This window comes from Pristis pectinata, chromosome 4 (genome assembly GCF_009764475.1).
Source record: "Pristis pectinata isolate sPriPec2 chromosome 4, sPriPec2.1.pri, whole genome shotgun sequence".
In the NCBI taxonomy this organism is placed as follows: Eukaryota; Metazoa; Chordata; class Chondrichthyes; order Rhinopristiformes; family Pristidae; genus Pristis; species Pristis pectinata.
Genome location: NC_067408.1, coordinates 7,662,477 through 7,734,565, shown reverse-complemented (window position 1 = coordinate 7,734,565; position 72,089 = coordinate 7,662,477).

Sequence of the window (72,089 nt, the reverse complement as noted above, 5' to 3'; positions counted from 1 at the left end):
AGCATCCTGGTAAATCTCCTCATTACCCTCTCTAAAGCTTCCACATCCTTCCAATAATGAGGTGATCAGAACTGAACACAATACTCTAAGTGTGGTCTAACCAGAGTTCTATAGAGTGTTACGTACCAACAACAATAGAAACACACCGAGTCATGTACAAGTGTTAGAAACTATGTTATTAATAACTACTTATGATAATAAGAATAGTAAAAGTGTTAGATATCAAATATAATCCCTGAAACTAAACTCAAAGTGTGTGTGTGGCAAATTCCCAAACTCCAAGTCCAAGATATGGAAGGGAGGGAAACAAGCACTAGTGTCATGGAACATATAGAGATTAAAAAGGAGGAGGTACTTGATGCTTTACAGCAAGTAAAGGTAGATAAATCCCCAGGGCCTGACAAGATATTTCCTCGGACCTTGAGAGAGACGAGTGTAGAAATTGCAGGGGCCCTGGCAGATATATTTAAAATGTCCTTAGCCACGGGTGCGGTGCCAGAGGACTGGAGGATAGCTCATGTTGTTCCATTGTTTAAGAAAGGCTCAAAGAGTAAACCAGGTAATTACAGGCCAGTGAGCCTGACATCAGTAGTGGGTAAATTATTAGAAGGCATTCTGAGAGATAGGACATATAAGTATTTGGACAGCCAAGGGTTGATTAAAGATAGTCAGCATGGCTTTGTGCGTGGTAGATCATGTTTAACGAATCTTGTGGAGTTTTTTGAGGAGGTCACTAAGAGAGTAGATGAAGGTAAGACTGTGGATGTTGTCTACATGCACTTTAGTAAGGCCTTTGACAAGGTCCCACATGGGAGATTAGTTCAGAAGGTTCAGTCAATGGGTATCCATGGAAAGGTTGTAAACTGGATTCGAAATTGGCTGAGTGGGAGAAGACAGAGAGTGGTTGTGGATGGTTGTTTCTCAGATTGGAGGCCTGTGACTAGTGGTGTGCCTCAGGGATCTGTGTTGGGGCCATTGTTGTTTGTTGTATATATCAATGATCTAGAAGATAATGTGGTAAATTGGATTAGTAAGTTTGCGGATGACACTAAGATTAGAGGTGTAGTGGACAGCGAGGAAGGCTTTCAAAGCTTGCCGAGGGATCTGGACCAAATGGAAAAATGGTCCAGAAAATGGCAGATGGAATTTAATGCAGACAAGTGTGAGGTGTTGCATTTTGGAAGGACAAATCAAGGGAGGACATACACAGTAGATGGTAGGGCACTGAGGAGTGCGGAGGAACAAAGGGATCTGGGAGTTCGGATACATAATGCCCCGAAAGTAGAGTCACAGGTAGACAGGGTTGCAAAAAAGGCTTTTGGCATCCTGGCATTTATAAATCAAAGTATTGAGTATAGGAGTTGGAATGTTTTGGTGAGGTTGTATAAGTCATTGGTGAGACCAACTTTAGAATATTGTGTGCAGTTCTGGTCGCAGGAAGGATGTCAGTAAGATTGAAAGAGTGCAGAGGAGATTTACTGGAATGTTGCCGGGTCTTCAGGAGTTGAGTTACAGGGAAAGATTGAGCATGTTAGGACTTTAATCCTTGGAGCGGAGAAGAATGAGGGGACATATGATAGAGGTTTACAAAATGATGAGGGGCATAGACAGAGTTAATGTAAGTAGGCTCTTTCCACCTAGATTAGGAGAGATAAGTATGAAAGGACATGTCTTTAGGGTGAAAGGGGAACGCTTTAGGGGGAACATTAGAGGGAACTTCTTCACTCAAAGACTGGTGAGAGTGTGGAATGGGCTGCCATCTGATGTGGTAAATGCGGGCTCGCTCTTAACTTTTAAGAGTAAATTGGATAGATACATGGACGGGAGAGGTCTGGAGGGTTATGAGCTGGGGGCAGGTAAATGGGACTAGCAGAATAATGTTTCGGCACAGACTAGAAGGGCCGAATGGCCTGTTTTCTGTGCTGTAGTTTTCTATGGTTTCTATGATTTCTATGGAATAGATCTCAAAGTTCAGCTCAGCAAGTCATAAGGTGAAACGTGAGCAAAGGCTTTTGCAGAACCACCGTTGACTGAAGAGAAAATGTAGAGAGAATATAGAGAGAAATTACGAAATCCAAATGTTCCACAATGGAACCCATACGACACCTCAATCACTGATGATCTCTATTGCTTAATTCCGAAGTATCTGTCACCCCGAAAGGCATTTGAGATGTGGCTGTCCACACAAATACCCGGTTCCCTCTACAGGTTAACAACAAAGTGGACTCCACTTGTTTGCTCCAAAAATCCATACGGATTGTAGTGACAGACAATTGTTCTTCATCCACTGTTACAGAGACCAACAGTCACTCTCTCTCTCTCTCTCTCTCTCTCTCTCTCTTGACTCACTTCGACTCACTGACTCACTGAGCAAAAATGTCAGCATGCTGTAACCTTCTTGCTGTCGTGAAGACACCACACTCACACACACACACACACACACACACACACACACACACACACACACACACACACACACACACACACACACACACACACTACTCTACTGTACTATGTCTTAAAGGGACAGTCACCAAATAGCAGCCTGATCCTTAGCAAGAGCTGCAACATTACCTTGTGGCTCTTGAACTCAATGCCCCGACTAATGAAGGCCAGCACACCATACACCTTCTTAACCACCCTATCAACTTGCATGGCAACTTTGAGAGATCTATGGACTTGGACCCCAAGATCCCTCTGTTCCTCCACACTGCTCAGAATCCTGCCATTAACCTTGTACTCCGCCTTCATGTTTGTTCTTCCAAAGTGTATCACTTCACACTTTTCTGGATTGAACTCCATCTCTCACTTCTCCAGCTAACTCTGTATCCTGTCTCTATCCCGTTGTAACCTACGACAACCTTCTACACTATCCACAACACCTCCAACCTTCACGTCATCTGCAAACTTACTAACCCACCCCTCTACTTCCTCATCCACTCATAAAAATCTCAAAGAGCAGGGGTCCCAAAACAGATCCCTGCAGAACACTACTAATCACCAACCTCCAGGCAGAATACTCTACATCTACAACCACCTTCTGCCTTCTGTGGGAAAGCCAATTCCGAATACATGTAGTCAAGTCTCCATGGATCCCATGTCTCATGACTTTCTGGATGAGCCTACCATGGGAACCTTGTCAAGCAACTTAATAAAGTCCATATACACCACATCCACCACTCTACCTTCATCAACTTGTTTTGTCACCTCCTCGAAAAACTCAATTAGACTTGTGAGGCATGACCTGCCCTTCACAAAGCCATGCTGACTAACCGTGATAAGACTATGCTTCTCTAAATACTCGTAAGTCCTGTCCCTAGGAATTCTCTCAAATATCTTGCCCACCACTGATGTAAGACTCACTGGTCTATAGTCCCCAGGATTATCCCTATTATCTTTTTAGAACAAGAGAACAACGTTTGCCATCCTCCAATCCTCTGGTACCACTCCTGTGGCCAGGGAGGATGCAAAGGTCATGTCAACGCCCCAGCAATCTCTTCCCTCGCCTTCCGTAGTAACCTGGGTATATCGTGTCTGGCCCCAGGGCTTATCTATCCTGTTTTTCAGAAGCTCCAACACTACCTCTTTCTTAACCTCAACATGTTCAAGTACGTTAGCCTGTTCTACGCTGACCTCACATTCATCAAAGTCCCTCTCCCTTGTGAACACTGAAACAAAGTATTCATTAAGGACCTCCCCTATCTCCTCCGCCTCCAGGCACAAGTTTCCCCCTTTATCCCTGTGCGGTCCTACCCTCACTCTGGTCATCCTCCTATTTCTCATGTACGTGTAGAACGCCTTGTGGTTTTTCTTATTTCTATTCGCCAAGGCCTTCTCATGTCCCCCTCTAGCTCTCCTAAGTCCCTTCTTAAGCTGCTTCCTAGCTACTTTATAATTCTCAAGAGCTCTGCCTGATTTTTACCTCCTGAACCTTAAGTATGCTTCCTCTTGACATAATATTTCGCCTCTCTTGTCAACCATAGTTGCTTTACCCTGCCGTCCTTTCCCTGTCTCCGTGGGACAAACCTATCAGGAAAACCATGCAAGTGTCCCTAAGCAGCCTCCACATTTCTGCTGTACACTTCCTTGAGAGCATCTGTTCCCAATTTATGCTCCCAAGTTCCTGCCTAATACCATCGTAATTAGTTATCTTCCAGTTAAAAACTTTCCCATATGGTCTGCTCCTATCCCTGTCCATGGCTGTGCTAAAGGTCAGGGAGTTGTGGTCACTATCTCCGAAATGCTCGCCTACCAAAAGGCCTGTCACCTGACCACGTTCATTGCCTAGTAATAGATCCAGTATGGCCTCTCCTCTCATCGGCCTGTCCACATAATGTGGCAGGAGTCCTTACTGGACACACCTAACAAATCCATCTGAACCTTTTGCACTAAGGAGGTGCCAATCAGTATTAGGGAAAATGAAGTCTCCCATGACAACAACCCTATTATTTTTGCACCTTTCCAAAATCTACCTACTTATCTACTCCTCAGACTCCTGGTGGCTCTTTGGGGGTCTATAGAATACCCCTAATAGAGTGATCATTCCCTTCCTATTTCTAGCTTCCACCCACACTGACCCAGTAGACGATCCCTCCTTGATGTCCTCTTTTCCTGCAGCTGTGATACTGTCCCTGATTAGCAATGCCACCCCCTCCCCTCTTTTACCTCCCTCCCTATCCCTTTTGAAACATCTAAACCCCAGAACATCAAACAGCAAATCTTGCCCTTGCGACAGCAAAGTCTCTATAATGGCCACAACATCAAAATTCCATGTTTTGATCCATGACCTAATTTCATCACCCTTATTGCTAATACTTCTCGCATTAAAGTAAACACATTTCAACCCATCCAACTGATTGCGTTTATGCCCTATCCATTGCCTGTCCTTCCTCACAGTCTCCCTGAATATTGCATCTACCTTTCCACCAACTGCTTCATCATCTGACCTAACATTCTGGTTCCCATCCCCCTGCCAACCTAGCTTAAACCCTCTCCAGCAGCTCTCACCAACCTGCCCGCAAGGACATTGGACCTTCTCAAGTTCAGGTGCAACCTGTCCCTTTTGTACAGCACATACCTTTCCCAGAAGAGATTCCAATGATCCACAAATCTGAAGCCCTGCCCTCTGCACCAACTCTTCAGCCATGTTTTTGTGTGTTTCTCTGTGTGTCTTTGTGTGTGCATGTGTGCGTGTGTGTATTTTTTTTGTGTGTGCATGTGTGTGAGTGTGCTTTTGTGTGCGTGTGTATGGGAGTACATGAGTGTGTGCATGTGTGTATGTCTATGTGTGTGCTTTGTGTGCACATGCATGTGCGTGAATGTATATGTGTATGTGTGTGTGCATGTGTGCGTGTACGTGTGTGATTGTGTGTATGTCTGTGTGTGTGGGTATGTCTGAGTGTGTGTGTGTGTGTGCATGCGTGTGCATGTGCGTGTGTGTGTATTGCAGTTACACAATAAGGTGTAAGGTCACAGCAAGGTAGATCGTGAGGTCAGAGTCTATCTCATCGTATAAGGGAACCGTTCAATAGTCTTATCACCATGGGATAGAAGCTGTCCTTGAACTTGGCGGTATGGTTCCCTAGTACGATAACATGGACTCTTAACCTCACAATCTACCTCATTATGACCTTGCACCTTATTGACTACCTGCACTGTACTTTGTCACTTTACTCTGTATTCTGTATTGCTTTCCCCGTAATACCTCAATGCACTGTGTAATGAGTTGATCTGTATGAACGGTGTGCAAGACAAGGTTTTCACTGTACCTCAGTGCAAGTGACAATAATAAACCAATACCAATTCCATCTGATCCATGGATTTTTGTAAATGTAATTATTTATCTGCACTTAGAAGCCAGTCTGCTGCATTACAGGAAGGATGTGGAGGCTTTGGAGAGGGTGCAGAAGAGGTTCACCAGGATACTGCCTGGATTAAGGAGTGTTAACTACAAGGAGAGGATGGACAAACTTGGATTGTTTGCTCTGGAGCGTCGGAAGCTGAGAGGCAACATGATAGATATAAAATGATGAGAGACACAGATAGAGTAGACTGTCAGGATCTTTTGTCCAGGTGGAAATGTCAAATACCAGAGGGCACAGGTTTAAGGTGGGAGGGGAAAGTGTAAAGGAGATTTGTGAGACAAGTCTTTTGGTAGGTTCCTGGAACATGTTGCGCGGGGAAGTGGGAGAAGCAGATATGATAGCAATTAGGACAGTACAGCACAATACAAGCCCTTTGGCCCACCATGTTGTGTCGACCTTTAAACCACGCTTAAGACTATCTAACTCCTTCCTCCCACATATCCCTCCATAGGCCTATCTAGTAACCTCTTGAACTTGACCAATGTACCTGCCTCCACCAGCGCCCCAGGCAGCACATTCCATGCACCAACCACTCTCTGGGTAATAAACCTTCCTCTGATATCTCCCTTGAACTTCCCACCCATTACTTTAAAGCCATGCCCTCTTGTATTGAGCATTGGTGCCCTGGGAAAGAGGCGCTGGCTGTCCACTCTATCTATTCCTCTTAATATTTTGTATACCTCTATCATGTCTCCTCTCATCCTCCTTCTGTCCAAAGAGTAAAGCCCTAGCTCCCTTAGTCTCTCCTCGTAATCCATACTCTCTAAACCCGGCCGCATCCTGGTAAATCTCCTCTGCACCCTTACCAACGCTTCCGCATCCTTCCTATAATGAGGCGACCAGAACTGGACGCAGTACTCTAAATGCCTTTTAATTCTTAAAAGGCATTTAGACAGACATATGTACAAACAGGGAACGGAGGGATATCGACAATGATGCGTGGATGGATCGAGTTAGATTGGTATCAGTGGCACAGAAGGGTCTGTTCTTGTGCTGCACGTTCTATGTGTTCCAATATAGGGAGAAGGTGAGAACAGAGGAGAGGGGTGTATGATCAGCTGTGACTGTGTTGGATGGTAGAGCTGGTATGAAGAGTGGAATGGGCTACACCTGCTTCTAGTTCCCATGTTTCTCTACAGCGTTAAACTGCAAGGGGTTAAGGGGTGATGGGGAAAAGCAGAGTTCAGCTTACAATTAGATCAACCATGATAGGCAGGCTAGGAAACTCAGTACCAACTCCTTCTCCTAATTCATATGTTTGTAATTTATTGGTGTTGATTTACCCTTCACAGATACAGTGAAAAACTTTTGTTTGCATACCATCCAAGCAGATCATGCAGGGACTTCGAGGTGGTACAAAGAAAATCAGAACACAGAATCAGTGATGCGCCAGACCTGTAAGTAGATTTAAGAGAACGTTGTGAGTAATTCTGACAGTCTTAGAATTAAGATTTTAAAGAATAGAACGATTATAACAAACATAATGAGAAGATCTTCTGGGGCGAGTTCACAAAGACTTGCCACATTTCAAAGCCGTCTTGAGATTTCTGAAAGTTCTGATATTATGAAAAGTCTGTATAAATTCTTTCTTTGTACAGTTAGCTCCTTTCTAAAGATTCATTCCAGTTATTTCATCCACTTTGTGATGTGTTTCTTCCATGCCAACATTGTTTTTCACAGACTGGCAAATGCATGTTGTCCCCTTGCTTTCATGTCTCGAATTATTCCCATCATGTTTTGTGTAAAATATAATTTAATTTGTACTGCAGCAATCGAGCAGGCTGTTCTGCTTCCAGTCTCAAGGATCGCAGGTTGACTAATTCTGAATGTTGTGCTTCTCTGAAACACTCAGGAGAATTCCCGGGATTGAAGAAGCACAAAATAAAATTAACCTTTCATTTCACAGCACTGACAACACAGCTGCTGTAAAGCTAAACGAGTATAGATTATAGCCAAGAGGGCCACAGGAATTACAGTTGCTAAGCTATCCTGGACTCTCAGACGCTGCTGGGAAGGAAAGAAAGAATAAACTTGTAGAAGCATTAAACAAAGCATGAAGCCTATTTGGTAACAGTTTTCCCAGTTGGTTGTGAAATGGAAGAGAGTCCAGAGGAAGGGCAATGGTGTGGATGTGAAAGAGCAGATGAAGTCTAGGGTTACCGTCTCATCTGAGAAGGAAAGTGATAAGATTGTGAAAGAAGTATAACCTTATTCTTTCCTTCTGTGGAGCTTTCGGATACTATATTGTGTGCAGTTCTGGTCTCCTCATTACAGGAAGGATGTGGAGGCTTTGGACAGGATGCAGGAGAGGTTTACCAGGATGCTGTCTGGTTGGACAAACTTGCTTGTTCTCTCTGGGGTGTCAGAGGCTGAGGGTAAATTGGTAAGTTGGTGCATTGGTTTATTATTGCCACATGTACCGAGGTACAGTTAAAAACTTGCATATTGTCCATACAGATCATTTCATTACAATGGTCCATTGAGGTAGCACAATGTAACAGAATGCAGAATAGAGTGTTACAGTTACAGAGAAAGTACAGTGCAGGTAGACAATAAAGTGCAAGGCCATAATGAGGTAGATTGTGAGGTAAAGAGACAATATCTGCAAACTTGTAATGGAGTTAGAACAGAAACCGGCCACAGAGTTGTGAGTGTATAAGGAGTCGAGTAGGGGGCTGAAGATGCAGCCTTGTGGGGCACCAATGTTGAGAATAACCGTGGCGGAGGTGTTGCTGCTTGCCCTTACTGATTGCAGTCTGTTCATCAGGAAGTCAAGGATCCAGGTGCAAAGGGAGGTGTTGAGTCCCAGGTCTAGGAGTTTAAAGATGAGATTGCTTGGAATTATAGTATTGAAGGTGGAGCTGTAGTCAATAAGCAATAGTCCAACGTCGGTGTCTCTACAGTCTAGATGCTCCAGAGATGAGTGTAGGGCCAGGGAGATGGCATCTGCCAGGGGAGACCTGATAGAAGTTTATAAAATTATGAGAAGCATAGACAGGGTAAATATAATCTTTCTTCCCAGGGTAGAAATATCAAGTAGGTGAGGACATGCATTTAAGGCGAGAGGGGAAAAGTTTAAAGGAGCTGTGTGGGGCACGTTTTTTACACAGCAAGTAGTAAGTGCCTGGAACAAGCTACCAGTGGTAATGGTGGAAGCAGATACCATAGTGGCATTTAAGAGGCAGTAAGATATTTTTAAATTAACTTTTTCTTCTCTTTCCCAGGACAACAAGCTGGCCGTTTTCACACTGTATTGTGTTGCATTTTGGGAAGCCAAACCAGGGCAGAACATTCACAGTGAGTGGTAGAGCCATGGGGATTGTTGTAGAACAGAAGGACCAAGGGAGTACAAGTACATAGTTCCCTGAAAGTGACATCACAGGTAGACAGGATGGTGAAGAAGGCATTTGGCGTGCCGGCCTTCAGTCAGGGCAGTGAGTACAGAAGTTTGGACGCTACATTGTAGTTGTACATTAGTGAGGCCGCACTTGGAGTATTGTGTCACAGTTTTGGTTACCTTGTTATCGGAAAGATGTCATTAAGTTGGCAAGAGTGCACAGAAGATTTACGAGAATGTTGCAAGGTCTCGAGGGCCTGTGTTTTAGGGAGAGATTGGACAGCCCAGGACTTTATTCCTTGGAACGTAGGAGACAGAGTGGTGACTTTGGAGAAGTGTATAAAATCAGGAGGGCCATAGATAGAGTGAATGCACTTTTTTCCCAGGAAAGGAGAATCATAAGCTAGAAGCCATAGGTTTAAGGTGAGAGGGGGAAGGTTTAACAGGGACCTGAGAGGCAACTTCTTCATGCGAAGGCTGATACGTATATGGACCAAGTTGCCAGAGGAAGTGGTTGAAGCCGGTACAATAACAACATTTAAAAGACACTTGGACAGGTACATGGATAGGAAAGGTTTAGAGGGATATAGACCAAATGGGGGCAAATGGGATGCGCTTAGGTGAGCATCTTGGTCGGCATGGACGAGTTCGGCCCGTATCTCTCTACGACTTTCCTATCCAAGAACCTGTCCAAATATATATTTTAAACATAATAATTCTATCTGCTTCCACTGCTTCCTCTGAAACTCATTCTAGATATTCAACGCGTTCTGTGTGTGTGAAAAACCTATCCCCTTTAACTTTTACCCCTCTCATCTTAAAATCTGTGCCCTCTAGTTCTAGACTCCCTTGCCCTGGGAAAAAGAATCTGACGATATATCCTATCTACCACCCTCATAATTTTATAAGCCTCTAAAAGGTCACCCTTCAGCCTCCTACATTCCAGTGAGAACAATCCCAGCCTATCCAATCTCTGCCTCAACCACTTCCTCTGGCAGCTCATACCTACCACTCTTTGTGTAAAAAAATTGCCCCTAAAGTTCCTCCTAAATCTTTTCCCCCTCACCTTAAACCTATGCCCTCTAGAACATAGAACATGGAACAGTACAGCACAGAACAGGCCCTTCGGCCCACAATGTTGTGCCGACATAGCTAATTCCTCCTACCTACAGAATGCCCATATCCCTCAATTTTCCTCTCATTCATGCGCCCATCCAAGCCCCTCTTAAAAGCCCCCAATGAATTTGCCTCCACCACCCTATCAGGCAACGCATTCCAGGCATCCACCAGTCTCTGAGTAAAATATGTACCCCTCACGTCTGTTCTGAACCTACCACCTCTCACCTTAAACGCATGCCCCCTGGTATTGGATCGCTCAATAATGGGAAAAAGATATTGCTTGTCCACTCTATCTATGCCCCTCGTCATTTTATACACTTCCAACAGATCACCCCTCAGCTTCCGCTGCTCCAGAGAAAAGAGCCCAAGTTTGTCCAGCCTCTCCTGATAGCACATGCCCTCTAATCCAGGCAGCATCCGAGTAAACCTCCTCTGCACCCTATCCAAAGCCTCGACATCCTTCCTATAGTGAGGTGACCAGAATTGCACGCAATACTCTAAGTGCTGCCTAACCTATCAAGAGAGGTTGGTGGGGATAAGGGGAGAATGATTAAAAGGGTTAGTGTAGGATTGGTGTAACTATGTGCTTGAAGGTCGGTGTAGACACAGATTGAAGAGCCAGTTTCTGTACTGTATGACTGTAAGATTCTATAAATGAAAGGGAATTGGTTTTGCTCTGATAACAGATAATCATATAAACTCATCAGCACAGTCCTGATTAAAGTGGTAGGTTGTGTTGGAAGTCCATTCACAGAACATAGAACAGCACAGCACAGGAACAGGCCCTTCAGCCCACCATGTCTGTGCCGAACATGATGCCAAATTAGCCTAAATCTCTTCTGCTTGCTCGTGATCCATATCCCTCCATTCCCAGCATAGTCGTGTGTCTACCTAACAGCCTCTTAGACACTACTGTAGTATCTGCTTCCACCACCACCCCTGGCAGCCCGTTCCAGGCACCCACCGCTCTCTGTGTAAAAAACTTGCCCCACACGTCTCCTTTAAACTTTCAGAGACACAAGAAATTCTGCAGATGCTGGAATCTGGAGCAATGTGCAAAATGTGCTGGAGGAACTCAGCAGGTCAGGCGGCATCTATGGAGGGAAATAAACAGTCGACGTTTCAGGCCGAGATACTTCATCAGGACTGGAAAGGAAGAGGGCAGAAGCCAGAATAAGAATGTGGGGGGAGGGGAGGAGCACACACAGGCAGGTGATAGGTGAGTTCAGGTGATAGGTGAGTCCAGGTGAGAGGAGGAAGGCAGTGGGTGGGTGGGGGGGGGGGAAGAATATGTAATAAGCTGAGAGGTGATGGGTAGAAGAAACAAAGGGCTGAAGAAGGAGGAACCCAGTATCAAAGGGCAGTGAATAAAGGATGGGGGAGGGGAGGAGAGGAGATGGGCAGGTCATCAAGGCAGGGGAAGGGAGCCACAGGAATAAGGAAAGACAGAGGAGTGGGAGGGGGGTGAAGAACAAGAAGGGGTGGGGGTTACCGGAAGTTAGAGAAATCAATGTTGAGGCCATCAGGTTGGAGACTCCCAAGACGGAATATGAGGTGTTGGTCCTCCAACCTTTAAACTTTCCCTCTCTCACTTTAAATGCATGGCCATTCATATTAAATAAAAGTGATACCATTGCTTTAAATATATACCCCTATAAAGTGTGATCCCTAATTGTTAACGCTCAGACACAGATATGCAGCAATCGTAGCCCTTATTTCAATCCTGCCCTTTCAGAAGGGACAGTGGATTAAACCTTTACAGGAACCTGATCCATTGTTTCCTGCATATGCCTTCACAAATTGACAGGCGACAGTTGATGCTTTTCTTCTCTGTGTCTTTGCAGGTCAGGTACTCTTACATCCAGCGTGGAATTAGCACTTCCATGTTCTTGACAGTGCCAATTAACCCTCACCTCAGCTTCTCTCTCCTACTACACAGGCATGTCATTTTCACTTCTCATATATTGTATCACTGTGTCTTTTGCCCAGCAGAGTTCCTCAGTTCAAGCTAGTTAGCACTAAGCTGCAAGGTAGTTCTGAGCTGTCAACATCCGTCCACAAGGAATAGCCGACTTTATTTGTCTTCTGAACTCTAAACAGCCTCTTGAGAGGAACCATCCATCACTTTTTGCCAGGGATGAATCTCGATGCACTGTGACCTATTTACACAGAAGAGAATAAAAGAGATAGAGGAAAAGAAAGATGATTTGAAGCATTAAACTAGGGACCTGTGTCTCAGGCAGCTACAAAGGAACCCTTGGCACCATTTTGAAGAACAACAGGGGATTTCTTCCTGGGTTTACCATTTATACCTTGACCCACATCAAGTACATTAGTACCGCGAGTATAACTGCTGCCACACATCTCCAGAAACACTTGGATAGGTACAGGGATAGGAAAGGTTTGGAGGGATATAGGCCAAACGCAAGCAAATAGGACTAGCTTAGATGGGCATTTTGGTTGGCATGGACCAGTTGGGCCGAAGGGCTTGTTTCTGTGCTGTGTTGCTCTGGGATGCTATGTCCCGGGTTTAGTCTGGAGCTCTGGTGCTGTCTGTGTGTGGAGTTTGCACGTTCTCACTGTGACCTTGGGTGGGTTTCCCCTCGGGTGCTCCGATTTCCTCCCACATCCCAAAGACGTGCAGGTCGGTTGGCTAATTGGCCACTGTAAGTTGCCCCCAGTGTGTCGATGGATGGGGGAGCTCATGGGAATGCTGGGAGAATAGGCAATAGTTAAAATCAGTGAGGGAACAGGATTGCTCAGTGAGCTAATGTGGACTCGATGAACTCGAAAGCCTCTGATATCATAAGGAAAAATAGAAAAGTGGAAAATACCAAAACTAAATGCCTTGTCAAAGAGTTATTCAGCATGGATACAATCCCTTCAGCCCAACTCGTCCATGCTAACCAAGATGTTTATCTGAGCTAGACACATTTGCCTGAGCTTGGCCAATATCCCTCCAGGCCTTTTCTATCCAAGTACATGTCCAAATGTCTTTTAAACACTGTAAATGTGCCTGCCTCAACCACATCCTCTGGCAGCTTGTTCCATATACTCACCAACCCTCTGTTGCCGCTCAGGTCCCCTCATCTCAAATCTATTCCCTCTAGTTTTAGACTCCTCTACTCTGGGGAAAGAACTATGACCATTCACCTTATCTGCACCTCTCATGATTTTCTATAGCTCTCTCAGGTCCCCCCTCAATCTGCTGCACTCCAGGGAAAAAAGTCCCAGTGTATCCAGTCTCTCCTTATAATTCAAGCTTCCAGTCATAGAGTCATACAGCACGGAAACAGGCCCTTTGGTCCAACTGGTCCATGCTGACCAACATGCCCCATCCAAGCTAGTCCCATTTCCCAGCATTTGGCCCATAACCTTCTAAACCTTTCCTATCCATGTACCTGTCCAATTGGTCTTTTAAAAGTTGTTATTGTACCTGCCTCAACCACTTCCTCTGGCAGCTCGTTCCACATACATACCACCCTTTGTGTAAAGAAGTTGCCCCTTAAGTTTCTATTAAATCTTTCCCCTCTCACATTAAACCTATGCCCTCTAGTCCTTGATTTCCCAACCTTGGGGAAAAGACTAGGGGAAATCACCCTATCTATGACCCCTCATAATTTTATACACCTCTATAAGTGGCCATTGTCACAAATCTAATAAAAGAGCTGATTTCGTCCTTGGAGTATGTGCTGGGTCCCTAAAGATATCGTGACAACATTTCAATGTGCCTAAAAACATCTAACGTGTCCTTGCTCTTTGCCCACTGCCCTGCAATTTTCAAACATTTTCTCTAACTCCCAGTTGGAGTTTGCTGTTAAATCTGTTTTCTGAGCAGCGCTCTCCAGATTCCAACAGCAAGGCAGGAGAAAATGTCCAACATTGAACTGGATAGATGCCTGAAGGAGAAAATAAATTGTTGATGGTATGAGGTTCCTGTGATAATGTTACCTGCAGTGGTGAGTCACTGATTGCAAAGCACTTTTCCATGTCAAATCAAGTCAAGTCGAGTTTATTGTCATGTGCACAAGTACGGTGAGGTACAGGTACAATGAAAGACTTGTTTGCAGCAGCATCACAGGCACGTAGGTACAGACAACACAGAGAACATAAATTAGACATAAATTATACTACAGAGACACAAGGAACTGTAGGTGCTGGAATATAGAGTAACACAAAAAGTGTTGGAGGAACTCAAGGGGTCAGGCAGTATCTATGGAGAGAAATGGACAGTTGACGTTTCAGGTTGAGACCCTTCATCTGGATCCAGTCTTTCTTTCTATAAATTATACCACACTGTGAAAAAAAGGTCTGTACAAAACAAGACATCAGTGCAAAAAAAAAACACAATCAGGGACAAGTCCATGGTACTGCAAGAGGTGGTCCAGAGTGTTCCGTTGCTGAGGTAGGACTGAAATAGATGTAACATAGGACATAGAACAGAGAACGTTACAGCACAGTACAGGCCTTTTGGCCCACGATGTTGTGCTGACATTTTATCCTCTTCTGAGATCTATCTAACCCTTCCCTCCCACATAGCCCCCCCATTTCTCTATCATTCAAAACCATAGAACCATAGAACAATACAGCACAATACAGGCCCTTCGGCCCACCATGTTGTGCCGACCTTCAAACCACTCCTAAGACTATCTACCCCCTTCCTCCCACATATCTCTCTATCTTAAATTCCTCCATATGCTTATCTATTCATGTGGCTATCTAAGAGTCTCTTAAATGTCCCTAATGTATCTGCCCCCACAACCTCTGCCGGCAGTGTGTTCCACGCACCCACCACTCTCTGTGTAAAAAACTTACCCCTGACATCCCCCTTATACCTTCCTCCAATCACCTTAAAATTACGTCCCCTCATGTTAGTCACTTTCACCCTGGGAGAAAGTCTCTGACTGTCCACTCGATCTATGCCACTCGACGTGTGCTATAGAAATGCAAGTCACTCTCTCAATTTACTAGAAATTAGTTTGCCTGCATCAGCATGCATATTATCCAGTTGTGTAACAGGAATAATCATCTAATTGAATAGGCAAAACTACTGTTGGCAGTGAGTGAAAGTACTGAGCTTTATCCCCATAGCCACAAGTAGGAACATCAATCTCGGTAGCACTCTCTATCAGTACAGATATGCTGAGTGTGCCATTGAATCACCTTATTAAACGTGTTAGGATAAATATGTGCTTGTAACTAAATTGAAAATGATGCTGGCAACCTTGACTTAGACAAAAAAAATCACTTCTCAGTTTAATAGTGTGATAGAGTTTGATTCCGATTAATGGAATGGAAAATGTTAGTAATATTGTCAGAAGTCATGGTGAAGAAAGGAGATTCACTGTATGATATGAATTTTCACACTTTTTTTTCTGGGGGTTTTCATAGCAGTGAGTGTTAAATTAGACATTTTTGATGCTCAAGACTCATTTACCAGCAGCTATAAATTCATTTTTCTTGGGAATTTCAATAGCTATAATCAGAAGTGACCTCATTCTCACAGATCGAAAAGAAAATTATGCAATGGATCCCAAATTGTTAAAGATGAAACACAAAGTTTTGAAAGTGTGATTCTTAATTCTTAAAAAATAAGGTTGTTTGATTCATAATGCACAAACGTTTCCATTAAAGGCACTGGCCAGTTGGAGAGTAAATGTCCCTCTAATTAACCTCAAAAATAATCTCAGATGTGGATCCCTGCAGAACCAGTGGGATGTCACTCCAACACTCAAGAGCTGTGGGCTTACTCTGTACTAAACCTAAGAAGTAGCATACATTGGAAGTTGGATTCATTTTACTCAAACACAAAGGAGCCAAGATAGAAAGGCAGAGAGAAATGTATTTTTAGATAAGATAGGAATCAATCAAGAGCAACAGGGACAAGGGTCAGATCAGCCATGACCTTATTAAATGTCAGGACAGGCTTGAGAAGGTGTACTCCTGGTCCAATTTCCAATATGCAAGCATGCAAAGCAATTAGGAAAACTAACAGAATGTTATTGCTTCTTGCTAGGGGAATTGAATACAAAGGTAGGGAGGATATGCTTCAGTTACATAAGACATTGGTGGGACATTATATAGAGTATTATGCACAGATTTTTGCTCCAGATTCCAGCATCTTCAGTGTCTTTCTATTGGCCTCCTTATTTGAGGAAAGATGTTGATGATTCACAACCACACACCACGGAAACAGGCCCTTCAGCCCAACTTGTCCATGAATCTTGGGAACTCTTGTCAGCGTTAGTCATCATGATGGAAAGGAAACGGAACAGATGGGCCTAGGAGCATGGGATACAATTACAAGGACTAATTAGGGAAGCTGGTAGAAGTTTGTGCTCTGGTATATGAACATAAGAAGAACCCATTCTACTCTTCAGTGTGATCATGGCTGCACTAATTTTTGGCTTCAACTTCACTTTTCTTCCTGATCACAATCATCCTTGATTCTTCTATCGTCTAAAAATCTACCAAAATAGATTTAAAGATTCGCCCCGCATCTCTCTGAGGTAGAAGATCTATAACCCTACGAGGGAAGAAATTTCCCCACGCTGACAATCAACACAGGCGCACCTCAGGGATGCGTGCTTAGCCCCCGCTCTACTCTCTCTACACTCGTGACTGTGTGGCTAGGCACAGCTCAAACGCCATTTATAAATTCGCCGATGACACCACTGTTGTTGGCAGAACCTCAAATGGTGATGAGGAGGTGTACAGGAGTGAGATAGGTTGACTGGTCGAGTGGTGTCGCTACAGCAACCTCACACTCAACGTCAGCAAGACCAAGGAATTGATTGTGGATTTCAGGAAAGGGAAGTTGGGAGAACACACACTGGGGGTCAGCAGTGGAAAGGGTGAGCAGCCTCAAGTTCCTGGGCATTAGCATCTCAAGGATCTATCCTGGGCCCAACACATTGATGCAATCATGAAGAAGGCATGCCAGCAGCTCTACTTCATTAGGAGTTTGAGGAGATTCGGTATGTCACCAAAGACTCTTTGGTGTTTATAGATTTATTTTTCCCTATTTCTATAGATGTATGGTGGAGAGCATTCTGACTGGTTGCAACACAGCCTGGTATGGAGGCTCCAATACACAGGATCGCAAGAGGCTGCAGAGGGTTGTAGACTCAGCCAGCTCCATCATGGACACAACCCTCCCCACCATCAAGGACATCCACAAGAGGCGGTGCCTCAAGAAGGTGACATCCATCACTAAGGACTATCACCATCTGGGACATGCCCTCTTCGCATTGCTACCATTGGGGAGGAGGTACAGGAGCCTGAGGACCCACACTCAACAATCCGGAAACAGCTTCTTCCCCTCCGCCATCAGATTTCTGAACAGGCCACAAACCCATGAACACTATCTTATTATTCCTTTCTGTTTGCACTATTTATTTATTTATTTTTGTAATTTATAGTAATTTTTATGTCTTTGCACTGTACTGCTGCAACAAAACAACAAATTTCATGTCATCTAAGTCAGTGATAATAAATCTGATTCTGATTCCTCTTCATCTCCATATTAAGCATCTGCCCTCATGTTGAGACTATACCCCTTAGGTCTAGAATCTCCCACCAGCATCTACCTGACAACCCCCTTAAAATCTTCAATAAGATCTGCACTCATTATTTCAGGGATGGAGTTCAATGCTGAGGTGTTGGGACATTGCTTGCTTCGAACATGCAACAATGTCCTGTCCCACCAGGTCTGCAGCCTTCAAAGAGGTGATTAAGGTGGAACTTCATCATTATAACATGCCCCTGTTAATGCAAGCCAAGAGAAAGGTTAAGAAGGATGCTAGGAAGAAAATTACAGAACAGATGGTTAGCTTTGCTGAGTGGGTAGCAGAAGGGCAGGGGAGAGAGTGATCAAAGCCAATTCCATACACTGACATCCAAAATCATAGCTGATACAGTCTTATGGGACCACTGGACTATCAGAGGTATTGCAGTTTAGACACAATAAGGAACAATGGGATGTAGAAATTATGACGGCTAATTAATGTATGATGATAAAAGAAAGTTATCTCAGAAGACCGCAGAACAGGATGATAGTGGAGCAAAATGGGACTAAGATATTTACTGGATAAACAAACAATCTGCTGGAGGAACTCAACAGGTCAAGCATCATCTGTGGAAAGAAAGGAACTGTTGACATTTCGGGAACCCTGCATCAGGACCCACTGACCTGACCTGCTGAGTTGCTCCGGCAGATTGTTTTTGCTCCAGATTCCAGCATCTGCAGTCTCCTGTGTGTCTATAACTTGTTTCAGTGATGCTGATTGGACGTAAGTATTGGCTAATTTTTCTTTAAAACTAAGAGTGTACAGAAAGTGACTTGGTTCAAATCCACCAGAACAGCTCAAGATATAAAGATCATTTCACTACATAAATGATAAAGTTAAAAGGCTCAGATCAGAGATGCACTTTGGGACATCAAACGTGAAGGATAAGTACAAAGTTAATGGCAGGACTCTTCACACTTGGGGTCCAAGTCCATAGCTCCCTGAAAGTGGCCACACAAGTTGATAAGGTGGTAAAAATGACATATGGCATGCTTGTCTTTATTAGTTGAGGCATTGAGTTCAAGAGTCAGAAAGTTATGTTGCAGCTTTATAAAACTTTGGTTCAGCCACATCTGGAGTATTGCATTCAGTTCTGGTCACCCCATTATAGGAAGGATGTGAGGCTTTAGAGAGGGTGCAGAAGATGTTTACCAGGATGCTGCCTGGATTAGAGAGCATGTGATTTAAGGAGAGGATGCAGAAACGAAGGTTGTTTTCCCTGGAGCAGCAGAGGCTGAGTCATAGAGTCATAGAGCACTACAGCACAGAAACAGGCCCTTCAGCCTATCTAGTCCATGCCAACCTGATCTTCTGCCTCGTCCCATGCACCTGAAACCGGGACCATTTCCATCCAAACCCCTCCCATCCATATACTTATCCAAACTTCTCTTAAATGTTACAATTTAACCCGCATCCACCACTTCCGCTGGAAGCTCATTCCACACTCGCACCACCCTCTGAGTGAAGAAGTTCCCCCTCAGATTCCACTTAAATATTTCACCTTTCACCCTAAACCTATGTCCCCTAGTTCTAGTCTCACCCACCCTGAGGGGAAAAAGCCTGCATGCATTCACCCTATCTATACCCCTCCTAATTTTGTATACCTCTGTAAGCTCTCCCCTCATTCTCCTGCGTTCCAGAGAATAAAGTCCGAAATTATTTCTGCAGCCTTCCCTACTTCTCAGGTCCTCAAGCCTCAGTAACGTCCTTGTAAATTTTCTCTGCACTCTTCCAAGCTTATTGATATCTTTCCTGTAGGTAGGTGACCAGAACTGCACACAATCCTCTAAATTAGGCCTCACCAACATCTTATACAACTTCAACATAACATCCCAACTCCTGCACTCAGTGTCCTGATTTATGAAGGCCATAGTGCCAAAAACTGTCTTTATGACCCTATCTACCTGTGATGCCACTTTCAAGGAACTATGGATCTGTATTCGCAGGTCCTTTTGTTCTACCGCACACCTCAGAACCCTACCATTCACTGTGTAAGTCTTACTCTGGTTTGTCCTCTCGAAGCACAACACCTCATACTTGTCTGCATTAAATTCCATCTACCATTTTTCATCCCATTACCCTAGCTGGTCAAAATCACGCTGCAAGCTTTGATAGCCTTCCTCGCTGTTCACTACACCCCCAATCTTGGTGTCATCTGCAAATTTGCTGATCCAGTTTACCATGTTATCATCTAAAGCATTAGTATAGATGATAATCAACAATGAACCCAGCACTAATCCCTGGAGCACACCACTAGTCACAGGACTCCAGTCTACTACCACTCTTTGGCTTCTCCTATTAAGCCAATGTTGAATCCAATTGGCTACTTCATCCTGAATGCCAAGTGACTTAACCTTCTGAACCAACCTCCCATGAGGGACTTTGTCAAAGACCTTGCTAAAGTCCATGTAGACAACGTCCACTGCCTTTCCTTCATCAACCTTCTTGGTAACCTCCTCGAAGAACACTATGAGATTGGTTACACATGACCTACCATGCACAAAGCCATGTTGACTATCCCAAATCAGGCCCCGTCTATCCAAATACTTATATATCTAGTCCCTTAGAATAGTTTCCAATAATTCACCCATGGCTAACGTCAGGCTCACCAGCCTATAATTTCCTGGCTTATTCTTAAAGCCTTTCTTGAACATTGGAACGACATTAGCTATCCTCCAGTCCTCCGGCACCTCACCCGTGGCTAAGGACATTTTAAATATTTCTGCCAGGGGCCCTGCAATTTCTGCACTAGCCTCCCACAAGGTCCGAGGGGACACCTTGTGAGGGGAGACCTGACAGAAGTTTATAAAATTATGAAAGGTGTAGATAAAGTAGACAGCTGGCATCTTCTCCGAGGGTTGAAATGTCTAATATGAGACGGCATGCACTTAAGGTGAGGGGGGGAACGTTCAAAGGAGATATGTGGGGCAAGTCTTTTGCACAGAGAGCAGTGAGGAATGTGCTGCCAGGGGTGGTAGTGGAGGCAAATACGATAGAGGTGTTTAAGAGGCTCTTAGATAGGTGCATGAATGTGCAGAGAGTGGAGGGATATGGACATTTTGCAAGCAGAAGGGATTTGGTGTCATGAGCTGAGTTAGTTCAGCACAACATCGTGGGCTGAAGGTTTTGTTCTTGTGCTGCACTGTTCTATGCTCTGTGTTTAATTCCCATCTGGTTCACTCATGATCTTCACATTAACATAGAACATAGAACACAACAACACAGTACAGGCCCGCCAGCCCATGATGTTGTGCCGACATTTCGTCCTGCTCTAATATCTATCTTACCCTTCCCTCCCACGTAGCCCCCCATTTCTCTGTCACTCATGTGGCCATCTAAGAGTCTCTTAAATGTCCCTAATGTATCTACCCCCACAACCTCTGCCTACAGTTCATTCCACACACCGACCATTCTCTGTATAAAAAACTTACCCCTGACATCCCCCTTATACCTTCCTCCTATCACCTTAAAATTATGCCCCCTTGTGTTAGTTATTTTCACCTTGGGAAAAAGTCTCTGACTGTCCACTCGATCTATCCCTCTATTTTTTTTTCGTCCATGTGCCTATCTAAGAGACTCTTAAATGACCCTATCATACCAGTCCCTACCACCTCCCCTGTGCAGTGCATTCCCACCACTCTGTGTAAAAAACCTACTTCTGACACCTCCCCTGAATTTTGTTCCACACACCTTAAATGGGTGACCTCTAGTATTGGCCATTACCACCCTGGGGAAAAGTTGCTGGATGTCCACTCTGTCTATGCCCCTCATAATCTTGTACACCTCTATCAAGTCACCTCTCATACTCCTTCTGTCCGAAGAGAAAAGCCCTAGCTCGCTCAATCTATCCTCATAAGACATGCTCTCCAATCCATGCCGCATCCTGGTAAATGTCCTCTGCACCCTCTCTGAAGCTTCCACATCCTTCCTATAATGAGGCGACCAGAACTGAACACAATGCTCCAAGTGTTGTGTCTAACCAGTATTGTGTTCAGTTCTGCATGCCTCAATATATTACAAACTTTCAAAGACACAAAACAAGTCTATTCAACCCATCAGCTCTCTGCTAGTTCCCAGCAACCCCTTTGGACCAATTCCCCTTCAGCCTTGCAACTTACTCTCCTTCCCATGCCCACTAACTTCTCCTGGTCCACACTAAGGCCAATTTGCCTATCAATGAACCTACCAGCTTGTCTTTGGGATGTGGGAGGAAACTGTGGGAAACAGACGTGGTTGCAGGAAGAACATGCAAGCTCCACACAGACAAAAGGAGGGATCAGGATTGAACTTGAGTCTCTGGTGTGATGAAGCAGTAGCACCAACCACTGCACCAGCAATAACTACGTCTCATGAACTGAATGAACACACATTTATCAAGCGTGAAGCAGCTTCAGACAGCTGAAGTAATGCCAGACTACAGGATCTAATCACGAAGGTGACCTCAATATATTGGGAGCAAATTGAACAATTAGGGAAATTACATCTGTCTTACAGTATATCCTTCAGCTTTTTCTTTCCTTGGTTACGTTAGAGTTGGCGAGCTGTTCATCCCATTCTCAGACAGTCCCTAGGGGTCTCAGATGCTGAAGGGCACACCATCCCAAGCGAGCTTTGTTGAGAGTCCTGTGTTGCGTACTTCCATCTCTTCATTGGATTCACTGCAAAAGAAGACACGTCGAGGATTATATTCCATTTAGCTGCAACATCATTCGAAGTCCCCTGTTGTCATCTTTTGCTGAGAGTCATACTTACGCAACCGACAATATGTCTGTGATTTAGCATCATGAAAGAAGACTGAATGGAAAGCATGCCCCATGAAATATCTCTATATTGCAGATAAGATATCTTTATTAGTCACAAGTACATCGAAACACACAGTGAAATACATCTTTTGCGTAGAGTGTTCTGGGGGCAGCCTGCAAATGTCACCACGCTTCCAGCGCCAACATAACATGCCCACAACTTCCTAACCCATATGTCTTTGGAATGTGGGAGGAAACCGGAGCACCCGGAGGAAACCCACGCAGACATGGGGAGGACGTACAAACTCCTTACAGACAGTGGCCGGAATTGAACCCGGGTTTCTGGCGCTGTAATAGCGTTACGCTAACCACTATACTACCGTGCCTCACTTGACACTTCAACTAATGTAGTACTTACTAATGGTTCCACAAGTCGATAGGGTGGTAAAGAAGGTATATTGTATGCTTGCCCTTATTTGTCGAGGCATTGAGTTCAAGAGTCAGGAAGTAATGTAACAGCTTCATAAAACTCTGGTTAGGCCGCATCTGGAGTATTGCGTTCAATTCTGGTTGCTCTATTACAGGAAGGATCGGGAAGCTTTTGGGAGGGTTCAGAAGAGGTTTACCAGGATGCAGCCCTGATTAAAGGGCATGTGCTTTACGGAGTGGTCGGGCAAACTGGGGTTGTTTTCTTTGGAACAGTAAAGGCTGAGGGGAGACCAGATAGAAGTTTATAAACTTCTGAGAGGCATAGGTAGACAGCTGGTATTTTTTTTCCCCAGAAATGTCTAATACTAGAGGGCATGCATTTAAAGTGAGAGGGAGAAATTTCAAAGAAGATGTGTGGGGCAATTTTTTTTACACAGAGAGTGGTGGGTGCCTGGAATGCGCTGCCAGGAGTGGAGGTGGAGGCAGATAAGCACATGAATATGCAGAGAATGGAGGGATGTGGACCACGTGCAGGCAGAAGGGATGATAAGAAGATAAACCTTTTTTGAGGTACAGCTCACTTCCTTCACATCCTCTTCCCGGTGATGCTGCCACAGACTCCTAACTCTACCTCTCTCGGTTATTCTATTCTTGTCACTTTAATATTTTTTTTGCACTACCTCAGATTGTACTGCAGTCTTTGTATCATTCTGCGGCTTTGCATTTATTGTTCTATTTATTGTGGTATTTATTATTACCATGTACACTGTTTACTCTGTGAGCTTCACACAAGCAAAGAATTTCATTGCACCCTGGTGTTTATGACAATAGACTAATCTGATCTGATCTAATCTAATCTAATTCTACGTGCCAACTGTGGATTGAGTATAAAACCAAAATAAAAACAAGAGCGGCCTCCTTACAGTTTTTATTCAACTGTGTAAATCTTGGATCACGTATGCTACATAAAACAAGCATATAATAAGCTCACAGGCAACTTGTCAGACTGGGTAGGCTTGATTTATTTTCCTTGGAGTGAAAGAGACTGATGGAGCATAAAACATTGTGAGGGGCAGAGATAGAATGGAAAGGTTTCCCTTTGGAGGAGGTATCTGGCACCTGTGGGCATAGGTTTAGGGTAAGAGATAAGTCAAACCTTTAATTTGGTGTCTAAAATACAGATATTGGCTGATATCGTTACGTCTCAGGGGTCTTTCCTTGTCCTTTCTTTTACCAAACAGCTTCAGTTTCTGGTAGTGGGTGTAGATTTTTTTTATATAATAAAATTATTCCAATTCCAATGTTTTCTTTATTAACTAACTATCACATGTGATTACTAATTTAGAGTATTGTGATCTCAAGTATGATTTAACACAATGTATTCAGTAGTATTTTTATCTTCTCTTTGATGCATGTACTCTGTATTTTTTTTGTGGAATTAATAAAAATATTGTAACGAGAGATTATTGATTCAGAGGAAAATCGAGGAAGAACTATTTCACCAGAGACTAACTCACAACATTTAACCAGATGAGAAATTGAATCCCCAACACGTAAAGGCTGTGGACCAAGTGCAAATAAATGGGATTTGTGTAGCTAAGTACTTGATGATCTGCATGGACATGATGGGCTGATGCACCTGCTTCTGTGCTCTATGACTCTTTAAGTCTATGAGCTTGCTTTGAGGTGTGGTCTTCAGGACTGGCCCCCACCAGTTCCCTAGCAAAAGAGCCCAAGCTCAAAATCAGCTCATTATTCAAAAATGATTTTCCCAGAGTCCATCCATGTGACTGACAGCACAGGGGGATATAGGCAAGACGTTGACAGATGTTAACTTGATCATCTCAGTATGACTGTCCTCATTAGCCTAACCAGTCCTTTGCCCTGTGGTCAGTACTTTCTGTTTCCTGCTCATATTTCTGTTTTTGTTTTGTTCTTATTTACAATATTGAAGACAGATATTCAGTGCATTGATGCCACCTTACAGAGCAATCCCCTCAATGCCATTCCCCCAGTTATTTCTCTGCAGTTATTGTCTCACATATGCTCATTAACACCCCCTGATTCTCCCATCAGCCACTTACACTGGGGGTAATTTACAGCAGACATTTAACTTACCAACACACAAAAAGCTGGAGGAACTCAAAAGGTTAGGCAGCAACTATGGAGGGAAATGGACAGTTGACGTTTCGGGTCGAGAACCATCAGTAGGACTGGTCAGTCCTGATGAAGGGTCTCGACCCAAAGCATCGACTGTCCATTTCCCTCCATAGATGCTGCCTGACCCACTGAGTTTCTCCAGCTTTTTGTGTGTTCCTCCAGATTTCCAGCACCTGCAGTCTCTTGTGTCTCCATTTAACTTACCAACTTGTGGTTGTTTGGGATGTGGGAGGAAGCCCTTATGTCACACGGAGAGCGTGCAAACTCCAGACCGACAGCGCCCAAGGTCAGGATTGAACCCATGACACTGGAGCTGTTGGGCAGCTGTATTACTGCTGCACTACTGTTCTACCTACTGAGTTGCCTCAGGTATCAATCTTATCCCTCACAAAAGGGATTTAAAAGACATTTGGACAGATGCAAGGATAGGAAAAGTTTAGAGGGATATGGGCCAAATGCAGCCAAATGGGACTGGCTTAGATGAACATCTTGGTCGGCATGGATGAGTTGGGCCAAAGGGCCTGTTTCTGTGCTGTAAGACTCTATGACTCTAAGATGGTCACCAGGTTATCCAAAGGGAGTTGAGAAGACATTTCTTTATCCACAACGTGCTGAGAGTGTGGAAATCACTATCACAGGGAGGCACATCAGCACCGCTTCACAGCTCCAGAGACCCAGGTTTAATCCTGACCTCGGACGCTGTCGGTGTGGAGTTTGCACGTTCTCTCTGTGACCGCGTGGGTTTCCTCTGGGTGCTCCAGTTCCCTCCCACATCCCCAAGATGTGCAGATTGGCTGCTGTAAATTGCCCTGAATGTGCAGGTGAGTGGTATAATCTGGGGGGTGTTGGTGAGAATGTGGGGAGAATAAAACAGGATTAATGTAAGATTAGTGTAAATGGGTGGTTGATTGTCAGTAGGGACTTGGTGGGCTAAAGGACCTGTTTCTGTGTTGTATTTCTGTTTGACTCTTCATATAGTTAAAGGGAATATTATTAAAAATATAGAACTGAAAAGAGACTATAGAGAATTAGGAAGGAAGTTGAGAAGCAGGACCTCAAAGGTAGTAATTTATGGATTACTGCCTGTTCTAAGCGACAGTGGATATAGGAACAGAATGAGGAGGAGGTTAAATGCATGGTTGAGGGATTGGAGTAAGGAGCAGGGATTCAGTTTTCTGGATCATTGGGGCCTCTTTTGGGGCAGGTATGACCTGTTCAAAGTGGACGCGTTGCACTTGAATCCCAGGGGAACCAACATACTGGCGGGGAGGTTTGCTAAGGCTACTGGGGAGAGTTTAAACTAGAATTGTTGGGGGGTGGGATCCGTACTGGAGAGACTGGGGAAGAGGTGTTTGGTTCTCAAGTAGAGGAGGCTGGGGGTAAGTACAATAGGCAGGTGATAGAGAAGGGACGTGTTCAGACAGGCTTGTGCCTATGTGTCTATTTTAACACAAGGAGTGTTCTGAACAAGGCAGATGAGCTTAGAGCTTGGATCGATACTTGGAGCTATGATGTGGTGGCCATTATGGAGACTTGGATGGCTCCGGGGCTGGAATGGTTGATTCAAGTGCCGGGTTTTAGATGTTTCAGGAAGGACAGGGAGGGAGACGAGAGGTGGGGGAGTGGCGCTGTTGATCAGAGATAGTGTCACGGCTGCGGAAAAGGTGGATGTTGTGGATAGATTGTCTACGGAGTCTCTGTGGGTGGAGGTTAGGAACAGGAAGGGGTCAATAACTGTGTTGGGTGTTTTTTATAGGCCACCCAATAGTGACAGGGTTATTGAGGAGCAGCTAGGGAAGCAGATCCTAGAAAGGTGTGAGAATAACAGAGTTGTTGTGATGGGGGATTTTAATTTCCCAAATATCGATTGGCATCTCCAGACAGTGAGGGGTTTAGATGGGGTGGAGTTTGTTAGGTGTGTTCAGGAAGGGTTCTTGACATAGTATGTAGATGGGCCTACAAGAGGAGAGGCTGTGCTTGATTTGATGTTGGGAAATGAACCTGGTCAGGTGTCAGATCTCTCAGTGGGTGAACATTTTGGTGATAGTGATCATAATTCTATCTCCTTTACGTTAGCACTAGAGAGGGATAGGAACAGACAGACTAGAAAGGTATTTACTTGGAGTAAAGTGAATTATGAGGCTCTCAGGCAAGAAATTTGAAGATTAAATTGGGAACAGATGTTCTCTGGGAAAAGTACAGAAGATATGTGGCAAATATTCAGGGGGTATTTGTGTGGAGCTCTGCATAGACATGTTCCGATGAGACAGGGGAGTCATAATAGGATACAGGAACCGTGGTGTACGAAGGATATAATAAATCTAGTCAAAAGGAAAAGAAAAGCATACAAAAGGTACAGAGAGCTAGGTAATGTTAGAGATCTGGAGGAGTACAAGGCTAAAAGGAAGGAACTTAAGAAAGAGATTAGGAGAGCCAGAAGGGGACATGAAAAGGCCTTGGCAGGCAGGATTAAGGAAAACCCCAAGGCATTCTACAAGTACGTGAAGAGTAAGAGGACGAGATGCGAAAGGATAGGGCCTATCAAGTGCAGCAGTGGGAAAGTGTGAATGGATCTGGAAGAAATAGCAGAGTTACTTAATGAATACTTCACGTCAGTACTCACCACGGTAAAAGATCTGGGGGATTGTAGTGGGGACTTGTAGTGGCCTGAAAAGCTTGAGCATGTAGACATTAGAAAAGAGGTGGTGCTGAAACTTTTGGAAAGCATCAAGTTAGATAAGTCTCCAGGACTGGATGAGATGTACCCCAGGTTGCTGAGGGAGGAGATTGTGGAGCCTCTGACCATGATCTTTGCATCGTCGATGGAGACGGGAGAGGTTCCGGAAGATTGGAGGGTTGCAGATGTTGTTCCCTTATTCAAGAAGGGGAGTAGGGATATCCCAGGGAATTATAGACCGGTGAGTCTTACCTCAGTCGTTGGTAAGCTGATGGAGAAGATCCTGAGAGGCAGAATTTATGAACATTTGGAGAGGTATAAAATGATTAGGAATAGTCAGCATGGCTTTATCAAGGGCAGGTCCTTTCTTACGAGCCTGATTGAATTTTTTGAGGATGTGACTAAACACATCGATGAAGGGAGAGCAGTAGATGTAGCGTATATGGATTTCAGCAAGGCGTTTGATAAGGTACCCCATTCGAGGCTTATGGAGAAGGTGAGGAGACATGGGATCCAAGGGGACATTGCAGTGTGGATCCAGAACTGGCTGGCCCACAGAAGGCAAAGAGTGGTTGTTGAAGGGTCATATTCTGAGTGGAGGTCAGTGACCAGTGGTGTACCTCAGGGATCTGTACTGGGACCCTTACTCTTTGTGATTTTTATAAGCGACCTGGATGAGGAAGTTGAGGGGTGGGTTAGTAAGTTTGCGGATGACACGAAGGTTGGGGATGTTGTGGACAGTTTGGAGGGCTGTCAGAGGATACAGAGGGACATAGATAGGATGCAGAGTTGGGCTGAGAAGTGGAAGATGCAGTTCAACCCAGATAAGTGTGAAGTGGTTCATTTTGGTAGGTCAAATATGTTGGTGGAATATAGTATTAATGGTAGGACTCTTGGCAGTGTGGAAGATCAGAGGGATCTTGGGGTCTGAGTCAATAGGATGCTCAAAGCGGCTGTGCAGGTTGACTCTGTGGTTAAGAAGGCATATGGTGTATTGTCCTTCATCAATCGGGGAATTGAATTTAGGAGCAGTAAGGTATTGTTGCAGCTATAAAAGTCCGTGGTCAGACCCCACTTGTGCTCAGTTCTGGTCGCCTCACTACAGGAAAGATGTGGGAGCCATAGAGACGGTGCAGGGGAGATTTACAAGGATGCTGCCTGGAATGCGGAGCATGCCTTATGAAAGCAGGTTGAGGGAACTCGGCCTTTTCTCCTTGGAGAGACGGAGGATGAGGGGGGACCTGATAGAGGTGTATAAAATGATGAGAGGTATTGATAGGGTATATAGTCAGAGGCTTTTCCCCAAGGCTGAATTGGTGGCCACAAGAGGACAGAGGTTTAAGGTGCTGGAGAGTAGATATAGAGGAGATGTCAGGGATAAGTTTTTTACTCAGAGAGTGGTGAGTGCATGGAATGGGCTGCCGGAAACGGTGGTGGAGGCTGATATGATAGGGTCTTTCAAGAGAGTGTTAGATAGGTACATGGAACTGAGTAAAATAGTGGGCTATGGGTAAGCCTAATAATTTCTAGGGTAGGGACATGTTCGGCACAGCTTTGTGGGCCGAAGGGCCTGAATTGAGCTATAGTTTTTCTATGTTCTATGTTCTATAGAATATAGAACAGTACAGCATATTACGGGCCCTTCAGCCCACGGTGTTGTGCCAACTTATATAAACCTTATCCCCATTCAATCTATACCCCTCTCCACTTCACTTCCCATAACCCTCTATTTTTTTTTCATCCATGTGCCTATCTAAGAGACTCCTAAATGACCCTATCTTGTCAGTCCCCACCACCTCCCCCGGGCAGTGCATTCCCACCACTCTCTGTGTAAAAAAACTACTTCTGACACCTCCCCTGAATTTTGTTCCATGCACCTTAAGTGGGTGACCTCTAGTATTGGCCATTACCACCCTGGGGAAAAGTTGCTGGACGTTCACTCTATCTATGCCCCTCATAATCTTGTTCACCTCTATCAAGTCACCTCTCATCCTCCTTCTCTCCAAAGAGAAAAGCCCTAGCTCACTCAACCTATCCTCATAAGACATACTCTCCAATCCAGGCAACATCCTGGTAAATCTCCTCTGCACCCTCTCTAAAGCTTCCACATCCTTCCTATAATGAGGTGACCAGAATGGAACACAATGTGTGGTCTAACCAGAGCTTTATAGAGCTACAACACTACCTCGCGGCTCTTGAACTCAATCTCCTGACTAATGAAGGCCAGCACACCATATGCCTTCTTTTTCACCCTATCCACTTGTGCGGCAACTTTGAGGGATCCGTGTACTTGGACCCCAAGATCTCTCTGTTCCACCACACTGCGAAGAATCCTGTCACTAACAATGTACTCTACCTTTAGGTTTGTTCTTCCAAACTGTATCACTTCACACTTCTCTGGATTGAACTCCATTTGCCACTTTTGCACCCAGATCTGCATCTTGTCTAAATCCCACTGCAACCTGCAACCTTCTTCACTATCTATTACACCACAGCCTTAGTGTCATCTGCAAACTTACCAACCCATCCTCATCCAAATCATTTATAAAAATCACAAAGAGCAGGGGTCCCAGCAGAGATCCCTGCAGAACACCACTGGTCAACGATCTCCAGGTCAAATACACCCCTTCTACAATCACCCTCTGCCTTTTGTGGGCAAGCCAATATTGAATCCACACAGCCAATTTTTCCATCGATCCCATACCTCATGACTTTCTGAATGAACCTACCATGGGGAACCCTGTCAAACACCTTGCTAAAATCCATATATACCATATCCACCGGACCACCTTCATCAATTCGTCTTGTCCTTTCCTCAAAAGAATCTAATAGGTTCATGAGGCATGACCTGCCCTTCACAAAGCCATATTGACTACCCCTAATAAGACTATGCTTCTCCGAATGTTCATAAATCCTGTCCCTAAGAATCCTTTCCATTAGTTTGCCCACCACTGATGTAAGACACACTGGTCTATAATTCCTGGGATTATCCCTTTTACCTTTCTTGAATAATGGAACAACGTTTGCCATCCTCCAATCCTCCGGTACCACTCCTGTAGCCAGGGAGGATTTAAAGGTCATCGTTAACACTCCAGCAATCTCTTCCCTCACTTCCCATAGTATTCTGGGGTATATCCTGTCCAACCCTGGGGATTTATCTATCCTAATGCTTTCTAGTAGCTCCAACACTGCTTCTTTCTTAACCTCGACATGCTCCAACACATTTGCCTATTCTACACTAAGCTCACATTCATCTAAGTCCCTCTCCCTGGTGAACACTGAAGCAAAATATTCACTTAGGACCTTCCCTACCTCCTTCGCCTCCAGATACATTTTCCCCTTTTATCCCTGAGCAGTCCTACCCTCACTCTAGTCATCCTCTTGTTCCTCACATACGTGTAGAATGCATTAGGGTTTTCCTTAACCCTACTTGTCTTCTCATGTCCCCTTCTAGCTCTCCTATGTCCCTTCTTAATCTCCTTCCTGGCTACCTTCTAAATCTCAAGAGCGCTATCTGATTTTTGTTTCGTCAACCTTAAATATGTTTCCTTCTTCCTCTTGACTAAACCTTTCCACCTCTCTTGTTAACTATGGTTCCTTCACCCCACCATCCTTTCCTTGTCTCAGCGGTGCAAACTTATCTAGAACCCGATGTAAGTGGTCCCTAAACAACCTCCGCATTTCTACAGTGTATTTACCGGAGAACAACTGTTCCCAGTTTATTCTCCCAAAACATGGCAGATATTAACACACATTTAAATATTACCTTGAAAATTCATTTTCCAAGATAATATTCCATTAAATTAGGACCAACAACTTTGCTTTTCCAAGTTCAAGTTTATTGTTGTCATAGGCATACATACTCAGGGTATAAATGCCATGAAAATTAACTTTTTGCAACAGCAGCACAGTACATTACATATTACACACACACATTATAGATATATACGTGTGTGTGTGTGTGTGTGTGTGTGTGTGTGTGTGTGTGTGTGTGTGTGTGTGTGTGTGTGTGTTGTGCATGTGTGTGTTCAATGCAGAAATGAAGATACGTTTAATAAACCACTTAAATTTTTTACCTAAGACAAAACCAGATCTGCGATGAAAGGAGGTGATTTGGAAGTAATCTTAGGCAGGTTATCATTGGATGGGAAAGTGACTTAGTGAGACTGAGGCAATCTGAGGGGAGAGGGTTGAGGGTGTAATGTTCGATTCTAAATGGCTGGTTAGTGTAGAAACAGGTTTCTGCATGGAAATACCATTCTTCCTGATAAGGAAAAGAAAAATTGCTCGCAGAAGATATTGTCTACAATCACAAGATAAAAGTGCTGGGCTCAAACAATAACCGGACAATCCCCACAGATCCTGTTAAAAGATGTCCTCTTTTGCCAGAAGGAAGAGCAGAGATGTTGAAACTGCTGAAACTATAAAAGAAACTTTTAAAAATCCATAATTTAAGCTTGCCTTATGCCCATGAGAAGCAGGTGAGAATGAATATGTGACCTAGCTAAATGCAGCCAAAAGGCCTTTGCTGACTAACGTCAGGGCAAGGGAAGGGAAGGAAGGCTACTGCTGACTTGGTTGAGTAGCTTTTTTTACCCATTAAAGTTTGTGGTTTGCTTTTGTAACTAAAATGTGACAAAAATGTTGGCAGGACTTGAGGGACCGGGTTAGGAAGAGAGTTAGAACAGACTGGGACTTTATTCATTGGCGCGTAGGAGAATGAGGGGTGACCTTATAGAGGTGTATAAAATTATGAGGGCCATAGATAGGGTGAATGTGCACAGTCTTTTTCCTAGGGTTGGGAAATCAAGAACAAGAGAGCATGGGTTTATTAAGGTGAGAGGAGAAAGATTTCATAGGGACCTGAGGGACAACTTTATCCGCCAGAGGGTGATCATATCTGGAATGAGCTGCCAGAGGAAGCGGTTGAGGCAGGGACATTAACAACATTTAAAAGTCTCTTGGACGGTACATGGATAGAAAATGTTTAGAGGGATATGGGCCAAGCACAGGCAAATGGGACTAGCTTAGATGGGAATGTTGGTTGTCATGGACCAGTTGGGACGAAGGGCTAGTTTCTGTGCTGTATGACTCTATACTTCCATAACTTTCTTTTATTTAGTCCAAAATCCACCTGTAGGGGCTTCTGAAATAAAACAGACACTGTTGGAAATGCTGAGCATCTGTGGAGAGAGAAGCAGACTTAATGTTTCAGGTTGAAGACTCTTCATCAGAACTGGGAAAGTTTTCTTCATTTTTTTCAAGTTTTCAACTTGAAATGCTAACTGTTTCTCTTGTTACTTATATTAAAAGAAAAGGATAATGATGATAGCTATTCCATGCTGAATGCATATAAAATTAGTCATGACCATATGATTATTGTTTCAAGAGACATTGAACAAAAAAACAAATCAATGAAATTCAGGTTGACATTAGACAGGAATTAAATAGATAGAATCACTGAAGAGGTATTTTTCCTTGATAAATTTGGTTGATTTTCTAAGTACTGTATAATTTGGCTGTTGCTACCATTAGCTAAAATGGATTCAGACCTCAAACCTATCACTTTGTTTAACATTAAGATACAGCCCATTCACTGCGCTGCCAACTCTTATATAGATGGTCACTGCTACATTATTCATATCAATTATAAAAATTACACGGAGGTTGTCTCCATCCATATTTAATCAGCCTCCTGTGAATTAGATGTGCTTCAAGTACTGCACTTATGATAAGATGATTATGAACGCTGTTCTTCTTATGCATTCGTTTCCATATTAGTTTTGAGAAAGGTTCACCACATGAATTGGTATTGGTATTGGTTTATTATTGTCACTTGTACTGAGGTACAGTGAAAAACTTGTCTTGCATAACGTTTGTACAGATCAATTCATTACACAGTGCAGATACATTGAGTTAGTACAGAGTGCATTGAGGTAGTACAGGTAAAAACGATAACAGAATAGAGAGTAAAGTGTCACAGCTACAGGGAAGTGCATTGCAGGTAGACAATAAGGTGCAAGATCATAACAAGGTAGACTGTGAGGTCAAGAGTCCATCTCATCGTATAAGAGAACCGTTCAATAGTATTATCTTAGTGTGATTGAATCTGTCCTTGAGTCTGGTGGTATGTGCCCTCAGGCTCCTGTATCTTCTGCCTGATGGGAGAAGAGAGAATGACCCAGGTGGGTGGGGTCTTTGATTATGCTGGCTGCTTCGCCAAGGCAGTGAGAGGTACAGACAGAGTCCATGGAGGGGAGGCTGGTTTCCGTGATGCGCTGGGCTGTGTCCACATCTCTCTGCAGTTTCTTGCGGTCCCGGGCAGAACAGTTGCCATACCAAGCCGTGATGCATCCAGATAGAATGCTTTCTATGGTGCATCAATAAAAATTGGTGAGTGTTCAAGGGGATATGCCAAATTTCTTTAGCCTCAAGAACAATGAGAAACATCCACTTCGAAGTTACCAGCAGTGACTTGCAGAATTGACCAGAAGCACTAAGACCTTGTCAACTCAAAACTAATGTCTCAACATTGAGCAACCAATTTTTTTCTTGCAAGTCTATTTAGGTATAATTATTTGCATAAAATGTATTAGTTAGTGCTTGGTTCTTCATACTGATTGAAGACTCTTGCTGGAAAAGGGTAGTTGGGCACTCAGAGTAATATTCTTCTGGTCCAGTAATAGGAGTGAACATCACCAATAGTCTGCCCTGGGCCAACCAAGTAGACACCACAGTCAAGAAAGCTCACCAGCGCTTTTACTTCATCAGGAGATTGAAGAAATTTGGCATGTCCCCTTTGACCCCCACCGACTTTCATCAACACACCATAGAAAGCATCCTATCCAGATGCATCACAGCTTGTATGGAAACTGCTCTGTCTATGACCACAAGAAACTACAGAGAGCTTTTGACACAGCTCAGCACATCACAGGGACCAGCCTCCTCTCCATGGACTCTGTCTATACTTCTCACTGCCTCAGTAAGGCAACCAACATAATCAAAGAAGCTTCCCACCCCGGACATTCTCTCTTCTGCCCCCTCCCATCGGGCAGAAGATACAAACACCTGAAAGCACATACTACCAGGCTCAAGGACAGCTTCTATCCCGCTGTTATGACTATTGAATGGTTCCCCAGTATGATAAGATGGACTCTTGACCTCACTATCAGCCTCATTACACTTTATTCTGCACTCTGTATTGTTTTACCTTGTATTACCTCAATGCACCGTGTAATGATCTGTACGAATGGTATGCAAGACAAGTTTTTCACTGTACCTCGGTATAAGTGACCATAATAAACCATTTCCAATTCCAGTTCCAACTCCACCAAGTATTCAAGTGAGATAGAACCTGATGTTGTGTGTGCTGGGAAAGTGCCTATCACTCAGTTTGCACACAGTTTTTGCAGAATCATAGAATCATTGAATTGGTACGTCACAAGGGTAGGTCATTTGGTTCATCTGGTCTATGCCTGGTCCTAGCAGAACAACTTAGTCAGTCCCATTAACCTGCTCTTTCACCATTAATCCCTCTGAGTAGTTAAGCAATTCCTTTCAAAGATGCGCTTAGAATTGAGGGAATGGAAGGATATGAATCATTGCAGGCAGATGGGATTAGTTTCACTTGGCATTATGGTCATCACAGACATCGTGGGCCGTAGGGCCTCTTCCTGTGCTGTACTGTTCTATGTTTTATGTTCTAATGAATCAGTGAATTCTAAATTGTAATTTGTTTATTCGTTTTCTCTACCCATTATAACGAAGGGGCTGTCAACCTTTCATCATCCTTGCAAAGTTTTGGGCTAAGATATTTGCTAAAGTGGCTTACTTAGAACATAGAACAGTACAGCACAGGAACAGGCCCTTCGGCCCACAAGGTCTGTGCTGAACATGATGCCAAATTAAACTAAATCTCTTCTGCCTGCACGTGATTCATATCCCTCCATTTTTTAATATTATGAGTTTATAAAATTATAAAGTTTATGAAATTATGAAGTTTGTAAAATTATGAGCGACATAGTAAACAGCCGATATCTTTTCCCCAGGGTCGAAACATCTAAAACTAGAGGACATGCATTTAAGGTGAGAGGGGGAAAGTTCAAAGGAGATGTGCGGGGTAAGTTTTTTTACACAGAGAGTGCTGGGATAGCCATGAAATCTTATGTTTTGATTACATTACATTAATCAAGAGGCTTGTCCAGTATGAGTGTCTTCGGAAATTAACTCATTTAAAAAATGTTCTATTATCTCTATGCTTGGTTCTTCACTTCCAATATCATTAAATAAACTAACAGATAATTTAGTAGTTAAACATGCTTTGAGGATTTGGTTACAATTTAGAAAATATTTTGGTTTATTGAGTTTTTCTTTGTCCAGTCCCATTTTCTTTAATTACTTTTTTAAACCTTCTATGACTGATGTAGTTTTTAAAGAGTGGGACAAAATAGGTATTAATTGTTTTCAAGATCTGTTTGCTGGAGGAAACCTTTCTTCGTTTGAACAATTGTCTGTCAGGTATAATTTACCAAAAACTCATTTTTTTAGATATTTACAAATTAGAGATTTTCTTCGATCTCAATTACGTTATTTTCCTTTGAGTCCTGATAAGAATTTATTAGATGTAATTTTTAATCTGGAACCCTTTCAAGATGGCTCAATATCTAATATTTATGACAGATTACTAGGAATGAGTAAGGTGCCACTAGATAAAATTAAAAACGCTTGGGAACAAGATTTGCAGATGTCAATTTCTGAGGAAACTTGGAATGAAATTTTCAAGTTGGTTAATACTTCGTCATTATGTGCTCGTCATTCTGTCCTTCAATTTAAAGTGGTCCATAGAGCTCACTTGTCTAAAGATAAACTATCCTGTTTTTATTCTGATATATCTCCTTACTGTGACAAATGCAATAACGGAGTGGCTTCCTTAATTCACATGGGTTGGATGTGTCAGAGTCTTAAAAAATATTGGACAGCGGTCTTTCATACTTTTTCTGTACTTTTCAAAATAAATTTTAAACTTAATCCTTTGACTGCACTATTTGGGATTGTTGGAGAAAAAGATATAACTTTGAAGGCTTCTGATTTACATATTCTGGCTTTTATTTCTCTTATAGCCAGGAGCACTGTATTGCTTAAATAGAAGGAAGTCACTCTGCCTACTCATGCTCAATGGTTACAGGATGTTATGTCATACTTGAATCTAGAGAAGATTCGCTGTTCAGTTTTTGAATCTAACCTAGACTTTCGTACCTTGTGGGGAACTTTTTTGAATTATTTTCAAAATCTCTGATTTGGGGACTAAAACGCAGATATTGTCTGACACTGTTACGTTTTTAAAGGTTTTTCCTTGTTGTTTCGGGTTTTGGTAGTGAGAGTAGATTTCTTTTATAATAAAATATTTCAATGTTTTCTTCCTTTATTAACTAACTACTATATGTGGTTATTAATTTAGAGTATTGTAATCTTAAGTATGATTTAACACAATGTATTCAGTAGTATTTTTACTCTTGATGCATGTACTCTGTTTTTTTTCATGGATTCAATAAAAATATTGTAAAAAGGAAGAAAGATAGCCACATGAATATACAGAGAATGGAGGGATACGGACCATGTGCAGGCAGAAGGGATTAGTTTAATTAGGCGTCATTAGCTTAAATAGTTCAGCGCCTCTACTTCCTCAGGAGGGTAAAGAAATTTGGTTTGTCCCCTTTGACTCTCACCGACTTTTACCGATGCACCATAGAAAGCATCCTATCGGGATGTATCACGGCTTGGTACGGCAACTGCTCTGCCCAAGATCGCAAGAAGTTGCAGAGAGTCGTGGACACAGCCTAGCGCATTACGGACACCAGTCACCCCTCCTTGGACTCTGTCTTTACCTCTCGTTGTCTTGGTGAAGCCGCCAGCATAATCAAAGACCCGACCCACCCGGGACATTCTCTCTTCTCTCCTCTTCCATTGGGTAGAAAATACAGGAGCCTGAGGGCACGTACCACCAGACTTAAGGACAGCTTCTACCCCACTGTGAAAAGATTATTGAACAGTTCCCTTATACAATGAGATGGACTATGATCTATGACCTCATGACCTCACGATCTACCTTGTTGTGACCTTGCACCTTATTGCACTGCACTTTCTCTGTAGCTGTGACACTTTACTCTGTACTGTTATTTTTTTACCTGTACTAACTCAATGCACTCTGTACTAATTCAATGTAACTGAACTGTGTAATGAATTGACCTGTAAGATAGGTATGTAAGACAAGTTTTTCACTGTACCTCGGTACAAGTGACAATAATAAACCAATACCAATACTAATACAACATTGTGGACTGAACAGCCTGATCCTGTGGTGTACCGTTCCATGCTCCGTGCATATTCAAGTGTTACGCAAAAACCTCTAAAAGACTTGATTTCTTTTTTTTTGCCCATTATTGTCATACGAGGAATGATCAAGCAGTCTGAGACTGTACTCTCCAGAGTTTGGAAGTATCAGAGGTGATCTCAATGAATGTATGAACTGAATGTGTCATCAATGATGTTGATGCAGAGTTGATCGCCCTCAGAATAAGGGATTGGCCATTCAGCACAGGAAGGAAAAGGAATTTCTTCACCCAGAAACTAGTCATTCTATCCAAGAAGGCTCAGTTATGGAGTATATTCAAGAAAGAGATTTTGATATACTAAGGGAATGAAGAGATATTGGGTTGGTATGTGAAAGTGGGGCAAAGGTAACAAATTAGCCCTGATCATATCGGTATTGGTATTGGTATTGGTTTATTATTGTCACTTGTACCGAGGTACAGTGAAAAACTTGTCTTGCATGCCGTTCATACAGACCAATTCATTACACAGTGCATTGAGGTAGTACAGGTAAAAACAATAACAGTACAGAGTAAAGTGTCACAGCTACAGAGAAAGTGCAGTGCAATAAGGTGTAAGGTCACAACAAGGTAGATCGTGAGGTCAGAGTCCATCTCATTGTATAAGGGAACCGTTCAATAGTCTTATCACAGTGGGATAGAAGCTGTCCTTGAACCTGGTGGTACGTGCCCTCAGGCTCCTGTATCTTCTACCTGACCGAAGAGGAGAGAAGAGAGAATGACCTGGGTGGGTGGGGTCTTTGATCATGCTGGCTGCTTCACCAAGGCAGTGAGAGGTATAGACAGAGTCCAAGGAGGGGTGGCTGGTTTCTGTGATGTGCTGGGCTGTGTCCACAACTCTCTGCAGTTTCTTGTGGTCCTGGGCAGAGCAGTTGCCATATCAAGCTGTGATGCATCCAGATAGAATGCTTTCTATGGTGCATCGATAAAAATTAGTGAGTGTCAAAGGGGACATGGCAGATTTAGATAGGCTAATGGCTGATTCCTGCTTCTATTTCTTATGGGGTCATAGAATCATACAACAGGGTCCTCAGCACACCATGTCCTTCCTGACCATCAGATCCCATTTACCAACACTAGGTCCTTAGACTACTATGCTTTGGCAATTCAAGTGCTCGTCCAGGAGCTTCTTAGATGTTGTGAGATTACCTGCCTCCACCCCCTTCTCAGGCAGTGCAGTCAAGACTTGGAGTGCCCTCTGAATAAAAAAAGTTCTTCCTCAGATCCCCTCTAACTCTCTTACTCCACACCCTCAACCTCTGCTCCCTGGTCTTAGACATCTCTGCCATGGGGATAGTTTCCCACTAGCGACCATTTCTTTACCCTCATAAATGTTTTTTAATTGTTGATCACACCTTAATGTTTTTAGTTTTTAAATGTTTAATAATTAATAACTTGATTAATTTTAATAGCATTTGAATATTTCTGAGTGTCATTCAGAAACACTTAATTTGTTTGATAGTTTGACAGTCAGCTATGACAAATAATGGGCACTAATTTGTGTCCTTACCCTGTGCACGTTATCCCAACAAAGGGAGTCTAGGCTTGGAGCACATGCACACATCCACCTCGGCTCAACTAGAGAGAGAACTGAATGAAGGAACTGGAAATATAAAATTAAACATGGAATTAAGTCTGAAGATCGTCAAGCTGAAACATTGACTCTATTTCTCTTTCCACAGATGCTGCCTGACCTGCTGGTTATTTCTAACATGTTTGTTCTCATTTCCAACCAACATGGAACATGGAACAGTACAGCGCAGGAATAGGCCCTTCGGCCCACGATGCCTGTGCCGACCATGATGACAATCTAAGCTAACCCTATCTGCCCGCACAATGCCCCTACCTCTCCATTTCCTGCCTGTTCATGTGTCTGTCTAAGCTTTACCATCATATCTGCTTCCACCATGTCCACAGGAAGTAGTTGAGGCAGGCACATTAACAATATTTAAAAGATACTAGGACAGGTACATGGATGGGAAAGGTTTAGAGGGATATGGGCCAAATCCAGGCAAATGGAACTAGCTTAGATGGGAATCTTGGTCAGCACGGACCAGTTGGGCCAAAGGGCCGTGCGGTATGATTCTATGACAATCACGTTCGGTGCACCTACCACTCTCTGTGTAAAAATCTTGCCTCGTAAATCTCCTTTAAACTTCTCCCCTCTCACCTTAAACCTGTACCCTCTTGTATTTGACATTTCCACCCTGGGAAAGTGCACTGTGAAGAAAACTGTGAAGGAAAATGGAATTTTATTTCAAACCAACTTCTCACACTCAGTGGAATCCACTTTCACTCCTTGTTGTGAACTTGGTGGTCGAGTGTTCCATCATAATTTTCTGATTGCTTTTGGAACATATAACATAGAACACAGCCCTTTGGCCCACGATGTTGTGCCGACATTTTATCCTGCTCTAATATCTATCTAACCCTTCCCTCCCACATAGCCTTTCATTTCTCTCTCATTCATGTGTCTATCTAAGAATCTCTTTAATGTCCCAAATGTATCTGCCCCCACAACCCTTGTCCTTTTGAAGGATTTATTGGGGATCTATGTGGATGGCCCAACAGGACACAGAGATGTGAGACAGAGTCATGTACTTTACCCGAGACATTTGAAGGGGAAGTGTTGGAAGACAATGTTAATTTAACTGATTTACACAGTAGGGAATGAATCTCAGGAACAGACTGTGCAGAGATACAGAGTGATATAATTGCATCAGCACATCCAAGAGAGGTTTGGGGATTATTTTAATGGATATATAGAGGAGGGTGGTGTCCCAATAGGGCTATATGCTGGATTGTCTAATAAACTTTTCTCTTCAAGCAATTCTGGAAAAGGAATAAAAAAGGTTTAATAAAAATAGAAAATTCTGAAAAGACTCAGCAGGTCAAACAGCACTTGTAGAGGTAAAGACAGTTAACCTCTTGGCTTGATGAGTTTTTTCTCTCGATGACAGTGAACACATTAGTGACCCGAAACACTAGCTCTGTTTCTCTCTTCATAGGTTCTACCTGACCTGTCGGCTGTCTCCAGCACGGTCTGCCTTTATTTCACCTTTGCAGCCCATGTAGTTTTCTTGCTTTTGGAGATTAGTAAAAGTGTTGTGATTTTCATAAACGAACAATTTCTGTTAGTACAAGACTAAAGGACTAAGGACCAAAAAATCCCTTCGATTTCAAAATCTGTCGGTAGGAAATAAACAGAGAGATGAACTTACTTAGCATTTTTAACAAGCCAAAGCAACTTACAGATAAGAAAGTATGTTAGAAATGTAGCCACAGTTGTTAGTTAACAAAGTCCAGACAGTAATTGAATATATTCATGGATTTTCTACAAAAGCTTTTGACACCATCAATTGAGGACGGTAGTGTAGCGGTTAGCGTAATGCTTTACAGCACCAGCAACCCGGGTTCAAATCCGGCCACTGTCTGTAAGGAGTTTGTACGTTCTCCCCATGTCTGTGTGGGTTTCCTCTGGGTGCTCCGGTTTCCTCCCACATTCCAAAGACGTACGGGTTAGGAAGTCGTGGACATGCTATTTTGGCGCCAGAAGCGTAGCAACACTTGTGGGCTGCACCCAGAACACTACGCAAAAGATGTATTTCACTGTGTGTTTCGATGTACATGTGACTAATAAAGAAATCTTATCATCATTCTCCAGTTTGTCCGCCCAACAAAATTTCTCTCTACGTTTGCTATTTAATGGCAGAGTGTGATCGTGACCAATGGTAAATTTGTTTATTATTGTCACATGTACTGCGGTACAGTGAAAAACTTTGTTTTGCGTGCCATCCATACAGATTATTTCATTACAACAGTGCACTGAGGTAGTCCAAGGAAAAGCAATAACAGAATAAAGTGTTACAGTTACAGAGAAAGTACATTTCCAAGTCAAAGATGGTGTGTGGCTCGGAGGGCAACTTCTAGGGCATGGTGTTCCCCAGGCTTCTGCTGCCCTTGTCCTTCTAGCTGGCAGAGGTGGTGGGTTTGGAAGGTGCTGTCTAAGGAGTCCTGGTGACTTGCTTCAGTGCACCCTGTCGAACAGAATGAAGGAATTGGGAGGAGCTGTTTCCTTCTCCGAATCCCACAAGATGCTCAATTCCAAAGGGAAGCACCAAACCTCTTTGACCAAGTCTAGATTCATCCCCAAAGCCTTTGGAATTGTTAATGCTCAGATCATTGCTGGGTGAAACCCATTCATCAGCCTTTCAAACTGCTGTTAAACCCTGGACCTTTCCTATCAAAGCACCTTTGAGTGATCATGGTCAAAATATTAAACAGAATCTCTTAAGAGGACAATGGAATAGTTTGCTAACACAAGAGTGTAGAGTGAACAGGAAAGATTAAAGGAGGAGGGGTTGCAGCAATCAAATTGTCATGTGTGTGATATTTGTATTATGAAAACAGAGGTTCAAGAACAGCTACTTCCCTTCAACCATTTGGTTCTTGAACTAACGCACAACCAACACCAACGTCACCAACAGCCTGCACAACGTCACCAACAGCCTGTCCTAGTCAAATCATGTAGATGCCACAGCCAGGAAAGCTCACCAGTGCCTCAACCTCCTCAGGAGGCTAAAGAAATTCAGTTTGTCCGCTTTGACACTCACCAACTTTTATCGAAGCACCATAGAAAGCATCCTATCTGGATGCATCACGGCTTGGTACGGCAACTGCTCTTCCCAGGACCACAAGAAACTGCAGAGAGTTGTGGACACAGCACAGCGCATCACGGACACCAGCCTCCCCTCCTTGGACTCTGCCTTTACCTCTCATTATCTTGGTGAAGCAGTCAGCATAATCAAAGACCCCACCCACCCAGGACATTCTCTCTTCTCTCCTCTTCCATCAGGTAGAAGATACAGGAGCCTGAGGGCACGTACCACCAGATTTAAGGACAGTTTCTACCCCACTGTGATAAGACTATTGAACAGTTCCCTTATACGATGAGATTGACTATGACCTCACAATCTACCTTGTTGTGACTTTGCACCTTATTGCACTGCACTTTCTCTGTAGCTGTGACACTTTACTCTGTACTGTTATTGTTTTTACCTGTACTACCTCAATGCACTCTGTACTAACTCAATGTAACTGCATTGTGTAATGAATTGAACTGTACGATTGGTATGCAAGACAAGTTTTTCACTGTACCTCAGTACAAGTGGCAATAATAAACCAAACCAAACCAAACCAAACCAAACAACCTTAATTACAACCTATAGCAACACTATGACCACTTTGACCACTTTGCACTACAATGGACTCTGCCTTTTTTTGTTTAATTGTGTTCTTTCTTGTAAAAGTTGGGTAGAATTTATGTTTAATTTATATTTTCCTTGTGAATGCTGCTTATCTGATGCTATGTGCCTGTGATGCTGCTGCAAGTAAGCTTTTCATTGTACCTGTGCATATGTGTACTTGTGCATATGACAATAAACTCGACTTTGACATTGAATTTGATTCATGGCAAATCTTAGCAGCTTGCAAGGTGACCCCGGATAGCATAGATTTCCTCAATATATGGAGACAAACTTCTCCGAGTGATCACCAGGCGAGTGGTGTTTGAAATCATCTCGAGCTAAAGAGAAGTAACTGTACCTACGAGTGGTGTCAAAGGTTAAAATGGAACAGTGTGTGAAAGGGAGTAGGTTAGTAATAGTATTTGTAAGTGCATTAATACCGAATTGTACAGCTTTGTAAGTCTTGATCAGTTGTACCAGGTCCAGCTCAAATTCAGGAATTGTAACAGCAGACGGAAAGATCATAAGATATAAGAAGAAAATTAGGCCATTCAGCCCACTGAGTCTGCTCCACCATTCAATCATGGCTGATGTTAAGACTTAAGGACAGCTTCTACCCCACTGTGATAAGACTATTGAAGGGTTCCTTGATACAATGAGATGGACTCTGACCTCACGATCTACCTTGTTGTGACCTTGCACCTTATTGCACTGCACTTCCTCGGTAGCTGTGACACTTTACTCTGTACTGTTACTGTTTTTACCTGTACTACATCAATGCACTTTGTACTAACTCAATATAGCTGCACTGTGTAATGAATTGACCTGTACAGTCGGTTTGTAAGACAAGCTTTTCACTGGACCTCAGTACAAGTGACAATAATAAACCAACACCAACACCAATGTTTCTCAACCTCATTCTCCTGTCTTGTCCCTGTAACCCTTAACCCCCTTTACCATTATCAACCTCTGCCTTAAATACACCCAATGACTTGGCCTCCACAGCCCTCTGTGGCAACAAATTCCACAGATTCACCACCCCCTGGCTGAAGAAATTCCACCTCAACTCAGTTTTAAAGAGATGTCCCTTTATTCTGAGGCTGTGGGGAAGTGAGGATCACTGACTCATGGAGTGAGTACCATTCGCTGGGCCGCAGGTGACGCGTGTTTTTGTAAAACCCTCTGTACTTTAATTTCTATCACAACAAAACCCAACCGTGCAATGTGCAGGCATTTTGTGTCTCGTACCTTCACAGATGAGTTTGGCTGCAGGAAGCTCAATCACCAACAACTCAGTTAAGTTTTTTTAATGTTGATCTCAAGGCAATATTTTTCAGAAAGATTTTTTTTCCCTTTTATTTCTTTTGTGTTTAAGTGGGTGAGATGGAACTGAACATTTAATGTTGTTTTGATGATATAGTTAAATGACATTTTCCATTTTGAGAATGTCATCACAACATCCTAATAACATTCTGAAATAAGGCACAACATGTTGTATACCATGGTACTCAACAAGGCAATCATTGGACTGTGCTGATTCTTATTTATTTCAGTGTGAGGAGAGTAAAACTAAGACTTTCAATATTTCTGGGAGATGTCAGAATTCCAACCCTTCACGCTGTTTCAGAATTAAAGCCCCCGAACAATCAGAGATATCTTTCGAGAGTTTGTTGTTCTCATCGTACTGAGGCCAAGTTACAACCTAAGAAGTTTAACATAGAACAACACAGCACAGTACGGGCCCTTGGCCCACGATGTTGTGGCAAACTATATGAGTACCTACTCCTTGATTAATCTAACCCTTCCCTCTGTACAGCCCATAACCCTCCATTTTTTCTTACTTACACGTGCCTATCTAAGAGCCTTTTAAATGTCCCTATTGTATCAGCCTCCACAACCTCCCAGCAGTGCGTTCCAGGCACCCACCACTTTCTGTGTAAAGAACCTACCTGATATCTCCCCTGAACATTCCTTCTCTGACCTTAAACTGATGTCCTCTGGTATTGGCCGTTGCCGTCCTGGGGAAAAGGTGCTGCCTGTCCACTCTATCTATGCCCCTCATAATCTTATACACCTCTGTCAAGTTGCCTCTCATCCTGCATCGCTCCAAAGAGAAAAGTCCAAGCTCGCTCAACCTTTCCTCATAAGACATATCCTCTAATCCAGGCAGCATCCTGGTAAATCTCCTCTGCACCCTCTCTAACGCTTCCATATCTTTCCTAGAATGAGATGACCAGAACTGAACACAGTACTCTAAGTGTGGTCTAACCAGAGTTTTGTAGAGCTGCAATATTACCTTGCGGCTCTTGAACTCAATCTCCCGACTAATGAAGACCAGCACACATACACCTTCTTAACCACCCTATCAACTTGCATGGCAACTTTGAGGGATCTATGGACTTGGACCCCAAGATCCCTCTGTTCCTCCACACTGCTCAGAATCCTGCCATTAACCTTGTACTCTGCCTTCAAGTTTGTTGTTCCAAAGTGTATCACTTCATACTTTTCCAGATTGAACTCCATCAGTCACTTCTCCACCCAACTCTGCATCCTGTCTATATTCTGTTGTACCGTACAACAACCTTCTACATTATCCAGAACACCTGAAACCTTTGTGTCATCTGCAAACTTACTAACCCATCCCCCCACTTCCTCATCCAAGTCATATATAAAAATCACAAAGGGCAGGGGTCCCAGAACAGATCCTTGTGGGAAAGATTTGGTCATTGACGGTCGGCATGGACTCAGTGGGCTGAAGGGCCTGTTACCGTGCTGTATCTGTCTATGACTGGTTGTTGATTCCCAAGTTCCAGATTGTGACCTTTTTTTAAATTCCACAGTTGTCATGGTGGGATTCAAAATCATGTTTCTGGATTAGTTGTCCAGGCCTCAGGATTACTGGCCCTGTGTTTTAACCACTGAGCCACCACTGTTTGCCTACTTAGTCAAAAGATTTTCCATTTAAAACATAATAATCTCAATATCCCTTGGCAGTGTCATGATAGACACATGCCGTTGATATATCAGCTCTACCCAAATGGACACCACATCGTGGGACACAGCTCTCCCCACCATCGAAAGCATCTACCAGAGGCGCTGCCTCAAGAAGGCGGCATCCATCATCAAGATAAGATATCTTTATTAGTCAGATGTACATTGAAATACACAGTAAAATGCATCTTTTGCATAGCGTGTTCTGGGGGCAGCCCGCAAGTGTCGCCACGCTTCTGGCACCAACATAGCACGCCCATAATTTCCGAACCCGTATGTCTTTGGAATGTGGGAGGAAACTGGAGCACCCGGAGGAAACACACGCAGACACGGGGAGAACGTACAAACTCCTTACAGACAGCGGCCAGAATTGAACACGGGTCGCTGGCGCTGTAACAGCATTACACTAACCACTACACTACCGATCCCCACCATCCGGGCCATGCCCTCTTCTCACTGCTACTGTCAGGCAGAAGGTACAGAAGTCTGAAGTTCCACACCACCAGGTTCAGGAACAGCTACTTTCCTGCAATGATCAGGTTCTTGAACCAACCTGCACAACCCTAACCCTACCTCAGCAACGGAACACTCCAGACCATCTCTTGCACTACGATGGACTTGTCCCTTATTGTGGTTTTTGCGGTAATGTCTTGTTTTGCACACTCTTTCATTACTGTTTTATATAATTTATGCATTATTTGTGTTCTGTGTATTATCTGAACCTACATGCCTGTGTTGCTGCTGCAAGCAAGTTTTTCATTGTATCTGACATGAGTTGAAGCACATATTATTCTTCGCGGGAGTGCATTATTCCTTTGCTAAAATGATCGCTGAATTCCAAGAGTTGAGTTACAAGGAGGCTAGTATTCCTAATGATTTAGTAGGTTAAAGGAAGTTGAGAGAACAGAAACAGTTCAGTTATTTGTACTGACTGAGGAATCTAGAACAAGGGCATAGTCTTAAAATTGGTGCCAAACCTCACGGAAGTGGTTACAATGCGGATTGTTCATCATACATCTATTTTTGATTTTTGTTTACCAAATGCACCAAAGGGCATGGAGAAAAACCAAGTATCTGGAGAAGTTACACATTAACCGCGATCTTAGTGAACGACCTCAAAGGTTTGAAGGCTTAGTCCTGACACAGGGTTTTGACCTGAAAAGTCGACAATTCCTCCTCTCCCTCCCCCACACTCATATGCTGCTCGACCTGCTGAGTTCCTCCAGCAAGTTGTTCGTTGTTCAGTCTACAGGAGATGCAAATCATTTGCCAGATTAATCGAGGCATAAAGAAGGGACCCATGCCGCAGGAATAGCCCTCAAATGTAAAATGGTTCTGACCCTTATTTGAAGTTGCTGTTGGCAAAATTAGACTGGGTTGAATCTAAACTGCATACACCTTAACCATTCACTTTTAAAGTTATCGCAGGAGAATGCTGCCAAGAAGGTACGTCACTTTAGAATGACTTGCCTGAACCTGGAATTGGGTTGTCATGAGTGTTCTATCCATTCCTATTAAAGTCAAAGTCAAGTTTATTGTCATATCCACAAGCACGTTTGCGCAGGTGCAATGAAAAACTTACTTGCAGCAGCATCACAGACACATAGCATCAGATAAGCAACACTCACAAAAAAAACATCAATTAAATATAAATTTTCCACAATTATTACAAGAAAACACAACTAGAACAAAAAAAAGTCTATGTTAGTGCGAAGTGGTCGAGGTGATCATAGTTTTGCTAAGCTGTGGTGATTGGGGTTTTGCCAGTTGGTTCAAGAACCAAATGGTTGAAGGGAAGTAGCTGTTCTTGAACCTGGTGGTGTGGGACTTCAGGCTTCTGTACCTCCTGCCCGATGGTAGCTGTGAGAAGATGGCATGGCCCAAATGGCGGGGATCTTTGATGACAGATCTTGCCTTCTCGAGGTAGCGCCTCCTGTAGGTACTACTGATGGTGGGGCGGGACATGCCTGTGATGTATTGAGCAGAGTCCACTACTCCCTGCAGCTTATTACATTCTTGTGCATTCGAATTGCCGTACCAGACCATGATGCAGAAGTTTGATAGAGTGTTTAATGACAAGCCAAACCTCCTTAATCTCCTAATAAATTAAAGATGCTGGCCTGCTTTCCTTATGATTGCATCTATGTGCTGAGCCCAGAACAGGTCATCCGATATGTTAGCACGGAGGAATTTAAATGCTGGCTCTCTCCACTGCCAATCCCCCAATGTAGACTGGCACATGTTCGCCCTCCTTCCCCTTCTTGAAGTCAACAATCAGCTCTTTAGTTTTGCTGACATTGAGTGACGTTGAGTGAGAGGTCATTTTTGCAGCACCACTCAGCCTGGTGACCCATCTCGCTCCAGTGAGCTGACTCATTGCCACCTGTGATTTGTCCAACAGTAGCGTCGTTGGTGAATTTGCTTAGTCACACAGGTAATATTAAGATATGAGATAAAGATATCTTTATCAGTCACATGTACATGGAAATACACAGTGAAATGCATCTTTGCATAGAGTGTTCTGGGGGCAGCCTGCAAGTGTCACCACACTTCAGGTGCCAACAACACATGCCCACGACTTCCTATCCTGTACGTCTTTTTGGAATGTGGGAGGAAACTGGAGCACTCAGAAGAAACCCACGCAGACACAAGGAGAACGTATAAACTCCTTACAGACAATGGCCAGAATTGAACCCGGGTCGCTGGCGCTGTAATAGCGTTATGCTAACTGCTACACTACCGTGCCTGCCCTTAGAAGTCAAAGATAAGATATCTTTATTAGTCACATGTACATCAAAATACACAGTGAAATGCATCTTTGTGCAGGGTGTTCTGGGGACAGCCCGCAAGTGTCGCCACGCTTCCGGCGCCGACATAGCATGCCCACAACTTCCTAACCTGTAAGTCTTTTTGGAATGTGGGAGGAAACCGGAGCACCTGGAGGAAACCCATACAGACACGGGGAGAACGTACAAACTCCTTACAGACAGTGGCGGCAATTGAACCCGGGTCACTGGTGCTGTAATAGTGTTATGCTAACTGCTACACTACTGTGCCTGCCCTAAATTTTGTGTGCAATATTGGAGGTGGTTTCTCCTTGTCAGCTCTCAACTGCTCAGGATTTCACAGTCCGGATCGGACTTCTCCTGGAATTTCCCCTTTTCAACTTGCCATGGTAGGAGCGGCAGTTCCTGACGTCTGATTTGGAAGCTGTAAGATACCATGTAACTATAACCTCCACCTCACCCATCAACAACAAACTCGGTTGCTTTTCATAGTCATCCAGTACAGAAATAGGCCCTTCAGCCAACCATGTAAATGCTGATCATCAATTACCTGTCTATACTAATCCCACCTACTAGTGAGGTGGCACAGTGGCATAGGTAGTAGAGCCACTGCCTCACAGTGCCAGAGACCCGGGTTCAATTCTGATCTTGGGTGCTGCCTGTGTGGGGTTTGTACGTTCTCCCTGAGACGGGGTGGGCTTCCTCTGGGTGCTCTGGTGTCCTCCCTCAGCCCAAACATGGCAGGTTGATAGGGTAATTGGCCACCGCAAATTGCCCTCAGTCTACGGGTGAGTGGTCGAATCTGGGGAGGAGTTGAAAGGAATGTGGGAAGAATAAAAAATGGGAATAATGTAGGATTGGGATTAGTGTAAATGGGTCGGGAGTTGGAATGAGATTTTGAGCGGGACGCTTGAAAAGAGGTGAGTCTCAGTGCTTGAGCTGGTGATTTTCACCTGGCACAGAGTCTAAATGAGGCACATCTGCAAACTGTTACCTGCTGATTGGCTCATCAACAGCAGCAAATAAAGGTAAGGCAAGCAGCAGCTGAGTGGCTAGTGTTGGAGTGAGGGAAGTGGAGGTTTTGTGGTGAAGAGGCAAAGGTAAGTCTCTGGTGAGTGTCTTTCTTTCTTATATTTGGTGTTCCCTGTGGTGCAGAATGGCTCCAGGGTCAGTGGTGTGTTCAGCTTGTGAGATGTGGAAGTTCTGGGAGACATCCAGTCTCCCTGATAACTACATCTGTATGAGGTGCATCCAGCTGCAGCTCCTTACAGACCATGTTAGGGAACAGGAGCTGCAGCTGGATGACCTTCGGTTCCCATGGGATACCGAGGAGTTCATAGACAAGAGCTGCAGGAGGCAGGTAGCTGGGTGACTGTCAGGAGAAGGATGGAGCATACTCAGATAGTGTAGAGTACCCCTGTGGCTGTTCCCCCTCAATAACAGGTATGCTGCTTTGGATACTGTTAGGGGGGAGGGGAATGACCTACCAGAGGAAAGACACAGTGACCAAGTCTCTCTCACTGAGCCTGGTTGTATAGTGCTGAAGGGAAAGGGGGAGAAGAGGAGAGTGGTAGTGATAGGGGATTCCACAGTAAGGGGGGCAGACAGGAGATTCTGTGGATGTGAAAGAGACTCCTGGATGGTATGTTGCCTTCTAGGTGCCAGGGTCAGGAATGTCTTGGATTGGGTCTGCAGCATCCTGAAGGGGGAGGGTGAACAGTCAGAGGTCACGGTACGTATTGGTACCAATGACATAGGTAGGAAAAGAGATGAGGTCCTGAAGAGGGAATATAGCGAGTTATGTAGGAAGCTGAAAAGCAGGACCTCAAGGGTAGTAATCTCTGGATTGCTGCATGTGCCAGTGAGGGCAATAATAGGATGATTTGGCAGATGAATGCTTGGCTGAGAAATTGGTGCAGAGGGAAGGGTTTCAGATTTATTGATTATTGGGATATCTTCTGGGGAAGGTACAACCTGTACAAAAGGGATGGGTTACACCTGCACTGGAGAGGGACCAATATCCTTGCGGGCAGGTTTGCTAGAACTGTTGGAGAGGGTTTAAACTAGTTTGGCAGGGGGATGGGAACCAGAGTGATAGGTCAGAGCTTGATTTATTTAGTGTACAAGTAGATGCAGAGTGTAGAAAGACTGAGGAAGGATAGGTAGTTGAAAGGGCAAAACTGCAGTCAGTTGGATGGGCTGAAGTGTTTACTTGGAGAAACATCAGGAACAAGGCTGATGAACTTAGAACACAGGTAAGTACGTGGAACTATGACATGGTGGCCATTACAGAGACTTGTCTGTCGCAAGTGCAGGAATGGCTGTGGGATATTCTGGGATTTAGCTGTTTCAAAAGGGACGGGGTGGAGGTAAGAGGTGGGGCAGTGGCTTTGCTGATCAGGGACAGTGTCACAGCTGTAGAAAGGGAGTATGTCCTGGAGGGATCGTCCACTGAGTCAGTGTGGGCGGAAGTCAGAAACAGAAAGGGAGCAATCGCTCTATTGGGAGTATTTTGCAGACCACCCCACCCCACCACATCACTGCCTCCCCCCTCCAAAGTAGCAGCAGCAGCAGAAGTGCAAAGATAATGGTTGTTGTCATGGGTGACTTCAACTTCCCTACTATTGATTGGCACCTCCTTAGTGTAAAGGGGATAGATGGGATGGAGTTTGTTAGGTGTCCAGGAAGGATTCCTGACAGTATGTGGACAGGCTGACTAGAGAGGCCATACTGGGCCTGGTACTAGGCAATGAGCCTGATCAGGTTTCAGATCTCTCAGTGGGAGAGCATTTTGGAGTCAGTGACCATAACTCCTTGACATTTACCATTGCCTTGGAGAGGGATAGGAGCAGACAATACGGGACAGTCTTTCCCTAGGGGAGGGGGAATTATGATTTATTAGGCAGGAACTTGGGAATGTAAATCAGGAACAGATGTTCTTGGAAGTGCACAGTGGAAATGTGGAGGTTGTTTAAGGAATACCTGCATGGGGCTCTGGATAGGTTTGTCCCATTGAGGCAGGGTAAGGATGGTAGAGTGAAGGAACTGTGGTTGATATGAGATGTAACATATCTTGTCAAGAGGAAGAAAGAAACTTACTTAAGACTTAAAGCATGGATCAGACAGGGCTCTGGAGAGTTGCAAGGTAGCCAGGAGGGAGCTTAAAAATGGACTTGGGAGAGCTGGAAGGTGGCATGAGAAGTCCTTGTCGAGTAGTATCAAAGAAAACCCCAAGGTGTTCTACATGTATATGAAGAATAAGATGATTAGAGTGAGGGTAGGACTCGAGGATAAGAGGAAACCTGTGCTGGGAGTTGGAAGAGGTAGGGGAGGTCCTTAATGAATACTCTGGTATTTGCCAGAGAAAGAGACCTTGACATTTGAGGATGGTGTATGACAGACTGATATGCTAGGGCATGTTGATGTGAGGAAGGAGAATGTGCTGGAATTATTGAAAAACATTAGGATAGATAAGTCACTGGGGTTGGATGGGATATATCCAAGGTTATTATGGGAAGCTGGGGAGGAGATTGTTGTGACTTTGGTGACAATCTCTGCATCCTCACTGGCCACAGGAGTAGTGCTGGATGATTGGAGGGTGGCAAATCTTGTTCCTTAAGAAAGGAAGTAGGGATGACCCTGGGAATTAAAGACCAGTGAGTCTTTCTTCAGTGGTGGGCAAATTACTGGAGAAGATTCTTAGACAGGATTTATGGACATTTAGAGAAGCATAGGCTGATTAGGCTCAGTCAGCATAACTTCGTGAGGGGCAGGTTGTGCCTCATGAACCTGATTGAATTCTTTGAGGATGTGACAAAGCACATTGAAGGTAGAGCAGTGGATGTGGTGTACGTGGATTTTAGTAAGGTGTTTGATAAGGTTCCTCAGAAGTCTTATTCAGAAAGTCAGGAGGCATGGGATCCAGGGGAACTTGGCTTTGTGGATTCAGAATTGGCTTGCCCATAGAAGACAAAGGGTGGTTGTAGATGGAGCACATTCTGCCTGGAGGTTGGTGACCAGTGGTGTTCTTCAGAGATCTGTTCTGGGACACCTGCTTTGTGATTTTTTTTTTTTGTAACTTACTTGGATGAGGACGTGGAAGGATGGGTTAGTAAGTTGGCAGATGACAAAGGTTGGTGGTGTTGTGGATAGTGTAGAAGGTTGCTGTAGGTTACAACAGGATATTGATAGAATGCAGAGCTGGGCTGAAGTGGCAGATGGAATTCAACCTGCATAAGTGTGAAGTGATACACTTTGGGAGATCAAATTTGACGGCAGAATACATGGTTAATGGTAGGAATCTTAGCAGTGTGGAGGAACAGATCTTGGGGTCCATGTCTATAGATCTCTCATGGTTGCCACACAGGTCAATAGGGTTGTTAGAAGGCATATGGAGTTTTGGCCTTCATTAGTTGGGGTATTGAGTTCATGAGCCACAAGGTGATGTTGCAGCTGTATAGAACTCTGGTCTGGTCAGACCACACTTGGAGTATTGTGTTCAGTTCTAGTCACCTCATTAGAGGAAGGATGTGGAAGCTTAGGGTGCACAGGAGATTTAACAGGATGTGCTCACCAATCTAGGCAACATCCTATGAGGATAGGCAGAGCAAGCTAGGGCTTTTCTCTTTGGAGAGAAGGAGGATGAGAGGTGACATGATAGGTCTACAAGATAAGAGGCATAGATCGAGTGGACAGTCAGACTTTTCCCCAGTGCAACAATGGCTAATACGAGGGGACATAATTTTAAGGTGATTGGAGGAAGGTATAAGGGGGGATGTCAGAGGTAAGCTGCTTACAGTGGTGGGTGTGGAATGTACTGCCAGCAGAGGTTTTGGGGCAGATACATTAGTGACATTTAAGACCTAGACACATGAATGATAGAAAAATGGGGGGGGGGGGGCTATGTGGGAGGGAAGGGTTAGATCAATCAGGATAAAATATTGGCACAACATTATGGGCCAAAGGGGCTGTACTGTGCTGTAGTGTTCTGTTCTATGACACCTGGTCCTTGGCTCAATATGGCCTGGTACTTGTCTGGTTACTACTTCAATAGAACATAGAACAGTACAATGCAGGAAAAGGCCCTTTGGCCCATGATGTCTGTTGATTATGATGCCATATTAAACTAATCCCATCTGCCTACATGTGGTCTACACCCTAACATTTCCTACCTGTTCATGTATCTGTCTAAATGTTTCTTAAATATGCTATTGTATTTTGTATCATATCAGGTCTCCAATCATATCAGCATTCCAGGCACCTGACACTTGCTGGATTAAAAAAAAAACTTGTCTTGTAAATCTTTAAATTTTCCCCTTCCCACCTTAAACCAATGTCATCTGGTATTTGACATTTCTACCCTGGAAAAAGACTCTGATCACCTGCCCTATTTATGTGTCTCATCATTTTATACACTTCTATTCACCTGTCTTTGACACTCTAGAGAAAACAATCCACATTTGTCCAACTTCTCCTTAAAACTAATACTCTCTAACCCAGGCAGCATCCTTGTAATTCTCTTCTGTAGGCTCTCCAAAGCCTCCATATCTGTCCTGTAGTTCAGTGACAGAACTGCACACAATACTGCAAATGTGGCCTAACTAAAGCTTTATGCAGCTGTGCTGTGACTTAACTTTTATACTCAATGCCCCAACTGATGAAGGCAAGTATGCTGCCTTTACCACCCTATCCATGTGTTGCCATTTTTCAGGAGCTATGGCCTTGCACCTCAAGATCCCTCTGTTGCTCCTTAGGGTCCTGCCAAATATTGAGCACCTGCTTCCACCACCCACCCAGGCCGTGTTCCAGTTTCTTGAAGTACTATTACAACATTTACCTGAATTTTTCCCAGCTACATAAGAACATATGAAGTCCTTGCACCTGGTGGTACATGCTTTCAGGCTTTTGTATCTTCTACCTGATGGGAGGGGGAGAAGAATGTCTGGGTGGGTGGGGTTATTGATTATGCTGGCTGCTTTACTGAGACAGCAAGAAGTATAGACAGTCCATGGAGGGGAGGCTGGTTTCTGTGATGTGCTGGGCTGTGCCCACAACTCTCTGCAGTTTCTTGTGGTCACAAGCAGAGCAGTTGCTGTACCAAGCTGTAATGCATCCAGATAGGATGCTTTTTGTGGTGCATCAGTAAAAATCGGTGATAGAGGTGGATTAAGATCACAATGGGTTTAGACTGGGTAAATTTCCTGGAGTGGAAAGCCTCATCATGGGAGCAGAGGAATTGACAACAAGGGATAGCATCCTTGCAAGAGACAGTATGAGGAGCAGTAGTCGAGGTAGCTGTGGGTGTCATAAAATGTGGAGAGGGGAATCTTTTCCTGCAGCAGAAGGTATTGGTTTAGGTTAAGTGGTGAGAGGTTCATAAAGTCAGTCACTAAGAGCAGATTTAGGGTAAAAGGTAAGAAATTTGTAAAGTCATAGTGATAAAGAAATACAGCATGGAAACAGGTCCTTTGGCCCACTTAGTTGGTGCTGACCATCAACTTGTTTCTACCAATACTGCATTAATCTCATTTAGAAGGGATCTGAGGTTTAGAGAGGATCTGGGGAAGAACCTTTCACACAAGGCAGTTGGAATCTGGTACAGTCTGAATGGAAGGTGTGGTAGAAGCAAGTATTCTCACAATATTTAAGTATTTAGACAAACATCTGAATTGCCAAGTCACAGAAGGACAAAGTGCAGGTAAACAGGAATAATAGTACTTGACTGTCGGCATGGATGGGCCAAAGGGCCTGTTTGTGTTGTATGACTCTAATGTAGTTGCTATACAGGAAGTGCAGTGAGCAATTCATCTTTCTAATTCCTGGGATGGTAGGTCTGTCATATGAAGAGCGATTGAGTAAGTAGGTCTGTTCCTTGGGCTTTGAAGATGATAGGTGACATTAGTGAAATGTGCAGAATTCTTAAAGGTTGAAAGGGTAGATTTGGGGAAGGAGGTTCCCTCGATTGTGGCGTCTATGACCAGGGACATTGTCTCAGTATGAAGAGTTGGTATTGGTTTATTATTGTCACTTGTACCAAGGTACAGTGAAAAACCTGTCTTGCATACCAATCATACAGGTCAGTGCAGTTACATTGAGTTAGTACAGTGCATTTGTGTAGTATAGGTAAAAGCAGTAACAGTACAGTAAAGTGCCACAGCTACAGAGTGCAGTTCAATAAGGTGCAAAGTCACAAAAAAGTAGATCATGAAGTCACAGTCCATCTCATTGTATAAGGGAACTGTTCAATAGTCTTATCACAGTGGGGTAGAAGCTGTCCTTAAGTCTGGTGGTATGTGCCTTCAGGCTCCTGTATCTTCTACCTGATGGAAGGGGAGAGAATGTCCTGGGTGGGTGGCATCTTTGATTATGCTGGCTGCTTCACCAAGACAAGAGGTAGAGTCCAAAGAAGGGAGGCTGGTGTCTGTGATGCACTGGGCTGTGTCCACAACTCTCTGCAGTTTCTTTGCAGGTCCTGGGCAGAGCAGTTGCCATACCAAGCTGTGATACATCCAGATAGGATGCTTTCTATGGTGCATCTGTTAAAGTTGGTGAAAGTCAAAAAGGACAAACTAAATTTCTTTAGCCTCCTGAGGAAGTAGAGGTGCTGGTGAGCTTTCTTGGCCATGGCATCTGTGATTTGACCAGGACAGGCTGTTGATGTTCACTCCCAGGAACTTGAAGCTCCCAACCCTCAACTTCAGCACCATTGATGTAGACAGGTGCATGTACACCACCCCCTTTCCTGAAGTCAATGACCAGCTCTTGTTTTGACGACATTGAGGGAAATGTTGTCATGACACCATTCCACTAAGCTCTCTATCTCCTTCCTGTACTCTGACTCATCGCTGTTCAAGATATGGCCTACAACAGTGGTATCATCTGCAAACTTGTAGATGGAGTTAGAGCAGAATCTGGCCAGTCATGTGTATAGGGAGTAGAGTAGAGGGCTGAGGACAGCCTTGTGGGGCACCAGTATTGAGAATAACCATGCTGGAGGTATTGCTGCCTATCCTCACTGATTGCAGTCTGTTCGTTAGAAAGTCAAGGATCCAGTTACAGGGAGGTGTTGAATCCTAAGTCTCAGTTTGGTGACAAGCTAGCTTGGGATCATTGTATTGAAGGCAGAGCTGTAGTCAATAAACAATAGTCTAACATAGGTGTCTTTACTTTTCAGATGCTCCAGAACTGAGTGTAGGGCCAGGGAGATGGTCATTTAGGACAGGGTGTGGTAAATCTTTGGAATCCTCAAAGGGCAAAGGAGGCTCAGTTACTTAAACTCAAGTTAGAAGTGGATAGATTTCTGGATGTTCAAGGAATCGAGGGATTATGCAGATAGGGCACAAATGGTGTTGCAGCAGAAGATAAGCCACGGTTTCGTTGAATGGAAAAGCAGGCTTGAGTTGAATAGCCTACTCCAACTGCTGTTCCCTATGTCTTTAGGACAGGACAGCACAGGAACAGGCTATTTGGCCCACAATGTCTGTGCCAACCATGATGCCAAATTGTTAAATCAATCTGCCTACACAGCCCATATCCCTCCATTCCCTCAATGTTCATTTGCCTGTCTAAATGCCTCTTAATACCACTACTGTATCTGCTTCCACCACCTCTGGCAGCCTGTTCCAGGCACCTCTCACATTTTAAAAAAAAAAACCTGCCCTGCACATCTATAAACTTTCCCTTTCTCAGCTTGAAGCTACGCCTTCTATTTGAAATTTCTACTCCAGGGAAAAGACTCTGACCATTTGCCTTATCTATGCCTCATTTTATAAAGTTCTATCAGGTCTTTATGTTGTCATTGTTTGTGGGAGCTTGGCAAATGCGAATTGGCTATTGTTACTGACTTGCGGTAGCGTAGCAGTTCGTGTAATGCTATTACAGCACCAGTGACCTGGGTTCAATTCTGGCTGCTGTCTGAAAAGAGTTTGTATGTTCCCCTGTGTCTGGGTTTCCTCTGGTACTTCAGTTTCCTCCCACATTCCAAAGATGTATGGGTTTAAAAAGTTGAGGGTGTGCCATGTTGATGCCAGAAATGTGACACTTGTGGGCTGCCCCCAGAACACTCTACGCAAAAGATGCATTTCACTGTTTTGATGTACATGTGACTAATAAAGATATCTTGAAGCTATGCCCTCCAGTATTTGACATTGCTACTCTTGGTTTATGATTGTCACCTCTACTGAGGTAGAGTGGGAAAAACTTGTCTTGCATACTGATTGTACAGATTAATTCATTGCACAGTGTGGTTACATTGGGTTAGTACAGAGTGCATTGACTGCCTTATCTATGCCTCATCATTTTTATAAACTTCTATCGGGTCTCTATCATTGTTTGTGGGAGCTTGGCAAATGCAAATTGGCTATTGTCATCTGCTCTACAGCAGTATCTATAATTCAAACTTGGCTCCTTAACTATAATGCCTTTTGCAACACCCTAAGGTTGCAAAGGGCAGTTTGCAAATGCAAGTCGTCTTCCTCAGTGTCACATTTAGCAGCACTAAGGCACATTATGGAATGCACTGTGATTGTGTACACAGCATGTGCCTGATCTAGGAACATATTTGAGTAAAATAAATACATTCCCCTGCTGAGACAAAGATTAATGTGCAGCTTATATTTATAATTCTCGGGTAGTGCAATACATCATTGGGTGTTTGAACAGCAAGAACTGCTATAAGGGGACTGTTGAGCTGGAAACCTGTATCTTTGTTCTGGTAGCAGCAGTTCTGGATTCCAGCAAGCCCACATTTCTGGATGGTGAATGAACTTGTGTTGGCACACTGGGAGAGCACAACAGCTGGAAATCCATGCATTGGCTCATGATGCTATGGATAATCCTTGATTGGACAGCTGTGCTTTCAAAGTGACAGGACAATTGGAGACCCTGTGAATTAGTAAATTGGAAAATTGGTTTAATATTGTCACATGCACCAAGGTACAGTGGAAAAACTAGTCTTGGATTCTGTTAATACAGATCAATTCATACAGTGCATCAAGGTAGTACAAGGTAAAACGATAACAATGCAGAATAGTGTTAAAATTAGAGTGCCATGCAGGTGCACAATAAGGTGCAAGGTCATAATGAGGTAGATTGTGAAGTCAAGAATCCATCTTACTATACTAGGGGACTGTTCAATAGTCTTATAACAGCTCTGATAAGACTTCATTATTAGTCACATGTATTTCACTGTTTTGTGTAGAGGATTCTGGGGGCAGCCCGCAAGTGTCATCATGCTTCTGGCACCAACATAGCATGCCCACAACTTCCTAACCCATATGTCTTTGGATTGTGGGAGGAAACTGGAGCACCCAGAGGAAACCCATGCAGCCACAGGGAGAATGTACAAACTCCTTACAATGACAGGAATTGAACCCAGGTCACTGCAGCTGTAATAGTGTTATGCTAACTGCTACACTACTGTACCTGCCCAATAGAAGCTATCCTGTACCCTGGTGGTATGTACTTTCAGGCTTTTGTACCTTCTGCCTGATGGGAGGGGGGAGAAGATAGAATGTCCAGGGTGGGGGTCTTTGATTATGCTGGCTGCTTTATTGAGGCATCAAGAAGTGTAGACAGTCCATGGAGGGGAGGCTGGTTTCTGTGTGCTGAGCTGTGTCCACAACTGAACAAAGAGAAGCATCTATCTGGAAAAGAAGCTGGTGTTGAAACTGCATCAAGCAATCTGCTGGAGGAACTCCGCAGATGAAGCAGCATCTGTGGGACGAAAGAAATTTTCAACCTGTGGGTTTCATCCAGAAGCATCAACAATTCTTTTCCTCTCTCATGCTACTTTACCTGCTGAGTTCCTCCAGCAGATTGTTGCTCCAGGTTCCAACATCTGCAGTCTCATGTCTTCATTGAAAATGTGCATGAACATAGACCAGCACAGAACAGGCCCTTTGGCCCACAATGTTGTGCTGATGTAACTATTCCCTCCTACCTACAGAATACCCATAGCCCTATTTTTCCTTTCTTTCATGTGCCTATCCAAGCTGCTCTTAAAAGCCCCCAATGAGTTTGCTGCCTCCACCCTATCAGGAAATGCATTCCAGGCATCTACCACACTCATTTTAACAAAAAAACATACCTCTCATGTCTGTTCAGAAACTACCCCCTCTCTCCTTAAATGTATGCCCTCTGGTATTGGATCACTCAATGGGGAAAAAGATATTGCTCATCCACCCTATCTATGCCCCTCAATTTTATACACTTTGAATTGTTATGGACTCAGTGAAAGTCCCTTTAAGATAGGGAGTGTGTGTATGTGTGTGTGGGGCGTGCTTACGTCAATAGAAGATGAAGGACGTAATGACTTTGTTGAAGAAGTCAGAAGGAGAGAGAGAAGGGAGAGAGACACCAGCCTGCTTGTTTTCTCTATCGATGGATCAGAAACAATAACTGTGTTTGCCACTGAAATCCATGTATGGAAGTTGGAAGTAATCCGGTGGAGTTCACTTTGTTGCTGACCTGTAGAGGGAAACAGGTATTTGTGTGTGGACGACCACGATTCGGATGCTTTTCGGGGTGAGGAAGTCACTACCGAGTAAACACTGAAGTGTCGTTTGGGTTCCATCGTGGAACATTTGGATTTCGTATTTACTGTTTCTCTACGTCTACGTCTTATCTTCAGACAACGGTGGTTGTTGAAGAAGCCCTTGCTCATATTTCACCTTATGGCTTGCGGAACTGAACTTTAAGAACCATTCCGGAACTGGGAGTTTTGGACTTTGTCACACACACACACGACGAGTTTAGTTTTGGGGTTAACGTTCGAGGTTTAACATTTTTGAATTCTAACATACTAACATTTTTACTTTTATGTATTATCATAAGTAGTGATTAATAAAATAGTTTTTAACACTGAATCATGCTCGGTGTTTCTTTTGTTGCTGGTTCGTGACAAAATTGGGGGCTCGTCTGGGATAGTTCCCAAGATTAACGAGTGTCGTCTGGGATCGTTCCCCAGGTTGACGAGATTCGTTCGGGACTCAATCCAAAGATTTTTGAGGGAGGTCTGATAAATTCTTTTTAATTGGCTTGTGTGTGTGGAAACCAGCAGCAATGGATATTAAGGCATTTTTGGAGTCACCAACCCCAAATGGATTGGAGGTGGCGAAAAAGGATGATCTGATAAAGATTGCTACAAGGTTAAACCTTACAGAAGTAAAGCAGTCTATGAGAAAGGCAGATATTCAGAGACTGATAGCTGGCCATTATGTGGAAAAGGTGTTTGAGAAGGAAGTGTTAAAACAGTTTCCTGGCAGTGAAATAGCAATTTCTGAGGCACAGGTGCAGCTGGCAAAGATAGAGGCTGAACGAGAGCAAACGCAGTTAAAGATAGAAGCTCAACGAGAGCAAAAGAGATTAGAGGCCGAACAAGAGATAACTCAGATGAAGTTAGAGGCTGAACGGGAACTAATTCGGTTAAAGTTTGAGGCAGAGGAGAAGGAAAAACAGAGGCAGCATGAGTTACAAATGAAGCGTAGGAGTTTGGGATCTGATTCTGATGATTTTTTCAGCCAGCAGGGAGGTTCGATTAGTCCCTCCGTTTGAGGAAGATCAGGTTGATCAGTATTTCCAACATTTTGAAAAGGTTGCTGTGAGTTCAAACTGGCCAAGGAAAGGATGGGCTCTTATGGTACAGTGTGTGATTAAAGAAAGCTCAAAAAGCTTATTCTGCTTTGTCTGCTGAGGATGCAGCTGATTATACCAAGGTAAAACAAGCTATTTTGAAGGCCTATGAATTGGTCCCTGAGGCTTATAGACAAAAATTCAGAGACTTGAGGAAATCTGCAGATCAGACTTGTATGGAATTTGCCAATGGAAAGAGAATATGTTTTGAACGATGGTGCCTGGCTAAAAATGTAGATGGGGATTATGATAAATTGACAGAATTGATACTGGTGGAAGACTTTAAAAGATGTGTTCCAGCTGAATTAACAACATATTTAAATAAAAAGGCAGTGGAAACTTTACAAGAAACTGCTAGGTTGGCAGATGATTATGCTTTAACCCATAAATCCAAATGGGGACAACCTAAAACCTTTCAAAAGAGTTACAAAGACAATCCAGGTAAACCGAAGATTAAATTGGGAGGTAATCAAAAAGGAAAAGATGAAAAGAAGCCAGGGCTGGAGAAACCTGTTGAGCGTACTTGTTATTACTGTAGGAAACCTGGCCATGTGATATCTAATTGTGCCCTTTTGAAGAAAAAGAAGGAAGCTGGGCCCAATGCTTGCTTTCAGGCAATTAAAAATCAAAAAGGTTTAGGAGATGCTGTTAAAGACCAGTCCTTGCAAGAGGGAAAAGCGGAAAAGTTGGAGGAGGTGAGAAAAGAATTCCGTTCGTATGTATCAGAGGGTTTTGTTTCACTGAATGATGAGTCACCCCAGGTGCCAGTGAAAATTCTGAGATACTGGGGCTAGTCAATCTCTCTTGCTGGACAGTGTTTTAAATTTTGGTGAAGAAAGTGACACTGGTGAGGTAAATCTAGTGCGAGGCGTTACAGATGACACCATATCTGTCCCTTTACACAGGGTGATTTTAAAGTCAAAGTTCGTAGAAGGACCAGTCGAGATAGGGATAAGACCTAGGTTGCTAGTGGAAGGAGTTTCTTTGTTATTGGGAAATGACCTTGCAGATGGAGAAATTGTTCCTGTGGTATGGTTAACGACCAAACCAAGGATTGATGAGTCTGAGAATGATCCAGATGTTTACCCATCATGTGCGGTGACTAGAGCTAGAGAATTAGCCAAGACAGTCTGATGTAGTTCCTTGTGACAGTCCTAAACAGGAAGAAAATTATGATGCCTTATCTGAGACTTTTCTGTCTTCACTGGAGGATCAACATCCTTATAGTGAGCCTGAATTTAAAGATTTGTCTTTGTCGAGGAAGGATTTTATGGTGGAACAGACAAAGGACCCTGAGTTGACAGAATTGAAAGAAAAAGCTCTCATGTGAGGAGATTAGAAAAAGTGCCAATTGGATACTATGTCAAAAATGGAGTGTTAATGAGGAAATGGAGACCTCCTCATGTTCCTGTTACTGAGGAATGGGAAGTTATTCATCAGGTTGTTGTTCCAAAAGTTTATAGGGATGAGATTTTAAACCTGGCCCACAGTATGCCTTTGGGTGGTCATTTTGGGGTGAATAAAACTGTAGGGAAGATCTTGAAACAATTCTATTGGCCTGGTTTGAGAAAAGATGTGGTGATGTTTTGTTGAACCTGCCACACATGTCAGATGGTAGGTAAACCAAATCAAAAAAACCCCCTGTGGCTCCATTGAAACCAATTCCTGCTTTTGGTGAGCCCTTTTCGAAGGTGATTGTGGACTGTGTTGGCCCCTTACCAAAGTCTAAGACTGGAAATCAGTATTTGTTAACCATCATGTGTGCCACTTCTAGATTTCCAGAGGCAATACCCCTTAGAAATATTAAGGCCAAGACGGTGTCAAAGGCTCTTGTAAAATTTTTTTACCTTGTTTGGTTTGCCAAAAGAAATCCAATCTGATCAAGGTAGTAATTTTATGTCAAAAACTTTTCAACAAATAGTCTATGAGCTGGGGGCAAAGCAGATTGTATCATCTGCATATCACCCAGAATCTCAAGGAGCTCTGGAGAGATTTCATTCTACTCTCAAAAATATGCTGAAGACTTATTGGTTTGAAAACACCAAGGATTGGGACGAAGGTATCCATTTACTTTTGTTTGCCATTAGAGAATCCATCCAGGAGTCAATAGGATTTAGTCCGTTTGAGCTTGTGTTTGGACATAGGGTGAGAGGACCTTTGGAGTTGTTGAGAGCAATGGGTTAATGAGGAAGTGCACTTGAGTCTGTTGGACTATGTCCACAAATTTAAAACTCGGTTGGAGAGAGTCTGCCAGCTAGCGAGAGAGAATTTGAAAACCAGCCAGATAAGAATGAAGACATATTTTGATAGACGTGCTCGGCCTAGGACATTCGCAGTGGGGCAAAAGGTGTTGGTATTTTTCCCTAGCCAAAATAATCCCTTGCAATCTCGTTTTTCTGGACCCTATGTTATTGAATCTCGAGTGACTGATTTAACATATATAATCAAAACACCAGATAGACGCAAGAAAACACAACTCTGTCATGTAAACATGCTAAAACCTTATTATGAGAGGGATTCAGTTGTGGCCTTGGTGGATGGTGTAAAGGTTGTTTCTAGAATGCCTGATGTTGATGTTGAGGAAGGCCAATTTAGACCAAATATTGTTCCATCAAAACTAAAAAACCAAAATATCCTGGAGAACCTTGAAACGAAGTTGGACCATTTACAAGTTTCACAAAAACAACAGATGAGAGAATTAATTTTAAAATTTAAAAATCTGTTCCCAGATGTTCTAAACAGAACATCGATAATTACCCATGATGTTGATGTTGGGGATGCAAAACCAATCAAACAACACCCATATCGAATGAATGTGGGGGGAAAAAGTAAACTTGTTGATCAGGAAATAAAGTACATGTTGGAAAATGATATTAGACATTCTACTTCAAATTGGAGTTCGCCCTTTGTTATTGTACCTAAACCTGATGGAACTGTTAGATTTTGCACAGATTACAGGAAAGTGAATGCTGTAACAAAGTCAGATGCTTACCCTATTCCTAGGGTGGATGATTGCATAGACAGAGTGGGAAAGGCAAAATTTCTTACAAAGATTGACCTATTAAAAGGGTACTGGTGTGTTCCATTAACAGATAGAGGAAGGGAGGTTTCAGCCTTTGTAACCCCTTCTGGATTGTATGAATACAATGTTTTGCCATTTGGAATGAAAAATGCTCCGGCAACATTTCAAAGAATGATTAATTCAGTGATTCATGGGTTAAAACATACAGATGCCTACATTGACGACTTAGTGACTGGGAATGATACTTGGGAAGATCACATCTCTGCGTTAGAAAGGTTGTTTGAAAGACTTTCCAAGGCTAACCTTACAGTTAACTTGGCTAAAAGTGAATTTGGCCATGCCACTGTGACGTATCTTGGGTATGTTGTAGGTCAAGGCAAGCAAGCTCCTGTTCAGGCAAAAGTTCAAGCAATATCTGAGTTCCCTATTCCCACAGGTACGAGGACTGTTAGAAGATTTTTGGGAATGGTTGGATATTATCAAAAATTTTGTAAAAATTTTAATATTGCTCTTCCCCTAACTAATCTTCTGAAGAAGGGAGTAAAGTTTGTTTGGACAGATTCTTGTCAAGAAGCATTTGAGAAGCTGAAAGCCATTTTATGCTACCATCCTGTGCTCAAAACACCTGACTTTGAAAAGCCACTTTCATTAGCAGTAGATGCCAGTGATGAAGCTGCAGGAGCTGTGTTGTTGCAGAAGGGTGACCTTGATGATATTGACCATCCTGTAGCTTACTTTTCAAAGAAATTTAATGAGCATCAAAAGAATTATTCCACCATAGAGAAAGAATTACTGTCACTTGTTTTAGCCTTGCAACATTTCAGTGTATATGGTTGCACCGCTCAGAAACCATTGACTGTATATACAGATCATAACCCATTGGTGTTTCTGAGCCGAGTCAAAAACAAGAACAGGAGGCTGTTAAACTAGAGTTTAATTTTGCAAGAGTTTGATCTCATGATAACTCACATTAAAGGCAAAGATAATGTGATTGCTGATTGTCTTTCTCAATGTTAAATGGGAAACATGTATCTGTACTAATCTGATAGTCTGTAGTTGTGTAGCATGATAATTATTAACATTACTAACTGTATGCATGGTTAAAATTTTTCTTGAGAAAAATTTTTTTTAGGTGGGAGGTGTTACGGACTCGGTGAAAGTCCCTTTAAGATTGTGTGTGTGGGGCGTGCTTACGTCAATAGAAGATAAAGGACGTAATGACGTTGTTGAAGAAGTCAGAAGAAGGAGAGAGAGAAGGGAGAGACACCAGCCTGCTTGTTTTCTCTATCAATGGATGAGAAACAATAACTGTGTTTGCCATAGAAATCCATGTATGGAAGTTGGAAGTAATCTGGTGGAGTTCACTTTGTTGCTGACCTGTAGAGGGAAACAGGTATTTGTGTGTGGACGACCACGGTTCGGATGCTTTTCGGGGTGAGGAAGTCACTACTGAGTAACGACTGAAGTGTCGTTTGGGTTCCATCGTGGAACATTTGGATTTCGTATTTACTCTGTTTCTCTACATCCAAGTTTGTCCAGCCTCTCCTGATAGCACAGGCATTCTAATCTAGGCATCATCCTGGTAAAACTCCTTTGCACCCTCGAGCCCTCATATCCTGTAGTGAGGTGACCAGAATTGCATGCAAAACTAAATGCAGCCTAACCAGAGTTCTATAGAGATGCATCATAACTTCTGGACTCGTACTCAATACCTCAATTAATAAATGCAAGCATTCCATCAGCCTTCTTAACCACCTTGTCTACCTGTGTTGCCACTTTCAATGAGCAATCATGCTTAATGGTCACCTTGCAACTGGAGAAAATTGCCAGTGGGTGGAGGATTGTCCTCATTTTAAGTGAAACCTTGATTAGTAAGGCTCCATTGATATTTACAAAAATATGCACAGGTTGACAATGCTACAGCCATCAGAATGCAAGTGTTTAGTTTATTCTCATATCAGGTGTGGTGACCACACTGCTGTATGAGGCTGAAATTGGCTTTGCAACTGTTCTCCAGGAGAAATTATCCTGCTTTTACTGGTCGAAGTTGCTGCATTTTCTGGTTCTTCTGTTATTTAAATAGACTAAACAAAATAAATTTGTTTAGTAAATACAGCACAATAAGTCATATACCTGACTCCACCTGTAATATATTGGTTAATATGGTGTTAATAAATGCAAAAGGATTTAGATTATACAGTTTTTTTTTCCTTTATCACAATAACCTATATCACAAAGCCACCTTCTCTCCATGTATTACTTTGTGGGCTATTCATCAGTTTCCCATATCTTTTCAGTTTCATATCTTTATTGAAGTTCCCTGGAATGTTGAAGGTCTGGCCTCCAATTTTTTTCATGGATTAGGCCCAACATGGGATTAGGCCCAACACGGGATGTATGAGAGCTGGTTGTAAATTCCCTGTTTGATTCCATATGGTACTAGAAGATTTGGACAATGGATCATTATGGAACTCCTCCAGATTTTAAGGCTAATTTAGCCCTTGGCTTCCTGGATCAGTGAATGAGCCTTTGAGCTCCCCCATCAAACTAACTGCCCACCATAGATAAGGCATTGTCACTGCAGTGCCTACAATAGGATAAGATATCTTTATAGTCACCTGTGCATCGAAACACAGTGAAATACATCTTTTGCATAGTGTTCTGCAGGCAGCCTGCAAGTGTTACCACACTTCTGGCATCAACATAGCATGCTCACAACTTCCTAACCCATACATCTTTGGAATGCAGGAGAAAACCCATGCAGACACGGAGAATGTACGTACTCCTTACAGACAGTGGCTGGAATTGAACCTGGGTCACTGGCACTGTAATGGCATTACATTAACTGCTACAAATGAATGGGTCTATGGCAGGTTAATGTGATGTATAGAAATATTAAGGGAGATTGATACAACAGATAAGGTAATGCTGTTTCCTCTAGAATTAGTGTTTTTTTTAAAAAAAAAAAAGGCCTTTGAAGAGTGAAGTTGGAAAACACTTCTTCACAAGTGGATTAGGCACAGTTGGAGTGATACAGTTGGTTGTGCTGCCACATAGCTCCAGTAATATGGGTTTAATCCTGACCTTGGATGATGTCTGTGTGGGTTTCTTTCAGGTGCTGTGGTTTCCTCCTGTATCCCAACTGGCTACTGTAAATTGCCCCTAGTGTAAGTAGGTGGTACTAGAATTAGAGGGGGGTGAGGGAGTGTGGACAGATGGGCATGTGAGGGAAATTAGAATAGGCAGACATGGTAGTGTAGCGGTTAGTGTAAAGTTATTACAGCGCCAGCGACCTGGGTTCAATTCTGGCCGCTGTCTAAGGAGTTTGTACGTTCTCCCTGTGTCTGTAAGGAGTTTGTACGTTCTCCCTGTGTCTGCATGGGTTTGCTCCAGTTTCCTCCCACATTCCAAAGATGTATGGGTTAGGAAGTTGTGGGGAAGTGACCTCGGCACCAGAAGCGTGGCGATACTTGAGGGCTGTCCCGCAGAACACTCTATGCAAAAAAAAAAAATGCATTTCACTGTGTGTTTCGATGTATATGTGACTAATAAAGATACCTTAATACCTTAGATTATAGTGAGAATGATAGGCTAAGTGGTAAAAATCATGAAAACCATAAATATACACGAAAGGGCAGCAAAAGTCTTCAATAAATGGGAATTAACATTAGCTCAATTCTGATTTTAAACCATAAGGTATCTTTTTTTAGTCACGTGTATCGAAACACAGTGAAATGCATCTTTTGCATCAAGTGTTCTGGGGGCAGCCCGCAAGTGTCGCCACGCTTCCAGCACCAATGTAGCATGCCCACAACTTCCTAACCTGTATGTCTTTGGAATGTGGGAGGAAACCCACGCAGACATGAGGAGAACGTACAAACTCCTTAGTCACTGGAATTGGACCCAGGTCACTGGCACTGTAATAACGTTATGCTAACTGCTACACTACTGTGCCTGCCCTCTATACTACCATCTAATTTTAAACTATGACCAAAGATTTAAGAGATATTGTAATTGGTTTTGGTTTATTATTGTCATATCCACTCCCCTGATGTGTTCGTTGTTGTGTATATGTCAATGAAATAGGATGGACTATTATTTAAAAAGCCCCACCAGATCACAGGTGTATGGTGTGGCTTATTGGCCAGCTGCTTTGCATCTCACTCGCATGTTTATTGGTGTCAAGCCCTTGTTGGAATTGGTTTATTATTGCCACATGTACCAAGATGCAGTGAAAATCTTTTGTCGCGATCGTGCAATCTAGACAGATTATGCTATACATAAGTGTATCAGGGTAGTAACAAAGAGAACAGAATGCAAAATATAGTGTTACAGTTAGTGTAGGTAGATAAATAAGGTGCCAGGGCCAAGATGAGGTAGATTAGGTGATCAGAATTCAAGAGTTCATTTTTTAGTGTATGAGGTCTGCTTAAGGAAAAGGCAACCCTAGGTACAGATCAGCCATGATAACATTTCACAGCAAAATATGCTCAGGGCTAGATTGCCTATTATTGTTCCTATGTTTGCTATTGCACAGCTGCCGCACCCCCCCCCCCCCCCCCCTTAAATAAGTCTGTAGGATTTTAGGAAGGTGCTTTGTAAAAGAATATTGACCTGATGAAATGAAATTCATCAAGATTCTGTACCAAAATAATAGTTGTTGACTTTGCAATAGACTTCACCAATCAGAGGGAATTGGAAACTCAGAAAATGCCCCTGGCAATCCTAAAACCAGAATATTTGAACTATGTTTGGTTTTCCATTATTTTCAAAGTTCTAACTTCTTTAAATGAAGCAACTCAAATCCTCCTCTGAAACATTAATGAGAATTAGAAGTTGACATTCTCAGGAAGGTCATCAAATTCATGAAGCAGAATGATTCACAAAGGTAAATAAATTCTGGTTATTTCAGATTGATGCTGTCAGCAAGTGGTCAAGATTGCGTATCACGCGCACATGCATTTGGCCCTAAGGGGAGAAAGTTGATTAAAGTAAAAAAAAGACACAGAAACCTTGCTCTGGAACAAGGTTTATGTCAATTAATTTACTTTTATTTCCAGCCTGCTTTTACTTTCCTAAAGCTGGTTTTGATTCCAATCATGTTAACCAATGCACCCATTCACAAATAAGAGTGGACTTTGCAGAGTTAACATTGCTCTTCAGTAATACTCCTGGTCCAACCAAGATGAATGGCTGGCAACCAGAGGGCAGACTCTTGGCTTTATCTTTCTCTTGTTCTTCTCTAAAGACACAATCATTCTTAAGTGCTTGTGCTAAATTTGCCACATTTCTCTTCAGTGAAGATACCAAAGATGCCATAAAGCTGGAACATGTGCAGAAAAGATTTGAGGATGTTGCCATATCTCGAGGGACTGGGTACAGGGAGAGATTGGGCAGGCTGGGACTTTATTCCTTGAAGCATAGGAGACTGAGGGGTAAGGTGTATAAAATCATGAGGGGTATAGATAGGGTGAATACATATAGTTTTATTCCTAGGGTTGGAGAATCGAGAACCAGAGGGCATAGGTTTAAGGTGAGAGGTGAAAGATTTAATAGGAACCTGTCAGACAATTATTTTACACAGTGAGTATATGGAACAAGCTGCCAGAGGAAGTAGTTGAGGCAAGTACAATAACATTTAAAAGACATTTGGACAAGTACATAGATAGGAAAGTTTTAGAGGGATATGGGCCAAATGCAGGTATGTGGGACTGGCTTAGATGGGTATCTTTGTCAGTATGGACAAGTTAGGCTGAAAGGCCTACTTCTGTGCTGTATGACTCTATGACTAAACTGTATTTTAAAAGCCGAGTATAAAACCCAACCATGGCAATGTGTACATTCAGCACAAGTGAAGGCAAAATCTCTCTGGTAGGATATCAGGACAACCATTAAAAAAAGTAAGGTTTGCACTTGTATAACACCTTCAACAAAGTCACCAAGGCCTCTTCATCTGAAGTATTTTTTTGAAAGTGCAGTAGCTTGTTTAACAATGCACAGTTTACCCACAGTCAACTCTGGCTGACAGCAATGTTATATTGGCCTGATAACTGCTTTTTAGTGATGTCAGTTATGGGATAAATAGAGGTCAAGACACTGCAAACTGTCAACTTAACACAGAACTGGAATTCAGTGTGAAACTGCCTTGGTCTAACACTTATCCAGTGGAGTCAGTGGATACCTCAAATCATTCTGTTACAAAATACAGAGGAAGTAAAACACTGCCAGAGGAGAGAACACAATTTGATTGTAGTTAGTACAATCCACACCTTCTTCACAACTGCAATACCAAGTAGAACTGAAGGGTTGCCAACACCTAATTGGCCTTGGGTTTTATTTTCCACTGAAATCACCTCCCATCCGATTGGTAAACAGATCTCTGCTATTCATCTATCTTGCTCCATGTGACAGTCTTTAAGTGGAAACAGTCCTCCTGAGTTCTTTTTTGGATTAGTTGGTGACTGTCTCATATATTGAATTTGAACCTTTCAGTTTTAACAATTAAAAAATCCTGAAAGCCAATTTGGCAAATTAAGCTAATCCCTTCTGCCTCCATATGATCCATATCCCTCCACTCCCTGCATATCCAAGTACCTATCTAAAAAAAACCTCTTGGACACCACAGCTTCAACTACCACTCCTGGCAGTGTGTTCCAGGCACCCACAACACCTAGAGTTTTTTAAAAAAAAAACTAGCACTGCACATCTCCTTTAAACTTTCTCCCTCTCACCTCAAATGCATGTCCTCCAGTATTTGAAATTTCTACCCTGGGAAAAAGATTGACTGTCTACCCTATTGATACTTCATAATATTAGAACATAGAACATTACAGCACAGGCCCTTCAGCCCATGATGTTGTGCCTACATTTTATCCTTCTCTAAGATCGATTTCAGCTTCCCTCCCACGTAGTCCTCCATTTTTCAATCATTCATGTCCCTAATGTATCTGCCTCAACCACCAATGCCAGCAGTGCATTCCATGCACCCACCACTCTGTGTATTGGGGGGATGCCTCTGACATCCACCACCCCCCCCCCCCCCCCCCCCCCAATACCTTCCTACAATCACCTTAAAATTATGTCCCCTTGTTTTAGTCATTTTCTTCCCTGGGGAAAAAGTGTCTGATTGC